This window comes from Guyanagaster necrorhizus (genome assembly GCF_019112545.1).
Source record: "Guyanagaster necrorhizus MCA 3950 unplaced genomic scaffold BT62scaffold_12, whole genome shotgun sequence".
NCBI classification, from domain to species: Eukaryota; Fungi; Basidiomycota; class Agaricomycetes; order Agaricales; family Physalacriaceae; genus Guyanagaster; species Guyanagaster necrorhizus.
In genome coordinates this window covers 33,939-92,515 of record NW_025064891.1, presented here as the reverse complement: position 1 = coordinate 92,515, position 58,577 = coordinate 33,939, and the positions used below count along the sequence as shown (strand labels likewise).

Here is a 58,577-nt window from a genome sequence, read left to right as displayed (position 1 = left end):
GCTTTATTAACTGTTAGTTGTGTTTTTTTTTCTTTCTCCCCGGCACTATTGTTTTGATGGGTTGCACGATTGTTTCGTTAAATATTCTGTACAAGGCAATGACAAAGGAATGAAGCTGGTCTACGTAGGGGCTGTAGCTCCATTGTTTCCAAAGATGCTTCGTAGCGTTTCGTCATGAGAACGAGGCTCGATGGATGGTGATGGCAGTGCCTAGTTGCTGCCTAGGCTCATCTATTTAGGGTTCTCGTCGACTCCTGCTCATCATTCATCTCGAAACGGACTTTCTGTCCGAAAATGTTCCGAAAATACGGATGTCAAGGACCTCGCCCAATGTTGTGGTGGGCGCATGACAAAAAAAAAATCTCAAGGACGGCAAATGCCCGTTACTCATTGAATTCATTCAAAGCAACGAAAAGCTCATGTTGGAACGCATAGAGCAATAAACGTCATAGGATTGAGACAGAATGCAATAGAAACAGCCTATACCATCCAACTTCGATTTTCTATCTCTTTCCCAGAAACCCGCGTCCCTCTCCACGACAGCAGGAAAAAACTGACGCCCGTACCAGCAATGCTCTCACCGATTGGATTTGGCAACACGCTCAAGCTCGTCCTTTTTCTGATATGCTTTGATTGAGCGGCGTTCAGACAATCTCGTGGAATGAAACTAAGTACCTTGATGGCATATGAGTTTGAGGAACCCTTGGCCGCATTGATAAGCTCATCAGCCAAGCACTCCGCAATAGACTTGACATTGCGGAAAGCAGATTCACGCGTCTGCGTTTCGAGTTAAATTTGTGTGAGCAGAGAGGCTAAGAAAGCATATAACATACGCCAATAGTAAGAAGCGAGATAGCTTGGTTCACCCGTCGGAGAGGGGAAACGTCAACAGCCTGACGACGAACGGTGCCCTGCGAACCGATACGAGTTGAGTCTTCACGAGGACCAGTGTTCACAATAGCATCGACGAGAACCTTTGAAATATTAAGAGATCTGTACCCGGCTGACGAAAAGTCAGACATACCTGGATGGGGTTCTGGTCTGTAAGAAGGTGGATGATCTCAAATGCATGAGCGACAATTCGGACGGCCATGACTTTTTTGCCATTGTTGCGACCATTCATCATCAAACTAATACCAGTATCAGATACATCCCTATAACGTAGAATTACTAGCAACACACCTGTCCACCAATCGCTCAACAATGGGCATCTGAGCCTTCTTGAATTGCTTTTTGGCATATCGGCCAGCAGTATGGGGAAGGTAGACGGCATGGCGGACTTGGATGTAATCCGTCAGGGAGATATCTTTCACTTCGACACTACAGATTAACGAGATATTGGCCAGCCGTTCCGGATCCAATGAAGAGTATGATAACGCACTCTTGAGCATCCCACTTTCCAAAAAGTTTGACCTCTGAGCCGAGTTTAGAGATTTCTTTGGGTAGGGTGGTGGCCGCCATGTTCGAAGAGAGAAAGTCTTGAGGAGGTCGGCGAAACTTTTTGATGTAGAATAACGCCCCAAAATTGCGGTCAGTGCGTCGAGACTTTGTTTGCACTTGATTACAATATTAAAGTTTGAGTAATACTTCGGCACCTGCCGTAAACTGTACAGTTTCTGTATTTGGCTAAGCTGGGACAGTGTCTAGGTAGCAATCTACTACAGAGAGTTCGAATCATGAAGTCTAAAAATGCAAACAAAAGCTGCATCCGTTATGCATCCAGGGAAAGGTTCAAGTGACCGTGCTCTGAGATGTACAACCTTCCTTCAGTCTCCCGCCTCAGCTGCCTCTCCCTATCCACAATCTCTTCCATCCTTCGTCGGGTCTCCGTTTCCTTCATCATCTGTTCCACAGCATATGCTTCGGACCGCCGGGCCGAGTCTCTTTCCCTTCGAAGAGTATCAAGCTCTCGTTCCATTCGCCGTCGCGTTTCGCGTTCATAGGTGATATCATCCTCCAACTGCCGTTTACAGGAGCGAACTTCGGAAAGGATACTAGCCTGCACAGCCTGCCGGTCTCTAAGAGAGCCAATTTCTCGCTCCAAGATTTTTTGATAAACGTTTTGTGGTCTCGGAGGCAATTCCGCATGTAGACGAGGAACTGAGAGGGAGTGATTCTGAGGTTTATTCTTTGTCTTCTTTGGCAAAGAGGGCTGGCGTGCAAAGGGTACGGGTGGCTTTGAGGATTCTACGATGCTGTCTGAAAAGATGCCATACACCTTCTGCAGCCACTTCTGTGCGTTCTGGCGATGCTGGGCGGTACTGGTGGCATCGTCCTGTTTCGTCTGTTTACTGAGTTCGGTTTCGCAGCTGGCAAGGAAGAGGAATGCAGGTTTGAGGTGGGTATCTGGAATTTGATGTCTGGTCATTTCTAAAAGTATTTGAAAACCATTTAGTAACGCGTCAAAGTTAAATAACGAATACCATGAAAATACCTTTTACCATGGTGGTTATCACTGTGATGGCCGCTGAAGGATTCCCAACGCGTCGATAGTGTAGACCAACAAGCGCCCAGTTTCCCTTGTCGCTGGCGGTAAGCTTCAGCAGCTCGATGATTTCCCTTGGATCAGGCTCCAGACATTGCAGATTAAAGGTGAAGATTTGGTCACAGAGCGACATTGCAATGTGACTACCGGCTGGTTCTGTGTTTGTCGTAGATATTGATGACGAAAAGGCACTGAATAGGGAATCCTGCTTTGAAGATGGATGGAAGGAGAAAGGTGATGTAGCACTTTGACGAGCAGACGTGATTCTTCCATTCTTTGGTTGGAGGATGTTGGATTGTGACGCGCCAGTGGTCGCGTAAAGTGGCTCATTGGTATCGAAGAGAAAAGAGTTGGGCATATTCGTAGAAGACAAGGGAGTGGTCATAGCGAGTAAAGACACACCCTAAAGTCGAATGCCGCCGGACCGGTCAAGGGTACTCATTGCTCAGGGCTTGGCTGTTGCTCACCTTTCGTCCCTTTTTACTCTGCTGCTCACACGCTGACAGCCACATGAAGGTGTGGCACATGCACCGTTGATGACACGGTCGCCCTTGGACAGTGCGCTGTGCTGGGTGCCACCGTTGTATCAGCACAGTCAGTCAAAATATATTGCTCTCAGTGGCTTTTGCTCACGCATCATCAGACTATCTTCAGGCTGTGTAGCTGCATTATCTCAAGTGTCTGCGAATCCAGACGCTTGTTCGGCAACGGAGATGCTTCGATCGTAGACCCCATCAATGCATGCGTGTCCAATGTTTGCTCAGTCAGATCTTGTAGCGACGATACCATCGCTGCGGTAGTGGGGAATCTCACCGCAGGTTGCGGCACAGAATTACATACCGTCGGTTTCAACGTGAGCGAGACCCATACAAACATTGCGGCGGCTTAAGAAGCATATTATTATGTCTACAAGAGCAAGTCTTCCATGTCTGCTATAAGTTTTGTCGCTAATTGTTTCACTATCTAAGTTCCAGTACATATTGCGTCACTGAAACGCTCAGAGGTATAGAGAGCTTTGTTGACGGCACTCTCAGCGTTAATCGCATTGTATCATTGGTCGGAGAGAAATCTGGCCTCAGTAACAACGTCACTTGCTCGAATTGTGCGACAGCGGCTTACAATGTATTCAAGGAGGCGTATCCTGTCCTGGCTAACAACGAAATGGAATCCATCCAAAGTCAATGTGGAGAGAGTTTCACTGGTAAACACATCTTTTTGTTGCGATCCTCACGCACGGCATTTAAATACCTCCTTCAGACGGCACAGCTCCTTCCGGGATCACCGAAACTGCTCAGAAAGGCTTGGCCTCCTCCAGTAAGAACAACGCCCCGACATACGCTCTGCAAACTGTTCTGGCAATAGGCTCAGACACTGTTATCCTTATAGCAGTAATGTTGGCGTAAATCCGGGAAAGGGGACGGGAGGTTCTAATCAAATTCGTGAACCGCTTTGAACTGACCTTTTTTTATAAGTATGAAGATCTTTGTTTGACTGACAGGATCAGCGACGAGATGCGACAGCCTCGAAATACTCATTCGGAAACGCGTCGTATATCACCCTGAATGGGAACATTGCCTTGGAGCGAAACTTACAAATGGCCCCCTTCCTCTCTATAGTAACACTTGTACTCAAACCTGTTATGCCATTGGCTAACCATCATTGCCAGCAAGCAACCACCATCGCATTTGATTCGTCTGTGGGTATTGATTATTGGTACATTTGTTGTTAGGCAAATGCACGATCATCAAACCGGCACATTGGAAGAGGGTAGAAGGCACGTGGTATCAACATATAAAATTGCCCGAGAACCCCTTACTTAGACAGCCGGTCTTTCTTTTTCCTTCCACCTCTTGCGATTCGTTCCTTGGCTTTTCTATTTCTTCTTCGGCGATTTCGCCCCTTTTCATCTTCATTGTTTTTCTACAGTATGCTTGGTCGTACCAACTCAATTTTTCTTGCCGTTGTCGGTGCTGGAATGGTTTCTGCTCAGTCGTGAGTCCTCTTTTGGATGTAAAAGAGAAGCGATAACCAAGATATTTTTGTATTGTAGGCTCTCATTAACGTCAAACTGCACAGACTCATTGAAAGCCTTGTTGACATCCCCTGATTCAGCATGTATGAACCCGTCGGCGTTCCTCTCTTTTATTGTTGGCACGGAGAAGTCGATTCCCGATACCATAAACAACTGGCTCTCGGGCCTTTGCTCTCAAGGGTCATGCACGGACGAATCAATCAAGGTGATGGTGACAAACGTTACTACTGGATGTAGCGAAGAACTCGCCAGTGTTGGAGCACCGTTGGATGTTCAAGACATCGTTCTCAATGCTGTGCAGCAGACATATCCGACTGCGAGAAACATCGCCTGTTTGTTTGAGTATGTTCCCTTTGACATTGATCGCGTCGCGTTGCAATAATCTGGCAAACTTCCTTTAGCACTTCTTCCAACGAATTTTGTGCGACAACGACCTTGTCGGATCTCGAAACTGTGATTGGACCGCTTACACTGGACGACTTGAGCTTCCTCAATATCACTAATGACCTCCAGAAACTCATACAGTCGGGCGTGGAAAACCTAGCCTGCACGAGTTGCATTAAGGAGGGATTTACGCTGGCTAGAGAAGCTTTTCCCGGCGTTGTCTCGCATATTGACAACGACGCCACTCAGCTCTGTGGAAACTCGTTTATTGGTCAGTACCAAGAAGATAACCGTATAGGTCAAAGGCTCATATTATATATATATATTCATTGTAGATGGAAGCGTTCCTGAAAACGTGTCGCAGACCGCTGTTAGTGGTGTGTTCACAGCTACTCAGCAAACAAATTCAGGAATCTCCCAGGGATTAGGAGGTGCAATGATGTTGGCAGGGGTTGCTGCTACTTTTGTTTTGCTAGGTTAGCTGCAGCCCTGTGTTTTTTAAGTCGAGTTATATAAGTTATTCAGTCCTCATGCTATATTTTTTTTTTATCGAGCCCAAAGGCCTAAAGCTTTATACTGACAATTCCCTATGGTTATTCCAAGCATTCCCCTGTATTTTTGAAATTTGAACACGTGCCGCGAGACAGCGCTGCAGCAGGCCTGAGCCTCGCCACTACCTCGACTTCTGCTTCGCACAACCCGTTGATGACCTCGACCTCAAACATATCCCGGTTTCGCCCAGGTGACATACCCAAGCCAGAAGATGGCTTAGCAGAGTGGGCGAACAAAATCAAGGCCATGCAGCAGCAAGTAGATGCAGATGAAGAGGTGGAACAGAGGAAGCTCGAACAGGAGATCGCTGCTTCACGGCTAGCAAGGCAACGGAGAAGTAGGGGTACTGGCTACGGCAGTCGCCACAATAGTACAGACTTGGGTGCGCTCCGGCTCGTTGGATGACGATACTGAACTCAATCTTCCTTCAAGCCAAGAACCAGGATTATATTGCATCTCTGAAGGACAGCACTCTGTCTGACGTCGACGATATGAAATCCGTTGCAGAGCGCCAGCAGAGTCAGGCTGCCTCTCTACGCAAACTTATCGGCAGTGGAACCGCCCCGATTCATGAACAATCCGTCCCGTCTCCCTCTGCATCTAAACAGTCATTTCCTTCCTTTGCTCACAAAGCCGAGCCAATTTCTTTGGCCGCTTTTATGGGTGGACGGGCTACTGGTCCTAGACTCAATAAGCACGCTCCCCAACAGGATGCACATGACCCGACGCAGTTTGAACAGCGAACCAAAATTGATGCACCCCATCCAGTGTTCGGAAGTGGCGGAGTTGCCATGCCTGGCATGGTCCATGTTGGGAAGAGTTCGCAGCGATTCGTCTCTCCCAGTGACACGCGAACCTGGAAGCCCAGTACACCGTCTGCGCCATCCCAGGTCAACGAGAGGCAACGTTCTATGTCCCCTCAAAAGACCGGCAGTCGAGACCGTACAATAAGCACACCGTCTCATCCTGCAAATATCGTGAAGTCTCAAGTGGAGCGCACGCAGGAAAGGGAGCGTTCTGTGTCACCCCAGAAATCTGCAATCCGAGTTCGTACAGTCAGCACTCCATCTCAACCTGCTGCTAGTGTAAAGTTCAAGGTTGATCAGACTCACGAAAGGGAACGCTCTGTATCGCCCCAGAAAACTGGAAGTCAAGATCGCACGATAAGTACATCGTCTCGTTCTACCAATAACGTCAAGTTCCAGGTGGAGCAGATGCAGGAACGGGAACGGTCTGCGTCCCCCCAGAAGACTGGAAGTAGGGACCGTACATTGAGTACACCCTCTGGTCTGTCGCACGTCGCAAGAGCTCGTGTCTCTTTGAACTCTGTCTCTTCCGCTCCGTCCTCGAGTACACCCATACCAGAGAAATTGTCAAGTACTCCTTCACGATTACTGTCTTCTCCTCCACCACGTCCTTACTCAACAGGCCGACTCTCCACGCCTTCTTCCCCTTCCATGAGGGCCGCGTTGGTTACCACGCCGTCATTGGCCCGGCCGATCCAACCAGCTCCGCGTCCGTCGTTGGGACCACAGATACTCACATCTTCGAGCCCATCCCCTGCATTCTTAAAGGCACCTGCCCCGAAAGACCCTACCCCAAGCATAAGTAGGCTGCAAGGGCGGGGTTTCGTTCAGAACATGGTGAAGGCCAGCCAAGATTTGGGAGGTTCCACCTTCCCTCCACCTCTCGAAGCTCACCGCACAGGAAGCGGGCGGAAACCGTCAGTTCTTGACCGGTGGCAGCCTGATAACATAAGAGAAACATCGCCTTCGGCGTCACCTCAAGCTCCCCCCATGTGCAAAGCACGTACGGTGGGTCCTACAACGGGAGGATTCGAATCTAAGGCACTCAGGACTGTGCCCTCTCTGCCCTCTCTACGCACCCCTACAGCTTCTCCTCCTGCGCGAGTCGACCCTCCTCGAAAAGGTACTCCTGGTCTAGGCACACCGGGAGTGGGATCTGCCACTACCATGATGATTTTTCAACCTTCTTCAACGGATGACAAGTCCGTTTCTTTCCCCGCTGTCGATGAGATTGGAGTGCATCGTTCTGGAAGCAAGGAGGTGCCCGTCTTGTCCAGCAAGCCTCTGGTTCATGTGCGTTCATTTTGGTGATAATTACGTCGGGTGTTGCTTACGGTGTCTACCTTTCTATCTGTTTTACTTGTTTTACGTTCACGTGGATCTTCAATTTTCACTCTATAATTCACGCATTGCAAATGCTATTCTTTTTGGACAGCCAACGAAAGAAAGAGCGAAGAAGCCGCGCAAAGTCAAATCATCAGGACCTACGGTATCAGTTGAACTTGAAGAGCCTTCAAGTGTTATAGAAGTTGTGCCTAGTGCAAGTTCCGCAGCAACCACTGTGCCTCTGCGAGCGATTGATAAATCGGGATCAGATATACTCGGTCCATCACCTGAGAGCAAAGGGCGCCCCGTTTCTCCAATGGCACGCTCTAATGATTTGCGAATCACAGATCGCTGGGCTAGTGAGACCGTCATTGGTGTCAAATCGGTTTCTCGTACCCCTTCAGTACCGGAGCCAATCAAAAGGATGGTGGGTCGTAAAGCTTTGCCTGGCCTGGCACCTACAGAAGTTAGTATCGACACTAAGCCAAGTCTTCCATCACCCCGTTACCCCAATGAAGATTTGACGTATTTAGGACCTGCATCAACAACCGTCGCAATTCCTTCATTATCCAGCAGCCCCAAGTCACCTGTACCTTCCCGGCATTCACGCATTCCTAGTTCTGGGAATAGGGCTACGATTATGGATGTCGCTCAAGCCTTCAACAAAAGTACTTCCTCCGCCGAAGCCGAAATGCCGGTGCCTCCTCTCCCCGCCGAGATAAATGAACAATATTCACCGATTGCACACTCGAGGCTGAGTCCTCAACCCATGTCTCCAGCAGAGAAGCGTAGATCAAGTTATGAAAAATACTCAGCTATTGCAATGCCTCCTCTGAAAGAAGAAGCAACACCGATTTCTTCTCCTGCAGGAACTCTTTCGCGGGGTATTGTCGAAGATGTCGTGGGGTTGGAAGGAAGATTTGACTCCCGTGTTTGCAATGAGGAAAAGTCGTGCCTAAACGATATCCCAAACGATATTGTACAGCTTCGTACGTGAATATTCATTCTCCCAAAGAGTCTCTTTCGAATTTCCACGCCGTAGACTATACTAACGAGCCGCTTCCCCATGTCGACATCAGTTTACTTGTGACAAAACCGTCGCCAATGCGCCAAAATCGAAGCATTAATACGATATCCGTCGACGTTTTGAGCATATCGGATAGTTCTGCGACCGCCATAACACAGGATCTCAATGTATTTTATGATACTGAGGTCCTTGCTATTGTCCATCGTTCTAAATCTAAGTTAAGTGGGCTTGCATCGACGACAGTTTGGGCTTGGCAGGGGAAAGCAAGTCAGTTCAAAGAAAAAGAAGAACAGAAATTGAAGGAACTTGGGTCTCGCTATGGATCGAATTACGTATGTTCTTCGTCTCGTAATGGGGCTGCCTCGTTGATATTCCTCGCATATGCAGATCGTTATTCCTCAATATGCAGAGCCTGCAGAGCTTCTGCAAGTACTGGAAAATCAATTAGCTATCAGACAAGTAAGCTATTTTCAAATATTTGGATCTTGGTGTCTGATTGTTGTCCAGGGCACTAGGGCTCATTGGACCGCAGAGAATACCACCATGCATGTTGTCCGTCAAAGCGGCGACAGCATTCTCATTGATGAACTTGATTTGGTAAGTCATCTTCGTCTTTCAACTAACTCTGCGTCTGCTTAATTCAATCACAAAGAGTATCAGAAATCTATGTTCTGGATTTAGCTACTGCGTATCTGTTCTCGAAACTATCTATGTTTGGCATGGCTGCGGTTCACTTGCCAAAGAACGCCAGGCAGCAACCCGATATGCGAAAGGCTTGGGATCGAATGTCGTGGAGCTTTCCAATGGTGAAGGCGAAGATGATGCTATGTTTTGGATGATACTCGGAGAGGATGATTATGCTCAAGCTGATTACTGGAAGTGGAGGAGCTCCTCTCCTCATATCGATCCTAGGATCTGGCATGTCAAAGCTACCCGCGGCGAAGATGCGGTGAGTATTTTTGGCATCATTTCCTTGACGGTTCATCTGATTTTCATTCAGGTTTTGAGAATATCTTCCTTTATACAGCAATCCCCGAAAACATCGGTGTTCGTAGTTGATTGCGTTTGGGAACTCTTTGTGCTGGTTGGACAAGATGCACGCATACAAAGACAAAACATCAGGCTGGCAATCTCTGTCGCCCAGGTGAGTAGTCCTTTTAATGTAATTGTTTTGGTCATTGACCGGGTCTCTCTATGCAGTCTTTAGCGAAACGGGTTGCTGATGATCGCCCTTACCTCCCGACAGTCCACGTCTTGATCCTCCCTTCTCAAATACCCTTGGATCTTCGTTTACACTTCCGTGATCTAGATGAAGCAAGATTCGTCAGTATTTCTATCGCTTGGCTATCAATTTTCTCTAACTTCGATTGACAGAATGACAATAATATACCAGACCATATGAACCTTCTGTCTGCGGATGAAGCCCTAGTGCATGTAAGTGACAAGTACATGGTCCTTGTTATCTCGGTCTGATTGTTCATTAAGCTTCAAACCAAGGCATGGCAAAAAATCCTCCTCAGCAATACGGCAATGTTACCTCTCGGCATCGATTCATCACTACTAGTGTCATAGTGGCGCACATGGACATCGTTTATGCTATGCTATGGAACTGAAATTCTTTATGTGTATAAGTACTACGCTGCTCACGACATCTTTCGAATACATAGTTCGCTGTGTTTTGAAAAGGAATATACAAGGTACTCATTAGGCCCTAGGATACTAGAGATTGTGCCTTTTCAAGTTAATACTGAATACTCAGCAAATGACCTCTTGCATAAGTAAGCAATGTCCCAGAAACATCATCGAATGCTAATGCTAACGACGTCAAGCGAATGCCGTCGGGGAGCTGCAGACTTCTCAAACCATCGATGGGACCGTCTCCCATTGCCAGGGAATAGAGAATATACACCCGATGCTTTTCCGCATACAGATTCATGAACATAGCGGATTGCCCCGAGGGGGCTTTCGAGATGATGAGTCGATAGGTGAAGGTCCCCTCGGCCAGTATGGATATACTGGGTTTATCAGGGACTAATGACCAGCTTTCCTCGTCAATGAGATAGGTATGAAGCATAAGCTTGATTTCATCGTCTACTTCATCGTATTCGTTCTCGTTTCGTTCAACGGCTCGAGAGAACACCTCGAACGCAGTGATGTTGGAATCGATGAGCCGGATCATCTGATGATCTTTCCACAGAATGTCCACGAGGTTAAGGGAGGCAACTGTTGTGGTTTTCAAAGTCCTGAAAGTCCACTCTCCTTCTATAGCCGGCATCTCCAGAGACGATGTATCATAAACCTCCAAAAAGAGAGAGGCGTTCCATGACAGATCTTGGATGAAGACGCGACGCAATGCCAGAATTAGCACACACTGACGACGTGGATGAAGGAAAATGTCATCGATGTCGAAACCCTAAAAAAAATTCAAGGGTTAGCGCGTATAACTTGTACGAGACTGGGGAATGGACAAACCATGTCGGTCGACGGGACATTACCGTTATTTGCACGGTCTGGGCGAGGTGATACGCAGATGCCTGACTTGAGGTTGATATCGATAAAGAAGAGCTCACCGCCCCCGTGAAGGCAGGCTACAGAATCCCGCAGAATGACGGATCTGGCAAAGCTGGCTGGAGGGAGACGGATATCTCCGGTTTTCACGATTTGGGGAGGTGCATCGTCTTGGCTCAAGGCAGTCGAACAGTCGATAGAGAATATTCTCAGATGCCTGCGGAGTACATTAGCTTATGTCTCATAAGACTTACACATCAACATACCTATGCACCTCGTCAGCCCCAGTTTGACCAGGTTCAACGATTGTCAAGAGGATGCTTATCGTTATATGTGCACCATTATCAGTGCTAACCCAGTCAAGGGAGTCCAAGCGCCCCGGATAATCCAACAGATGACCATGGGCAGTCTTCAGGTCATAGATACCGACATTGGTTGGGACATCTCTCATTTTACTGAGCCGTCCAAGGAGGGCGTACCGACCTCCAGGAAGGATATAACAAACTGTTGGTGAAATGGTCACCGGGCCTTGAGGTATCCAAGGTTCCCACGAAGGAAGATGATAAAGATGTCGAGCCTCTGAACATCTCAGGGGAGGAACGGAGGTGAAAGATCTCCACTTGACAGATAGAGAGACTGCTCGTGACGCATAGAAGGGACACAACGACAAGTCAACGGTATCCAAAGTGTTTCCCGGGGGAAGGGGGATGATGTGACTGTCGCGAGCATTCTTCCATATCTGCCTGTTGCATAGTGATATTCCTCTGAGATACGAGCATGTCTAAAGGATAAGTGAAGGGTCAGATTAAGACGCAGGACATGAACTGCATTCCCTTACACGCGTGAAATGGAGTATCTCCGCAACAGAGGCATGTCCTAGAATCTTCAATACCAACTCTGGCGGAAGATCAATAATACTCATTTCCGCAATAATACGGAATGAACAGACTTGCTAATGACAGTGAACTAGCGAACAAAAAGCAGTGCGATCAGTCATCTGCCGACGGCCAGTGGCGTGACGTCTATCAGCCGGCATCTCCCTCGGTCGAAAATAGTTCCATTAATTGTACAAGGTACCGCCCGCCATAGGATAGTAAATATAAGATAGGAAGATTAGTTGTGATGGGCGCATAATGGCGCCCATAGCGGCGCTCTATGATCAACCGTACCACTTGTTTCCAAGTCGTGTCCGAGCAGAAGCTCTCTGAGGAATCGTGGGCTCTTTTATATCAAAGACTTCTATTGCTCGCTGTATGATCTTGTCCATCAGATAGACTATGATTTACGGCAGTTTTTACAAGCTCACCCTCCATGTGGCCTCGTCGAATTCCAATACGATTTGATGTTTTCGCAAGCCATTCTCATAGTCCTCATCGGAAGGTTGTGCACACAAGTCTGTGATAAATGGATGAAGGCAAATTATATACTGAATAATGAACCTTACAAATTGTGGGTTCACCATCAGCCTCCGTGTCCAATGCGACTTTACCATCCCGAATCAAAAACGACAGATGGAATATATTTTCCACCGACTGGGCGAAGTCGTGGGGATTGATGACGAATCGGAATAAATTAATGGGGCTGACTTCACCCAACAGGGCTTCCAACTGCATATATGTTAGTCGGAAACAAAGAAATGACCCACTCCACACACAAGTGCGACGTTTTTGGTTGTCTCATTCTCGGATCGGGCAATGTCTTCTTCTTTTAGTTCTTGGGGCTTCCGTTGTTCCTCTTTATTCTTCTCCAATCTGGCGCGTTTGACAGACGCACGCTTTTTGGCCTCGATAGAAAGTGGGCCAAGCCTTGAAATTCGCCATTATAATCTGTCCTTGAAGCAGAGAGAAGGACTGACATAAAACTAAGTGCAGGAACCCTGTGACTCTTCGCGAGCGATTTTCGGCCAATCCTATCCCAGTCCAGAACGCTGTCGGGATCATCCTCTGCTGTGTCTATTTCAGAGTCACTGTCTGGAATCTGATCTCCAAACTTGCGACCACCCATGAAAGTGATGAGCTTTGAAACAAATTCGTCGACATCGAAGGCGCCTGCTCCGGACTTCATAGCTCGTGCCTTTTGGGCTCCCAGATTTGAGGCCATCAGTAAGAAAGCGGAATCAAGAGTAGCCTCCTGTGGACCCTTCACTACGAAAGGAATTTCTCATGAAAAATCGACCAATTATGACTTGATATGCACCGCGTACCTTTGTCGAACAGTTTGTCTGCCTTGCCGACATCCTTTTCAATCCGTTCTATACTCAGGTCGGCAAGGTTAGACTGATACTCTAAACACGCATATTTTAGTAAAGATAGTGCAGACACGGAGTCCACCAAAGATCACACCTTCCATATTTTTCGTAAGAGATCTGTAGTCCTTGCGAAGGGCGCGTTTTTCCTCTGCATCTTGATCAGGATCGTAGACCAGTGATTCTACCAAGATGTTAAGGCCAAATACAAATGTCACAGGTTACATACTGTACCTCTGCGCGAGGAGTTCATATTGGCGTCTGGCTTTGGCTAGCGCGAAGAACAATTAGGAAGTGCGTGTTTGGTCGTGTCTGCCAGGCACGTCGACGCGACGCACGTGATGAGACGTATTTACTCCAAATTGAATTTCCCCTCTTCTTGCTTTTCCAAAAATTTGCGCCCATCATGAGTGCTACGCACCAATTTGGCGTAAGCTTGTTTCTCTGCACACTTTTGAGTATCATCTCCAACTTCTATCTAGTACAGCAAATCGACTCGTGCTAAATGCCATGGCCCTTTGCCATGCAAGGTTTCTGGTATTCTCCTTCTTCTAGGACGCGTTATTGACACTAAGCCTCGTAGGGCACCCCTATAACAACTGGCACACTACGATATGGACAGACAGTAACCAATGCGTATGGAGATACGGTAGAATGGTGCCACTGGTCTGGACGTTTTCTATGTGGCGCGTCCTCCCTGACGTTGTTTCGTAGGGGCTGCGTTACACCAGCCATTCTTGGCCAACTTGCCTTAGAAAATCTGGACAACATTCATGGATTCCGAGATTTAAGGCGGGCTAAATTCTTTTCCCAGGGATTCGCCCAAATCAACTCTTTCTTCAGATCGGATGACCAGCACAAGATTCGCAAGGCCGTATTGGAAAGACGTGTCGATCCGGTAGATATCCCTCCATCTGCACAGACTGTAAATTCTACCTCCATGAATACATCCGCGACCAACATTCCCAGTCAGAAGAAGAGGAAGGCTCTGCAAGAGGCGGCGTCTCAATCTGCATCGTCGTCTCAGCGGCCTTCTTTGTCGGCATGCCCTCCATCATCATCCCCTCCTGTGGTAGAAATTCCGGCCGAAAATGAAACGCCAGAAGACGAAGCCGCAGATGAACTGTATTCCACGATGCGAACGAATGTTGTCGGATTACAGTATTATCCAGGTCTGGCATGCCTAGATATGCTCTGTGTTTACTGACCGTAATTAAGGTCTTGTTGGACCTGGTGAAGAAGTCATTATTCAGAGGGACTTGAACAATGCCTATGACGCGTGTGTATCATCAATTCTTTCAGACGTGAAGTATATCAGTCTTATGCTCTTTACTCTCACAGAAACGCAGTAAGAGTGATGAACATAGGGAAGGTCCAGGTAGGTCATATTCCCAGGGGCTTAGCTGCGAAGCTGGCACCTCTTCTGGACCGTCACCTTATCACTTGTGAAGGGGTGATCCATGACGGAAATTGTGAGATCGTCGTAACGTTTGGCTAATTCCCTGGCTAATCGTGTAACAGTGAGTGGGTTTAGAGGGTATACCCTGAAGATGTTAGTGCAAAAGAACCGTAGTGATCAACAGTGCTGAGTTCATTTCCAGGAGCCTCAAGATTTACGGGCCTTCTAACAAGCGTGATGCGCTTGAGCCACTTCTCATATGGTCAACCCCTGGCCAGCGCGGATTTAGTTCCCGGAGGGGACAGGTACCGTTCAGTCAAGGCTCGGCCGCCCAAATAACGGGGTCATCTCGTGCTCCAGGCGCCAAACCCACCCAGACAGAAGCTGCCAGGAAGCAACATGAAGCGCTGCAAAAGGCCGCTGAACTTCGCCAGATTCTCAACAGTCTTGAGAAAGTTGATGATGAAGGACGTCGAAGCTCTCTTCTGGATTCTGTCTGTTTCACCGAAGACATATTGAACTTACCGTTGCATCCCGCTCCTCCTGGAATCGAACGAGGGAACTTGGTAGTCGATTTGATGAAGCATCAGGTTAGTGTCTTTCTCATATTACAAGGAACTGTTTCATTGTACATTTTACAGTGCCAAGGATTGCAATGGTGCATCGAGCGAGAGTACCCAGTACTTCCCAAGAAAGAAATTGATAAGCCTGTCCAGTTTTGGCAGTTAAGGAAGGACGGGAACAAAGTGTGTACAACTACAAATTATCGTCAGATATACTCCAGTGCTCAACCGTTAATGAACAGACTTATTATTATAATGGTATCCTTCTGTTGTGTGCCCAGATCCATACGCTAACGGCCCGCTTGAAGTGGCCACAAAAACGCCTCAAACAAGCCCCCCCATTCTCGGAAGAGGCGCACTCTTTGCAGATGGTATGGTATGATGTGTTATTACATCTGTTTGATCCTCGCACTGAATTATGACAGGGCCTCGTAAGCAATCCAGTCACTCGACATTACAAGCTCCTCATATGATCTCCCGACGTCAGGGAAAGACGCTGACTATGATTGCTCTGATTCTGGCCACTAGAGACGACCATCCAGCCCATTTTTCAGGCAGCACTCTAATCGGTGAGGCGCAATGTATTACCATTGAAAGACATCTTCTGACTTGCGCAGTGGTCCCGCTCTCTGTACTTTCCAATTGGGAAAAGCAGATTCAAGATCACTGTGCCCCTGGCACGCTGACAGTATGCGTCTATTATGGCACAAATCGGTCTATGAGCCCACAGGAAATGGCAGGGTATGATGTCATTCTTACCACATACCAAACTGTCACTTCGGAGCACAATGGTACTTCCCCAAGCGATGGTCCCAGCAAGAAGAAGAGAAAGATAAGGAAAATCCTTTTTGAAGTACAGTGGAAGGTGTCCTACATTCTGCTTCGCAATTTTATAGTCGCTTAGCATTGTCATAGAGGATTATTCTTGATGAAGGTCATAGCATTCGCAATCCCAAAACAAAGATGGCAAAGGCTGTATGTGGTCTCAGCGGAGACCGCAGATGGGTGTTAACAGGCACACCTATAGTTCGCTTTTCTGTCAGTCGTTGTCCGGATTCGATTAACTCATACCTTTCCAGATTAATTCACCCAGGGTACTTCAGATGCAGATCCTTGGCTAACTGAGCATTGATCTTTCGTGTACCAGGATCTTGGCTCAATTCTGACTTTCCTTCGAATTTGTGGGCCGCTGGATCAAGAAGACTTCTTCAAACGGCTGCTCCTTCGTCCTTTGAAGGATGGCCATCCATCCGGAGGCGAACTACTACGGGTAAGTTGTGCGAAATCATACGCTGATCGTAGTATTCTCATCTCGGCGTATACTTAGGCTTTGATGGCCCACGTATGCATCAGACGCACGAAGGAGGTACAAGCCATAATTCTTTAGAATGGTTCAATAACTGACCATCCCCATAGATGCAGGACAATACCGGAAAACCTCTCATACCTCTTCCTTCGGTGAGCATCGCCTCAAATATATCAAATTGGTACTGAATTTCTTGTCGTTCTAGGTTGAGATGACGCTAGTTCCTGTCACCCTTCATGATGACGCTAGAGTAAGGACAGGACATCCTCATCAAAGTATCCATTACTTGACCGATCCTTAGGAATTGTACGATGAGATTGAGAGACTCTCGCAGCAACGTTTAGAAAGATTTATTGCTAGAGGAGAAGTTAACTCAGTTTGTGTGCTCCTTCTGATGTAACTGCCTCATTCTAACATGTCTGACAGATGCAATCGAATGTTTTAAGCATGCTCACCCGTATGCGGCAGATCGCTTTGCATCCAGGTCTCGTTCCTTGTGGTTATCTGGACCAACTAAGGTCTTTTGTTGACAGCGACGACTTGGGATCTGACTCCGTTCCCCAAGTACAACTGAAGCCAAAGGATAAAGCGAGATTGCAAAGATTGGTTCTGCAGGCGATCGAAGATTCCCAGGAATGCCCTATCTGTTTCGATGTCCCTGACAATAACAATGCCCGAATAACAAGCTGCACGCATGTGTTCTGCCTTCAATGGTACGCATTCCTTGTTTTGCTCAAAAGCGATTTCTCATTCTAAAGATCTCAGCATCACCGAAGTTCTAGCAAGGCAGGCCAAGTGTCCTATGGTATGACTATACCTCGCACTGCATCATTCTGTTTTTCATACATGCATCTAGGATCGCCGCACCCTTTCGTGGACTGACGTGATTGAACCGCCATGGCCTACTGAGTTTACGCAGTTACTAAGACCAGAAGACGATGAAGAAGAAACCTTACAAGCTGGTCCCTCGGCAAAAATTGAACAACTTATACATCTCCTCGCGCTTATGCCTCATTCTGAAAAGTCCTTGGTCTTTTCCCAGTTCACTTCATTCTTAGACAAGGTATACCTTGACTATACATTTCTATTCGCAATGCTGACAACATCTCGAGGTCGCGGAGGCGTTGGATAAGAAGAGGTAAATCTTTGCCCTTGAGGTTCTGACCTGGCCTAACAATACTATCAGCATTGCGTACGAGCGCTTTGACGGCCGCATGTCAGCCAAGAAGAGGCAGGAAGTGTTAGCACGGTTTTCTGTACCAGTCGTAGATGCCTTCGTTCCGACTCAAAACGATGCGTTGCCTCAAGGACGACGAAGGACGGGGCGGATCGTCGTAGAGAATTGCGATGAAGATGTTGTGGATAACCAAGATAGCGACTTTGTGCCGATGTCGCAAGATGACGTGGATGACTTTATTGTTTCTGACGATGATGCAACCCGCAAGAAAGAGGGTAAAGGTAAAGCCAAGACCAGAGTTTCTCTAGATCGCGAGATTCTGGGTGAAGAAGGAAATCCTAAGGTCATGCTGCTATCACTGAAGGCGGTACGTTCATATGTATCTTAAAAGCATCGATTGCAACGCATCCTTGCCTACTAGGGTGCCCTTGGCTTGAATCTAACGGGTACGTAGATTCATGCGACCGATTCCCGTGGTTTCTGACGGCGCTCAATTAAACGCAGTTGCCAATAATGTCTTCCTGTGAGCTTGGTCATTCTGTCATCACTTCAAACCTATATTAATGATGTTTGCACATAACTAGTATGGATCCGTAAGTCAAATAGTGCCTTTGCGTTTGACTTACTCATCCTTTTTTTTTTAGCTGGTGGCAGGTAGGATATACCACGGTCTCTCTGAGCCGATTGACAGATAATTGCTCACAGGAAGGAATTGAGAGCCAAGCCATTGACAGAGTGAATCGCATAGGGCAGAAGAAAAATGTCCACGTCTATCAGCTTATCGCTGAAAACACTGTCGAGTCGAAAGTGGGTAATAATTCTCATGGCATTCCGGAGAACTCTGACGTTCCTCGTCTATTTATAGGTGCTTGATATACAAGAGAAGAAGAAAGCGTTGATCAAACAAGCATTCTCCGGTACCAAGAGGACGGAAACGCCCCTCCAAAGGAAGGAAGCTCGTTTACAAGGTGCATAAATTCCTGGCCATCATTTGTATACCGTTACTAACGTAAGGCAGAGATAATCGAACTTTTCGGTATCAGGAACCAGCAGGCACACATTTAGCAGCTTATGAAATTACTTTTCTCTACCTTGTGCTGATAACAAACTTACTGTATGAACATAAGTAATCAGGACTCTCAATGCCTAACCACAACGTTGTCTTGACCTCAGTTACCGGTCGCATAAAGCTCATCCCCCCGCATCCTTCAGAAGATGAGGCGGTTGCCCAACTACGCACTCATCCAGAATTCCTGCGTTATCTTCCCATCTTCCCTCAGAGTGTTTCAGCCGAGGAAATGGGCCAACGCCGGGAAGCGCGATCACAGAATCCCAGTATCAGGGATTTTCATATCCACGTCGCGGACTACAAAGGACAGTGGGAGTTCGGAGGGATAACGGGTTATTTCAATTTGGAAACGGTGAATAAATCGTGCGAAATCGGGGTCGCGGTATGTCCTGCGTTATATGGAACAAGCATCGCAACGGATGTGCTCTACACCTTGTTGGTCCACGTCTTTGAAGAACAAAGATTGCATCGGGCAACGTTTCAAACAGCAGCGGCAAATGTTGCTATGAGGGGATGGCTAGATAAAGTTGCCGATGCGAAGCTGGAGGGGGAAAAGAGAGAATGTTGGAGGACAGACAAGGAGACCTATTGCGACGTGGCCTGCTATAGTATCTTAGAGTGGGAGTGGAGGGACAAAGTCAAAGGAAAACTAGAGCATAGACTACAGATTTAAACCATCCCTTCCATTCCAGCGCCAAGGATATTAGCCCTTCATCAGGTACAAGTAGTCGCGTAGGATGGTATGCCGTGTATGCACGATGTCCTCCAGCGTCATATTACATTCATGAATGGTCTGGGAGAGGATACAATTATGTACTAATCTGTATGGAATGTTAATGAAGTGACGGGCTCAGGAGAGTACAAAGAATCTCACAGCAGTAAGATACGACTCCGCGACAATCCGAGCTCTTGCGTTCAAACTAAGCTTCATATCGCTGATTTCTCGATCCACTTCTTTCATAAATCTGGGTTGGATTAAGCAGCTGATACAGAGTAGCAAAGACCTGATGTACTCAATGATGAAATCAACAATCTTGTGCTTCAGCATGGTCTCGGAATGAGTGTTGGTAATTAAGAAAGAGATATCATATCCCTGGAAATAAGATATAGATGAATTGAAAGACGCATATGGTAGGTATGTAGAGATGCCCACCTGTACAGGCCTTCGCCGCAGCACGATGAAACTCTCTGCTCTTTGCATCATGAAGCGAGTAAACTTGTGACAAAGAATGCGTTCTATTTCATCAGCTTGTTTGATCTTGATACTCAAGCGAATGGAGTTGATTGAGGGTTCGATTAAAACCCGTTCATTTTCGTTTCTTGAAATGATCAGAGGGTTGAGAAGGACTTCCTTGGATCCCCTGCACAAACAGAGTCAGTGAGCAAGCTATGGCGAAATAATGGCACTGACGAAGCCTCTACTTCGGGTTTATTGTGTCGTTCGACGACCTGGATGTCGGTTTGAGTAAAGGATAAGCCGACGATGTACTCAACGCAACGTACCTGCGATGAAAAACTTTCCAGAGTCAAGGCTGCTGTCAAAGTAGACCTGACGGCCGCAAGATACGGTCTAAGAGAGTTCGACTGCGAAGACTGTTGAGCAAGGCAGATGGAATCGTAGTGTAAGGCGTACCATGATCTGAGTCTTGGGCGTTGCTGTCGACAATCACGGTCACCGCGAATGCCTTTCAGTCGGCGCTTAAAATCATCGATCGTGTTTTTTTTTCGACCTTTCTCTCGACAGCCTCTTCATTTGTTTCTGAAGAATGGCTGTTACTCTTGCGCTCTGGTAAGTCAGAGCCCTTTCTACTCTCTTTGTGCTTACTCTTCTATGTAGGAGCATCAAGCTGGGACCTGGAAAGCCTGAAATCATCGAAGCCCAAACCGACAGAAGGGTCACTAACATTGCAATTGGTGACGACTCGGAAGCGCCCAGCAAATCAGGCAGAAGCACGGTCAAGCTGACGTATCCAAACGTTGCCTATGATGAGGACAATGATGACGATTCTGAGGAGGAAAACATCACTACCGTGTTATGTTCGTTGTCTGTAGGAAAGGTACTTGCGCGGGCTAGCTTATTTGCGATTCAGACTTGAATATCTTCTGACAGGTCGAACAAGTGGTTACCGATATCGTGCTCAACGAGGGTGGCTTGTACAAATTTGAAACTACCGGTGAAAAGTGCGTTACTGCGTTATGCTTTATCGTTAACTAACGTGTCTTTGCAAGTACGATATATGTAAGCGGGCACATCATCGGTATGTACCCGAGAAAATTCATTCTCGTGGGTATGCTGATGTCCACTCGCAGATCAGCGACCATTCGACTCGGACTCAGAGGGAATGAGCGACGAGGAGGAAGCCTATGACCTCAGAGACGTCAGCTCTGATGTCGAAATTGAACCAGAAGAATATGGAAGTGACGCAAGGTATTTTTTTTTCAACCTTCTGTCTACTGTCTAGTAATACTTACAGATTATTACAGTCGATTTGAAGAAGTCCATGATGCAGCTGCAGAAAAGTCCCTAAAACGACCTCGCCAGTCAACGGACTTGGATATTGACAGCTCGAAGCTCTCGAAGGCCGATAAAAAGAAAGCCAAGAAGCAAAAGGGCGAGGATGGGAAGCCTGTCCCAGTCGCAGTCAATGTCGATGCATCTGCCGACAAATCTGACAAACCTGGCAAAAAGGACAGGAAAGAAAAGGCTGAGACCAACGGCAAAGCCTTGGCTGAGAAAGAGCTACCTGGAGGTCTGAAGATCAGAGACTCAAAAATTGGCACGGGGCCACAAGCGAAGAAAGGCAATACTATTCAGATGAGGTACATCGGCAAACTTACCTCCGGCAAGGTTTTCGATTCGAACACCAAAGGAAAGCCTGTTCGTTGTTTTGTTCCCTTCTTATAGATAAGTGGTGTTCACTCATTGATCGTTCTTTAGTTTTCGTTCCATCTTGGGGCAGGCGAAGTCATAAAAGGTGCGTTTCTTTTTGCAGTATCTGAATCTGCGCAACGTCTGAACAACCGCACAGGATGGGACCAAGGTCTGGTCGGGATGCAGGCGGGAGGAGAACGTGTACTTACTATTCCCCCTGCATTGGGGTACGGTAAGAAGGGTCAATCCGGGATTCCAGGAAATGCAACGCTCATCTTTGGTCTGTACCATTCTATCTCTTGTTCTTTGTGCTGAATACTTGCTTTCAGAATGCAAGCTCATCAACATCAAGTAGATAGCAGACGGATGGGCCGAACAGTTCATAAAAATTTGGTGGTCGTGTATGACCGTCGTTTTATATCATTCAAATAATAATAGTCGTTCCATTCGTTCCCACCATGTGAAAGTGAAAGGAACGGCATCCTGGATGAGATGTCAGACTTTGAGGGTCGTTTAACCGTGTTATTTCCCGTGCAGCCGGTACATCGTTTAGTTAGGTGGCGTTCATGCCAAGACGTCGGCTTCAAGCAAGTTCCTATACGGACGGGACAGTCATGTACTGTTGCTCCAAAGCTGTTCGACGCGCAGCAAAAATAAATGCTCCTTTATTTGAAACCCTACAACGTCATATAACATTATCGTTTTACAGACAGGTAAGTATTCGTCAGGATCCCCCTGTAAAAAAGACTGATTGCTTTTGTCGCTGTACGAAAGGCGCAATATACGGGCTAGGAGTAATTGCCAATCGGCCGCCACGGAACTAAATTTTATCAAGCGGAAGCAAGACGGAAGCATATTTTGCAGCGCTGATTCGTGCCGACATGTCTCTCAGGCATGAACAATGCAAATTGTGAAGATCCAAAGTGGTAAAATGCCAGTCAATACTCATGTGGTTGAAGAGCTGAATTTACAATACAGCCAGTGACTCGACCACGAAGCCAATGGGATTGGTAAAAGTATATTCATGTACCTGAGTGCCCGAGCGGAATCCCAAGATTTGCCAATTTCGCAGGGAGGCAGGAAGTCCGCTGCTAGTCAGAAACAAAAAAAACAATGTTTGAACGACGGGAGCGCCACGAAGAAGCCTTAAGAACGAGGGCCAGCGGACTTATGGACATTTCCTAAATGTCGTTTCTAAAAAGGTAGCAGTGACTCAGAACTGTATCCCTAAGAACGCCAGGCGCACTACGTCTGCGCACCTACTATCTTCATCTTTTCTGATTTTAGCTCAGCCTCAGTGGCCACCGCCGCCTCCTTTGCAGATTTCCCTGCGCGCAGTGCCCTCCGTTTTCCTTTTCCGTTTTCCGACCTGATGATTGGATCTTGATAATCTGGATACGCAATTCGCGCAGGTTTCCGAACCATGGGGCGTGTCAATGAAATTCCATAAATGCAGCCGCTTGTTACAGTATAAAAGTCTGGCTGCCATACTTTGTTATCGTAATACTCCTTCCCTTCCCTTCCTTTGTACAAGTCCGTCGTCTTTGGCGTCCTGCATCTGTTACTAGAGGCCTAATGTTGATCACATATTCTATCCATTCTTTCGGTGTCAGATCTTCCTGACTGTCACGAAACGTCTCGTATGGGCGTCGAGGCTCATCATTGTCTGACGTTCTTCCTTCCCATCTGTACTGTGTTCGTGGCTTGAAAGAAGTCATCGATGCAGTACATACCATGGGAATGGAAGAAGTCAGACCTTGAATTGAGGAGCGACGACCATGCAGCGTGATTATTTGTCTCGCACTTCGAACTTTATATATGCTCCTGTTACGACGTCATCAATAATAACAGCTGTTTGTCCTCAAGGAACCTGGGCTCTGTACGTTGATACCACCACGCTTTCAAGATCTATTTCGCCAGTCTCATTGTTCCAAGCTTCGGCTTCTTGCCAATACAAGTGCATCAACAGGTGTGAGTTCACCATGTTCCAGGTTGACACTTCTTCTATATAGCGCCTAAGAGGAACGGATTTTTATCATGGCTTTGCTCTCTACAGGCTTTCATGTATTGTTTTTCTGCACACATGCAACATTCAATTTCTGTCATGGTTACATGTAAGGTACTGGGATTATTGTCCGATCAGTATGGACGACTGGTCTCAATTATCAGCCACGAATGATGCTGCGAATGTTGAGCTTTCCCGGCGACCATCAGATGTGTCACCATGAAGATTAATATTCCATAAATCAGATGTATAATTTAAACGACTAACGGTTGACCCACAATAGCCAAGCTTAAACGCTCAAGCTTTCTACTTGGGAGAGTTGAACTTAATAACAAAATATCGTGCCAATGTATATGCCCTCGTAAGGGCCAAGATGATCCACTATGTTTCCTTCAAGAATATTTGGAACCGTTTCAATCTGGCACTCTGAGTCAGTGGCGTCGTCGTTACCTGCAATCATTGCTTCGTCAGTTATAAAGACAAGACCAAGGAAATTCGACCCACCCGGACAAGCAACGGCGGAGCCTGGTTCGAGGATATGAATCTCGGTTTCAGGGTGAACATACCCGAGGCCTCTGCCAGGCAATATAGGGATAAGATCTGAATCAATCAGGACCAGCATTGTAAACTGAATGTATTGCCGTACCATGCTTGTTATTAATCCGCTTGAAGTTTGGTGTCTGTAGGTCAAAGGGGTCAGCACAAATGAAAGCCACTTGAACAAGTCTCCTACTTCAGAATCGATGAGCTCCGCAAAGGCCAAATTCCCGACACCTAAAAAGTTCCGGAATGAGGAAATTATGGAAGCCGAGATGCGCATCCGTATATGCCGCGAGGATACGTACGAGGTGTCCCGTAAGTCACTACATTGATGGATGCAGAAGGTATATTTAGAGCGAAGAAAAGGCCGTCAAGCTCGGCCAGAGCCCCCCCAAGTGAATGTCCAACGACGACTAAATTGTCGGTTCCCTTGGATTCGATGAGTGACTGAACTTCAGCGAGAATTTCACTAGCTGTCGAAGCCTGTGCATCTCTGAAACCGCCATGTACATAAACATCACTGGAGACACCGGGGAAAAGATCCGTGTCGAGGTTGTCCTGGAGTGCGTCGATGTCTGTCAAAACAGATTCACTGTATGAAAAATTAAGAATAAACCACTAGAACTTGGATGACGGAGAACAATCTTACAACTGGGTTGGGTCAGTGCCTTCATGTCCTACAACTATGGCGTCCTCGGATGGCCAGTACCCAACGAAAACTAGAAGAACATATGTCAACCTGACTATGTGGGTTGGCCAAACCACTAACAATACTGGACATCATCTCCATCACCACCGACAAGTGTAGGTTCGAAGTCGGACACGGCATCACAAGCCTCTGAAAGACGGCCCTCAGCAAGAGAAAAGGCATGGAGCACAACACGTACCCCCACAACTCCAGTCTTTCAAGGCGTCTGAACCGCAATATGCCGCTCTTGCGAACTGCGTGTACGGCGCGAACGAGGCAAGTTCAGCAGCGGATAACGCGGTGACGCTACGACGGACTGATTCCGAAGAGGTAGCATAGCTTGTGCCCATAGTCGAAACCAATAGGAATAAAAATGACGCGTGCATCTCGGTACCAAGGCAAAGGAGGGAATGGAGAACAGACACCTAAAGCAAGGTATGTGCTGTTATGCCGCCATATACTGAGGCCTTGCATTTTATATAGCGCGGCACTAAACCATATAACGCCTGTGGATAGATTATCCGACAGTATCGCCACGGACTGGAGCATGTGCAAAGCGGTATGCATCAGAAACGAACTGATCCAGCGCACGTAGTAAATGTCCACGGGTCTCTATCACGGGTCGGAATTATCTGCGAAAGATATACTTGGTATGTTGCGATCATGTGGGGAATTCGGAAAAGAGAGTTACATAGCCAAGAAGGGTTGTCTGATTGATTAACCACACTTCCGACGGTGCATTGGCCTGTGAAATCTGACTGGGATGATTCGGAACCCTGTGAGTAGATTCATGCGCATTGCAGATTTGTATGGTCTGGGTGGGATAGAATTACAATGATTTCCCGGCTATCAGTTAATGAAGGTTGCGCCGACTTACTAAATTTCCGTCTTTAACAAGGGTTGCAGGTTCTATAGGATTACGAAACTGAAAGAAACGACGGTGCCGATCTTACTAGCCTTTATGAGCTCACATTGATACCCAGGTCGCCGAACGTCATAAGGATTCGCAGACGCTAAGCGACCCATCGTATTCCTTGATAAAGTCCGGGTATTGTTGGCATTGTGTTCACCGTATAAAAAATTACCTTTACCTCTTGGTTCTCGCATTCATTTCCTGAAATAGCCGTATACTTATTGCGGACCAACGATTCCGATATTCAGTGAGGAAATACGCACCTGAGGCTCGTCCATTTATCGATCGGCGCCGAGACTCCTCCCGAAAGGGGGCCTCGCCGTAGCTCGAAACTCTAGTAAGTTCCATTGCAGGAACGAGAAACGTGACGTCCGGTATGAGTTCAGTGCTGGATGCAAACTGGTTCCTCCCGCAGCAGAACAGCGGAATCATGGCCATTGCGCACGTGTTATTTGCATGTCCTGCTTTCAGACAGTGAAAAATTGAGGGCAGACCCACTGCTCTCGTCTTACGACAGTCATGTCAACTGAATTTGTGGACCCACAGAAATCTGCCTCAGCGCAGTTTCCGAGCTGCGACAATAAAATGGAGTGAGTCGAAGTTATCATCTACCAGGCATGTGAAGTACCTGAGAATAACATGTCCCTAGCCTTCTCATAGAAGAAATAATTAACCTAATTCGGGATGCTACCTGCAGTTTCCCTTCAAACCTGAATCGATTTCTGGAGCACGACACGCTCAGGTCACCCTCTTCAAAGGGCCGTCACAGACATCCTTTGGGCGTGGATTCACGTGCTGGCGGCCACGGTGACTGGGAACGGATTACTGCGCATCTCGGACTGCTGATCGCCTAGAGCGTGAGATCTACGCACCGGGGGACGAGGCGGTAGCTCGTGCAGAATATACCCAAGTGCTAGCCAAAGAATGGTTCACGAAAAGCGCTGCAGCAGAGAAGGGTCGAAGCGAAGCGGACACGAGTGCAATACAATCGGAACTTAACGCTGCAAGGTACAAGTTGCAGTTGGAAAAAACACCGAGTCTGTCTTGAAACACCTTCAGTTCGAGACAGCTCAATTGGAGAAACGGTGTGCTGAGGCCGAGCGCTCTGCGGATAAGTAGGTGTGAAGGCCTGCACGAAGGTCGCGAACAAGGAAGCAACGAAGAACGCAGAGACGCGCTCAAGGCATTTGATAAATTTTTGGCAGAAGAAATAGATGGAAGTGAGGTACGTTTATTCATGAACGTCCAAGTACCGTGACCGATGTTCATGGCCAGCAGAGTGACTGGACTCGAAGATGGGCCGCATCAGTCGACGGTGTCACTTCCTATAGCATGATGAGACATTTTGATGGACTGCAAATTGATAGATCAGAAACAGAGGTACCAGGGCTTGTGAACGTACGGGTTGAAATTTCCACCTGACAAGGCACTCGTCATGGGGTGTATGTGCATATGCTAAAGATTCACCAGACAAGGATCAAGAAACTGCCAGTGGTCGTCGGAAAAAAAACGATGATACGACTGAAAAATTTCCGGGCGACTGGACAACTGGACAACTGGGATAAGCAGGGAAATAGTACATCCGCCTAACGATAGCGTCGTTATGTAACAGACCGGAGGGCGTGCGTTGCAGATACAAGGTCACGGTTGCGATGGACGTCTACACAGGATTGAAACGGAGGGACTATCAAAGATCCTACGGATCTCTTGCATCTAGTGTTGAACATTTGAGTGTCTGCATGATTGTTGCGATCTTCGCATACTGAAATAAGTTCTATCGGTCGAAATATAATTCTATTTCGGCGCGTCTGTGCATGTCGAGCAAAGGCAGTTGAAAGGTAGCCATCTCACCAAGTTCTAGTATCTATCACCAACTGTTCCTTTCGACGATGGCATAAAAACACAGTGATGATATCAATCAGGAAGAAGAGCAAGTAAAAGGCAACCGTTGCAAGTAACTGCATTGACGTTACGTTGAACTTTTACGATTATATTCCTTTCGGTTCCCTTTCAGTCCTTCATGGCCACTGCTCTTCCTCCTACTCCACCTTCTCCTGGCGTCGGTCTCCGTCGCAAGGGCCCCAAAAGCCTTCCGAGGCTCCCGCTGTCAGCTTTCACGCCACCAAACTCCGGCACATCCGACAAGTTTCCTCTGCCTCCCAGTCCAAGTACAGTACATCCCGAAAGTGTGATAGATGCAGCGGTGGCCGTCGCCAATGGCCTGGCTGATGTGAGCAAGTGGAGGTTTGAAGCAGGAGAGGTTCTAGGCGGCCGGATAGTTGGCATCGTGTTGTCGCTTTCCCCAAGCCAAGCTCAAAACGCCATCGAGATGTATGTCTTTTGCTCCTTTCTTTCAGACCAGCCTCACTACTCAAATCCAGCTTTGAATCTGCCAAATCAGTTGCATCCATCGTCTCTGTCGCCTTTCCTTTTAGCCTAGACTCTGTCGAGCATTCGCTACCCCAATCTGCACTACCTGTATCGCTTCATACCGTTTTCACTAAGGCTACCATCAACGGCGTCGAGAGCTTGAGATGGGCTCTGCAGCAGGGAAAGCCTGTTGATATCACCATAGAGGTGCCTCTCACCGATGCTCTTTTCGACAACTTGGAGGATTTGCTCTCCAGGGCGATCGATGGCTTATCCGAGGTACCACCTATCATTCTCTGTGTGTATCACATTTCTTGGTTCAGTCTGCATACTAACCCATAGACAGCAAACCTACTTCCTCCCCCAGACAATCTTGACCTTCCAATCGTCAAATTGATGAGCCATCCTGCCTACAAGGCCTTTCAAGCAAGAATTGCAGCTTTGTCACTTGTCCCCCAGGTCTTCATCAAGTACTTGCCTCCAGCCTGGAACTGCCATATACCTGCCATTACCCCGTCTGTTCTGTCGCCACAAGAACCAACTGACTCCCAGATGAAAAAGGAATGGAAACGCAGAATCAAGATGTATCGTACGTCCTTCTCTTTCTTTCTTGCGTAGGTTCCAGACCTGAAGCTCTTGATAGTTGGCCCAGTTATGGAAGCCTTTGGGGATCAGCGCATCATCTTTGGTTCTTCCATGGTTAGTGTAAAGGGTTTGACCGGTGCTGGGGATTGGTATGCAATTTCCCGCGAGTCGTTGGCCGAGTTGGGTGTTGAGCAAGAAGCGGTCGACGCCGTATTTTTCGGCACTGCGAAGCAAGTGTATGGTACTGGTGCTGCTTAGAGGTTCCGTAAGTAATCTTGCAAAATGTATATCTGGGTGTAATGCGTAGTACTAGTAACGTACAGACTGTACTCTCTTTTTGATATTTATTTTATTTATTTATTTGATGGAGCTTTTATGGCAATCGGCAACTAAGTTAGCCCCAAATTGTCAGCTAGATAAGGGATTTTCACCCCGCTGGACCAGGGTAGGAATGCATTTGCGCACGAACGGCCCGAAGACCGAACAGTGTGGGACTCACTACTATTCAGCACTACCACTAAACCTCCCAGTGAAGCTGCTGGGTTCGAACCCTGCTCTCGCAGACCAGAGCCAGACTGCTCAACTACTCTTTTTGATATTTATTCCTAAATTGGAGATTATTTGCCTAGGTACATACTTCGCGTTGCGCGTGTGATCGCGTCCACATGCATCAAGACGGCAGTCTGCCGGAGCTACACTAACCCTGATTCGACCCTTCTCTTCGAACCCTTTCATTCGTAACTGTCACTGTAGGGCTGCGAGGAGCCATGGTCAGGTCTGGCGACATAAATGAGGTGGGATATGGTCGCCGTAGGGAGGACGATTCATCGTAAGCCGTTTGCTTTATGCTGACCGGAATACTCATCTCATTTCCTTCAGAAGCAGCAGGGAATCGTCGCCACGACCAGTAAGCATGCCTTAGTCTCTTATCACGATGTCCTTTTATCCTTTAGCAGACGCAAAAACGATCCTTCAGTCCGACTTCTGACGATGGGGACCTCGAGATCCCTCCGCTTCCTGACGATGATACCCCTCCTCCTCCTGAAAGGCCGATAATCAGGCAGGCAGTCGCATTTACCACGATCACGCCTGCCAATATCGATACATATGAACCCACGGAAGCACCACGTCCCGCTACCTCTTTTCTTCCAGGTCAAAAGGTCAAACGTAAGGCGAGAAGCAAGAAGACTAAGCACAGCGACAACTACCCGGACCAGGTTGGACGTTTTCGAATTAAATCATATGATCCTACCGCGTCTACCGCACCGCCAATGCAACAGGGAAATGGCCCTTATTCTTCTATCTATCGTGCTGTTCCTTATAAAGAAAGGAATTTGGCATCAAGCGCTCATATCCATGCTTCCCCTAATACGCAACCTAGTCCAGGAGAAAACGCAACATCGACCTCTAACAAATCACCAACTTCATCGATCGGTCAGACGATTAGTACTCCAACACCTTCGACGTCGCCCTCCCCAAACGCTGTCTCATCGACGAATTCAACGATACCTGTGTCCACAGCTTTGACACGGCCATCCTTCTCTGGTGCATCGAGACCCCATTACCGAAGAGACTATGACAAAGACCCATTAGGCTTCGGCCAGTTCGTAAATGCTCAGCGAGGTTCTCCAGCTGGCAGTGACGCCACACTCGCTTCAGCCCCTGCGCATTCTCCCCTTCAACCCCAGCCCCCAGGAACTTTACAGAGGGCAGCTGCTGAGGCTTCTACAACCACTGGTTTGTTTCGATTGTCACATGACTTCGTCCGATCTATAACAAGATGTATGTAACAGACCTCACTTCAAAGGCTCCTCGAAATCTGCCGCGTATGGTCACCCTTCTGATCTCAGATATTCGGAGTGGGATCGTTGATCGTCAGCTCGCTGAAGTAAAGGTACCCTTGAAAATGGCTGATACTCCAGAGGATGGCTTTTGGGCTAATGCAAAGGACATTGTATGTCGCACTGAATTGTTTTGAAGCCTTATTCACTTGCATCGTCCATAGTGCGACAAGCTCCAGTCAGGCCCATCCAGAATCGATGGTATCTGATCCACCAGTTTCTAAATGCAGTATATCAACTAACGGGCTCGTACCACAGGACCTGCCAAGGTATATACCTTGAGGGGAAGGTATCGACAATTTTTCTTACGCGTGTCTGCGGAGAATGTCGATGAGACGATATCATCTAATCTGAGCATAACGAACCAACGAACTATAGACATTGTCGTCGAACAAGTTTGCGTTTACTTGCACTGCACTGCATACTGCTTACATCCTTTAGGGCCCAACGCCTGGACAAATACCGACGCAACCTCTAATACCTCGAGACCTGAGGAGTCCGTCTCCCGATCCTCAACAGGCGCAGCGGCGAGAACCTGACCTTGTCCAGCAGAGAGAACACGAACTAGTTCAGCGGAGAGAGCATGAAATCGCTCAACGGAGGGAGTACGAGCTACAGCGACGTTCTTACGACCATCGACGGGATTATGAGCACCGGCGTGAATACGACGTTGCCCAGCGTCATTATCCAGTCCCTTCTTCGTCTTCTCATTCTTTACACGCCTACGGTAATTCTAGTGGAGAGTACAGCAGAAGATCAGAATACTCGAAGAAACGACGCCACTCTCCTTCTGGTGACTACGACTACGATTACAGACACTCACAACCACCGCCACCGCCATCTTCAATGTCGCCACCTCATAGATCATCATACCCTCCGCCACCTTCTCCCTCCCATAGACCAGCGTACCCTCCCCCATCTCCCAGAGCATCATATCTTCCAATGTCGCCTCATAGTACATCCTCTTATCCACCGCCGCGCCCCATATCGCCGGGCCAGAGAGCATCTTGTCCCCCCCCGCCTTCGCCTCACGGTCCTAACAGCTATCATCCGTCTTTTGGTCATCCGCCCCCATTTGGACCTAACAGTTACCATCCTGCAGTCGGAAATGTTCCCCCAAAAAAGATGAAGAGCTACATGACGACTCAGAAAGATCCGATGTTTGCGACACCAGTTGATAAACACGGACGCGAATGGGATTATGAGTCACCCGACAGTGATGATGAAACAGCAGATGTGTTCGATAAGATCTGCAAGAGGGTGGATCCTTTGTTGCAGAACGACAAAGACTGGAAGATGATGTTTCAGTGGCGGGCTTTACCTCAAACCGTTGCCACAGTTTTGAACCAGTACAGATTTGTGCAACGGCTATTCGACAACTATGCAGGTAAGCGGGTACCTTTCAAGAATCCGAAGCACCAATATAAGATTGAGAGGGTATGTATAAAGTCCACTGATTTTGCAGAAGCTGATCATTTTGCACAGAAACATATCATCATCGCTTTGCAAATGGACCCGGACTCATCGCCTGAGAAGTGGGTGTCGGACTGTGCAGAGACTCTAACATTATTAGAACTTTACGGTCCTGGGGGTAGCCGCTCTCAGGATGATCGCGTGAGGAAGATGATGGACGATGAGACTGAGCCGGGATACAATGCAAAGCCCATCAAGCGATTCTTACGGCTGCTGAGGGAAATCGATCAAGAGTATAAGAAATCGAAAGGGTCTCAGGCTGGTGCGACGATGGATGTTGAAGCGGACGAGCGGTCATCCAGTAGTGCATAATTTGGTATCAATTATCGTTAACAATGATAATAATTTTTTTAAAATACCGAATTGGAACTCCGCAACTACACAGTTGATCAGTCAGTTCAGCCTCTTCGACGCCATATTCGAAATGGCGCCTGTCGCAGGGTCTTCAAAGGTGACTTCCCCCCATGATTATACCGAGGGAGCGTCCACCGTCGATATTGAGGAAGCCGTGACCAGCAGCAGGCGGTCCCGACGTGATTCCCAGCACAGTGCAGGTGGCGAAGGCGCTATATTCTCTGGCCCTGGCCACAGCGACTTTGTCAACCCGAGCAGCGTGTCAAGGATGTCTCATATAGAGCATGGCAGACGTAGCAGCGAAGGGCACTCTCGCAGTCGTCGACTCAGTCAGGAATCGCGAGTCTCGGGCCGGCAGAAGGTATCACGAAGAGACAGTGAAGTATCACGACAGAGCATACATCTAGAGGACGGCTCCGACGAAGGAGATCGCAGCACGATGTCGTGGGAAGGTCGTCGACCGAGAGCAGATTCTCCTGCTCCTAAAGCGAACGTATTCGAGAACCTCGCAAACCTCTTTGTCCGGAGTTCGTCACCAGATCAACCGCGGCGTCCTGCCCTCTCCCGACGGTCTTCACGCTCCCAGAGCAGACGTTCGCGTCACAGCAGGCAATCAGATGCAAGCTCTGACTACGCCGTGGACACCGAAGACGACGACGAAGAGCGCTGGGGATACTCTTCAGGGGAGGAAGATTCAGATGACGACTCTTTTGCGAATACTCTTCCTGACAATATTTCAGTATCCGCAAGTATGGAATATGATTCAGACCCACCGTCACCTGGTATGTCTCAAGGTCTGCCCCTTCTCACCTCGGACCAGATATTTGGCGGTGAATCACGAATTGACATGGAGATACCTTTGGCTTTACTCCCACCTCCACCGCCGGGTCCGCCGAGTCGGCAGACGATTCACATTCCTGACGAAGATAGTACTATACGCTTAATTGGATATGAAATAGTTGCCTGGCGTCAATGGGCTTGGCGTATAGGATGCGTTTTCTCGTTTGACATCCTAGGTCTCTTAGGCCACTGGTTTCCCGTACTCTGGCTGCGATGGTGCGCGCGCGAGAAAGCATTCATTGACGCAAGCAACGGGTTCGTTGTCGTAGAGGTAAGTGACTTCTTCGTTTGCCGTTGTAGCCTTATCTGAATTCAGTTTTAGTCGGCCTATAGAGACATCGCTATCTTCCCTATTCACACGATCAAATACCCCTATTCTCTGTCCACAGTATTCTCATCACCTCTAGACCCAGCATCTATAATAGACTCGTCATTGAAGACGGCCGACGGGCCAGACACAGGAGAAGATGCTTTGTTGCGCAAATTATCTATTTTGGATTACCGCTATTCGCGGTTCGCTTTGGACCCTAGAACAGGATTATTTGGTGTAGTAAGGTCGTCTACCCTCTATATTCCTTAGACATAACTTGCTGAGTGTTTTGTACAGGGATTGGCGAGATTCATCCTGGGTTGGAGTTGCGTCTGTTCAGAATGGTCTAACGGATGATGTCCGCAAACAGCGTGTTACGTTATTTGGTCCTAATGCCATCGACATTGAAGGTAAATCCACCGTCGCTTTGTTGGTGGAAGAAGTATGTTTGTCTCTCCATGCAGAGTTGCGTCTAGTTGACCTCCATTTTTCAGGTGATTCATCCCTTCTATGTCTTCCAAATTGCTAGCATCGTTCTCTGGTCATTGGATGATTATTACTATTATGCATTTTGCATTGCGCTGATCTCCGTCATAAGCGTAACAACGACACTTATCGAGACTAAGAAGGTATCGTATTGTCTCATCCTATATCTGAAGGAAGGCAGTAACAATGATTTTAGACAATTACAAGGATGCGGGAAATGTCCCGGCTATCGTGCAAGATGGATACTCTGGTCAATGGTGTTTGTACGGCATCACTATACTTTCTTGGACGCTGAACTAACTGTTTTGCCATCAAGGGACAGAGCGCGATTCGAGCAGCCTTGTGCCTGGAGACATTGTCAACCTCTCGAGTTCTGACTTCACATTAATTCCGTCCGATATGTTTCTTTTGTCGGGTGACGCAATCGTTAACGAGAGCATGCTTACTGGCGAGAGTATTCCGGTCAGCAAAATACCGATCAAAGACGAGGATCTCCTGAATTGGAAAGAAAACAAGCCCGAGAATCCAAAGGCCTATATGTATGGAGGAACCCGTGTTATTAGAATTCGCGGTGCTCTAGGTTCTGATGCAGGACCAGGAAGACCTGCGCTCGCTATGGTTGCCAGGACAGGTGAACATTATACCTGTTATCTTATGGTCGAGTCAATAACCATAACCAAGGCTTCAATACCACAAAGGGGGCACTGATCCGTTCCATGCTGTTCCCAAAACCAATTGGGTTTAAATTCTACCGTGACTCTGTTCGTTTCATATTTGTTTTAGCGGGAATTGCGGCTCTAGGATTTAGTACCAGTGCCATACAGTTCATCAGGATTGGAGTAAGGAACCATATTTCATACCCACAGTGCATATTGGACTGACTTTGTACAGCTCAAATGGCAGACCATCATCATACGTGCTCTGGATCTCATTACTGTTGTAGTTCCACCCGCCCTGCCTGCGACATTGTCCATCGGTACTAGTTTTGCCATTGGAAGACTTCGAAAACTAGGAATATATTGCATATCGCCAAGTAGGATCAATGTTGGTGGGAAAGTCAATGTCTGCTGTTTTGACAAGACAGGCACACTAACTGAGGACGGATTGGATATTCTGGGTGTAAGAGCTCTTGATCGCAATGATCAAAGATTCGGTGAACTGATCGATGACGTGTATGACATGCCGCTGGGGAAGGACAATGCCACGTTCTTGCATGCTCTCGCGACTTGTCATTCGTTGAAGATGGTGGATGGGGAACCTCTCGGTGATCTACTCGACATGAAGATGTTCTCGTTCACTAAATGGACGCTGGAAGAAGGACGGGTTTCTGGTACCGGTATTATTAAATCAAAATCTGGCACAATCATGGAACAAGCTGCGCTGGTCCAGATAGTTGTACGCCCTCCAGGAAGTGCCCAATTTCGATTAGAAGATGCATTTAAAGGAGCCACGAAGGTCAGTCAATTGGCTTCGAGACGGATTCAATATGGCTGAAGAATGCTAGCATGCGCATTTCTTGGAGTTGGGAGTAATCAGAACATTTGAATTCGTATCCGGTCTTCGACGAATGAGCGTTATTGTCAAGAGGCTCAAGAGCAGCAGCATGGAAATATATGTCAAAGGTGCACCTGAGGTTATGGGCGATATATGCGACCAAGATTCTTGTGCGTTCTCCCTAATAAGTCAATTGTATTGTAGTAACAGTCTCTTCTAGTTCCAGAAGATTATGACGATTTGCTATCTTACTACACAAAGCGTGGCTACCGAGTCATAGCCATAGCAGGTAAGAGCATTGAGGGTTTATCGTGGTTGAAAGCTCAGAGAATGAAACGGTAAGGATCTTGCGGCGTTGGCATTTCTGCTGGACCAATGTGTGTATCTGCAGAGAACAAGCAGAAAGCGGGCTTCGCTTTCTTGGCTTGGTCATATTCGAAAATAAGATCAAGCCTGGAACTGGGCCTGCAATCCACGCCTTGCGCTCCGCACATCTTGCATGTCGCATGATCACTGGAGATAACCCACTGACTGCGGCCAGTGTAGCCAGAGAATGTGGTCTTATTAATCAGGCTGCTCATGTCTTTTATCCCATGTTCGTTCGAGGTAATTATTTCGTCAACATTTCCTTTACTAGGGCTTACGTGAAGCCTGGCAGGGAACACCTTGACGCCGCAGTCTGGACTGGAATGGCCATGCATGGATGACCCTTCCTGGACACTCGATTCGTATAGTTTGAAACCTCTAGTTCCGCCAGCTCATCATACTGTTGAAGCAGTTGAAATCGACTATCACGACTATGCACTCGTAGTGACAGGCGATATCTTTCGGTGGATGATCAACTATGCGCCGTTCGAAACGCTGCAGCGGGTGAGTGACTGTCTCCAAAAATTTACCAAGTCGCCAATATATCGTTTCAGATGCTGGTGAAGACCCAGATCTTTGCGCGCATGTCTCCAGACGAGAAAAATGAGGTAGTAGAGCGGTTGCAAGCACTCGGGTATACTGTGCTCATGTGCGGAGACGGTGCCAACGACTGCGCTGCCTTGAAGGCTGCTGATGTAGGCATATCTCTTTCAGAGGCCGAAGCCAGTGTCGCTGCACCATTCACTGCGAGCACTCCGGACATTGGCTGTGTCACTGAGCTCATCAAAGAGGGTAGAGCTGCCCTCGTTACCAGTTTCAGTTGCTTTAAATACATGTAAGGGACTTTCCCTTTCGATCTGGATGGGAGGCTAATGAGAGATAGGGCCTTGTACTCAATGATCCAGTTCACTACAGTGACCCTGCTATACTCGTTCGCGTCATCTTTGGGTGACTTTCAGGTATGTGTGTCGAATTTTTTTTATAAGACCCTTGGTCCTGATGTCCTTGAGTTCCTTTATATTGATCTCTTCATTATAATCCCTGTGGCCATTTCAAGTGTGTATAATTCCATTCCTAATCCTAGCCATTAATGTGTTATCATCGCCTCTTTCTAGTGGGTCGTACTCTCCCCTATCCTCGTATCCATCCGAAGCGACCAACAGCGAGCCTCGTATCCAGAAAAGTCTTGAGTAGCATCATTGGGCAGATTGCAATCACATGTGTTGTGCAAATCTGGGCTTATCTGTGGGTTCGTGAACAGGAATGGTGAGGTGTCTCTATGCTTCTCATGCAGGCCACACTGAATCAACGACAGGTATACACCTCCCCAGGAGGGTAAAACTTCCCAAGGTAACAAGCTAGAGTCAAGGAATTTCGAGAACTCTGTCTTGTTTTTGGTGTCATGTTTCCAATATATCCTGGTGGCTGCTGTTTTCAGTATAGGTCCACCTTACCGGAAAGCTATGCAGACGAATAGTAAATAACATTCTTCCTTGAATGCCTTTGCTTGCTAATACCCCGATAGCTCTTTTGATGATGGCTATAGGAGTCCTCTCCACGTTTAGCTTACTAGTCTTACTGTTTGCACCGGCTGTTTTGACGGACTGGTTGACCCTGATGGTGCTCCCTCCGCGTGCCAGGATGGTGCTACTGATGGCGGTGGTTGTCAACATTGGCGTTTCTCTTCTTTTCGAACAATATGGTGCACAAACGGTGGCGACGGCCATTGGAACGGTTCTAAGTTGGCGGCGAGGTCGCCGGCGGGATAGAGACGGGAAGGTGTACAAATCAGTTGAGGGTGGGATGCGGTGAGCTTAGTCGAGTAGTTTACTTGAGTTTACGGTGGTGATGGTTGATATACTGGTTTCCAACTGTTATCCCCGTGGGAAATCACGGTGCTGTTGCTAAGAAATTGGACGGCGGTTGCCGAGGACCACCGTTTCTCTCTCTTTCTTTCTTCATCGCCTTCGCCCAGTGGGCACTTCCCATCCTTTTATATTTTTCAGGACGCCCGTCGTTCTCTTCACCGTCGAGAAACCGCTGGAACCGGGCTCTACGTTTTTTTCCAACAGCCCTCTTCGTCGCTCCTCGTCATGCTTCCTTTCCTTATCTTGCTCTTTCTTTCGCCTCTCCTTGCTTTGGTCTCTGTCGATGCGATGCCCGTGGCCCCTCGTCAGTTGGATGGAAATGGTACTACCACAGTTCAGGTGGTTCATGAATATCAGACGTACGTACGCTTACCCTGTCTGAGGCGCTTCCAATTTACAATAACCCCAGTACTGCGGGCCTAATGACGCAGACATGCACGATTACTCTTACCCCCATCACCGATGCGAGCGGCCAGTCAGCCTTCTTGGAGGTGGAGACTTGCACAGAGTCTATTAATTCCCAGAATAATGGCTCTTCCGGGAGTGCTAATACATCATCTATTACTTCTGCCACTGATGCGTCCACTTCTGTAAACACTGCGACAATATCATCATCAACTGATACCTCTTCACCATCAACTGTAACGGATGCAACGTCCACGACCCAGTCGACGGTGGGGGGTGGTGCGTTGTCGGTCAATGTAAGTCTAATGACAATTTGATTTCTATATTCCTGCCGACTCGACATGTCCAGGGCTTTTCTTCGGCTACTGCCGACGCGGCGGCGACCAGCAGTTCGGGTCCTGCCACTTCCACAGCCGCAAATAGTTCGGAGACGTCTTCAGCCTCAGCTGGTGGTGCAATCTCTGTCAATGTGCGCATTTGAGTTCTCAGATATCTGAAAATCTGACTTTCCGTGATTCTAGGGCTTCACCTCTGCATCAGTGGTGTCGTCGGGTGTTGCATCTACCGCGGTGAGTTCCCATCGATTCCCTTTACGGCATTACTAAAAGCATGCAAAGAGCTCTTCGGCTACGGCTTTGGCAGCAGCTTCAGCAACAGCAGCATCGGATACTGTATCTTCTGCATCTGCTGCTGCAGCAGGGTCTGCAGCAGCGGCAGAAGTATCAGAAACACAGACAGCCGCTTTTACTCTCCCGGGAAAGCACCTATCCGTGCTTCCCATTGGTCTTGGTGTATTTGCGGGCATTTCAGTTATCGCGCTTATAGTGGTCGGTTTGGTCACATATGAGCGGACCAAGTATCGCAAGGTGCGTACCGCTTTGATGTATCAGAATCTTCTGGGGCTGACCAATATTCATCTGTAAAGGCGTTCAGGCAAAGGAAACTTGCTGAATCTGGTGCTAACATGGGATACGGTGGCATGGCGTAAGTTAGTTCATTGTTTGATATCCCTCTAAGCTTACCCTCTTTCTTGTAGCCAACGTTCCTAGAGGACATACTGCTTCATCGTTGTGTTTTTAATTTGAAATTTCACGCTTCAATCTAAATTTGGGTCACCGTGTTATTTTGCTCTTACAATACAAATTTCCCTTCTCGATGTGCTGTAAGCATAGAGTATGAGTCAAATTATGCCATGTGCCTCCGAAGAAGAGCTTTCATCATGCCACAACCCAGACTCAGCAAAGTTAATAAACTGACCATAACATTTCTCGTTGACAACAGCATTGAATGGTTTGTCAGGTTTTTTGTCCCGTTGCTTGCTACTAATGAGTGCATCGTGTACGAAGGTTTACCAAGCTTCCTCCCGGTTTCACTCATGAACTGCCGCAGCATCTCCGATATCATAGTCCAGAAGTCGACAAGATTACTGGAGTCCCAGTCCTAGATTTCAATCGGTTTTGCTGCGGTAATAGTCTAACAGCACTGACCTTCAGGATTTTATTGACGCTTCAAGTTTCTCTCTAGGTGCCCACGGGTTTTCAGCTCTCATTGTAAGCACTTTAGTGAGGAATACCACTTCGATCTTGACATAGTATTAACAGAACACCGAGTCTCCGGAAACTGGAAAAAACCATTTGACACTATTTGATACTGGGCCGGATTCTACTTCTCTGATTCGCAATGTCTCAGCAATGCAAGTACCTGCGGATCAAGTAGAGAGGATTATCATCTCTCACTGGCACAGCGACCATTCGGGAGGGTTACTTTCCTTTCTCGAGCACAGAAATTCGGGTCCAGTGCCGATTCAGACACCTTGCGTTGTGGATGTACACCCTGACAGGCCCTTGGCTCGTGGAATAGCTCGTGGACCCAAATACGATAAAGTAATAGGTGCCCTGCCGCCTGATCCTACTTTTGACCTGATTGAGGAGGCCGGGGCGCTAGTCGAAACGCATGCCGAAGCGCATGTTGTTGCTGGAAATACAGTCTATGTGAGCGGTGAGATTCCCCGTATCACCCCTTTTGAACAAGGTGAGAAATCCAGACCCAATAGTATTTCTTGGACATGCCGCTCATGTTTGTAAAAGGGATCCTCGGCGGAATGAGATGGAAGGAAGGAAAGTGGACAGCAGAGCCGGTGAGTAGCTCTCATTCTGGTGATTGAGCAGCTGTTCACAGCTTAAAAAACGTTTTCAAGCATATCATGGACGAAAGATATGCTGCAATTGATATTGTTGGGAAGGGATTGGTCATCTTCAGCGCGTACGGGTTTATTTGGCTCCCGAGTCATGCTGGGGTACGCTGACTATTCTCTCCGAAGTTGCTCTCATGCCGGAATTGTGAACGTGGTCAAGCACGCGGTCGATACCTTCTCTCGTCCAATTTATATGGTGCCATATCCATGCTTTGAAGCTATCAACGAAAAACTTACTACGTCGCTACATCGTAGGTCATCGGTGGGTTACATCTGGCCACGCCGGATCTCGTTCCTCGCATAGAGCCTACTGTGCATTTCCTCTCCAAGCAACTGAAGCCTTCGCCCACATATATACTTCCCATGCACTGCTCTGGATTCCAATCCAAAGTAGCACTTGAGACTGCAATGGGAGAGGGTTGCATCCCCGCCGGAGTAGGTGTGACAATAGAGGTCATAGGCGACAAGGAGCATGACGCATGTTTGCTTGCATCCTCTTACTAGTGTTATATAAGAGAAAAGATATCTTATTAGAATAGAGGTGTAACATAAAAGGATTGCCATTAAGTATTTTAATGCGCTCATTCAGATGCGTTCAGAACACTTTATAATATTCCAACCGATATCTTGAATAGGCATGTACCGGGCAACCTGTGGAAGTACAGGAACAATATGAAAACGATGCAGTCTACAGGTATAAGATCCATTTAAAATAGACAAGTCGTTGGCCTCGTTCTCTGTGAGTTCTTCGGGTTTATCACCAGTGTCATTGCCCTCGTATATGTTGCACCAGCTGTCCACGTCAGTTGCATCAATCGGGCTATGCAGCAATGATTAGAAGGAGGATGTCCATAAACGTTCGAATAAAGTGGACATACTCGGTGTCGAAGATCGCGGTGTCACCGTCCTTGAAGATAAAAATGAGCGACACTCACACAAAAAATATACAGCACTTATGTTGGAGCTGATGCCTACCAGAATTGACCCAGACTCTGCGATAAAATGGTCAGAGGACATAGTAGCTAGTATAGACCAAGCTCACCCTTTCGTACATGCTACGTCAGTGTCAGCCATGCATGCCAAAAAACATACGTACTCATCGCAGTTGCCGCAGCTTCGGTAGAGTTAACCGAAATCTTGCACCTGTCGTAGCGTCAGCCAAAGTCATAATAGACGACGAGACAGGCCTACACAGAAATTGTCAATGGACAGTTCCACCTGGGTGTGTCCTGTCAGCAGAAGCAAAGAATGCAACACAAATTCGCTGACCTCCGTTGTGCTAAACTACTTTGTCATCGGCACCTTTCGCTCCACCACCATTAATGTAAGAAGTTCCGGAATCCTGTTAGATTGTAATAGCGTCCTGTCACGCGAACACTTATGATGAATATCTAAATGTCAGAGTTGGTAATAAGCACTGACCTCACAAACAGCCTCTTTAGCATAAAAATATAAGCAGTGGAATTTCCCCCCCTTGATCTGAACCCTGAAGAAGGAACATCAGTGAAAAGTAGCCCGCAGTGGACTGATGCGACCTACGATAATGACATTCTCGAGAGGCGCGCCTTCTTCAAGAAAGGAAACGGCGTCGCTGTCGCCACTTTTGGACTGACCACCACACTCAGTTCCTCGGTCGTATCTGATATTATCTCCCTAGAAAATGATAGTCACAAACGTCAAAAGATTCACCAGGCGTAATGATCATAGCCTCAGAGAGACTAGTGCTTGTAGCAGGTTCAGCAAGCTGCACGGGGCCTGGGTCTGGCACTGATGACAGCTAACAGGGAAAGAGAGACGGTGGTGAAAAAGACCGTAGCAGTAACGGAATGAAAGGGAGAGCGTAAGACAATGAGTGCAGTGAGTAGACTGAGAGACCAGGCAAGTCAGAAAATATTTGATAACTTCAACGGCCACCTTCAGTTTTATGCGCTTTAGAGTCGGCGCCCATTGAAACCTCTATATATAGCAATTGTGTTGGCTATTCTGATATTTTCGGACGAAAGGGCGTGCAATGCATAAATAGTGTCCAGAAGGTAAGTAAAGTCTAAAAGTCAGATATAAGCCATGAGAAGTATGAGACGTACATCTAACTAATCAACATCATCCCAGATATCTCCATATAAGATAGAAGCAGAAAAAGGTAAATACGGCACCGGCGGCGAAGATGTACATATCCTGCGTACTTTTGAAATAGCTGTCAGTGAGGATCCCACGGAGTCGGATGTGACGTACCTTCGTCTCTCAATCCACCCAATAACATCTCTGCTGAGCCCAAGAGTATTGGCCGCATCCAACAATCTCCGTTGCGTGCCTTTAAGCATGTTCCGTTGATCCACGAGGTTGTCGAGGACTTGCCTTCCCTGCGCAAGAAACTCATCTAGACGGTTCTCCGTATTCTGGATGAAAGTGTGCTCGTCTAAAGCGTGCTGCTCGCGTGAGCCAAACCCTGGCTGTGGGCTTACACCTCGAAAGGGCGATTCTGATACCTGGGATTCGGGACGAAGACCGGGATGCAACTGCGAGGTACTCGGAGTGTTTTGAAAGCGCCGTCGAGCATCAGAGGGAGAATAAGGGGTTCCAGAGGAGGATATCAGTTCCGCGCGTTGGTCGGCTTCTTTCTGGAAACCAGTCAATGAGGGTCGAGGATAGAGAAGAACGGGCATACGTACTTGAGCAGTGGCCTCGGCTTTGAGACGATCAAATTGAGTATGAAGTTCTGAATAGTCGGTTCTGAACTTTTGGACCCGCCTAGAGCAGAACGAGTTGAATAAGGTTGAATATAGAAAGGTAGTATCGGCAGTACCAAGTATGCTAACGTACATTTGTGCCTTTTCCTGCTTGGCTTTGATTATCTCACGCTTCGCCATTGAGTCGTAGTCGTCAATAGTTCTATGCATCGCCGCCAATGAAGCTGATATCTGCCCTAACGGAAACAATATAGCGTGTATCCTTCAGCATGATTGTCGTTGCCGTCACAGCGACAACGCACCCAACAAGGAGGCAGAGACGTCGCCATCACGTAGTCGCTCGAGGTCGGCTTGTATTGAATTTGTCTGGCGAACGCCCGAGGTATACAACGAGTTCATCGTGGAGTTAAGGAAAAGCAATGCAATAACATAATTTGCAATGGCGTGACATAAACGTGACAAATATAGGATAACAGCTCCTGCCGGACCGCAACTTGAAGCCTAGCGCCTGCTCTTAGTGCGTCGAGCGGCCTTTCCGCCAGCGAGCTCAGCCTTTTCTCGCCTTCTCGCACGTTGTTTCGTCTGTTCCATCTTTCGCACCCCTTTTGTTTGGTACCGTACTTTTGCCTTGACTTTTGTTTTTGAAGGACTCGGAGGCTTGGTCCGAGGAACTGTTGGTGGCGAGATGTCCGAGGGCACTGACGGAGCCGCGCCTCCTGATTTCAGTGGGCCGTGGATTAGCATGTCAGGGTCAAAGTCTTCAACGACGGCAACAGTGGCGAGGTGACTTTCATCCTCATATTCTTGCTCCTTTTGTTTGCCCTTTTGCTTTCCCTTAAACTCGGTTATACCATGCCATTCCTCCTCTTCGTCAACGTATGGCCCTTTTGTAAAGGTAAGCAGGTAAAATGACGGGTTGGCTTTTAATGGATCCTCACCAATCATTGCGCCATAAGCACTTTCAACCTGTGCTGCGTTCTCCGCCGCCCGTTCCCTGAGCATCCGACGTTGCTTACTTGGGGGATGAGATGGGATCCTGGCAGGAGTAACCAGTGGACATACCTCGCGCCGGACCTCTTGTCGCTGCTGTTTCTCCCGCTCCGCCGCTTTCTTACGCGCAGCTTCTGCCTTGGCTAGCTTGCGCTTGTGAAAGCCGGTCAGAAACTCCCTAGCTCAGAGAAAAATGAAGGCAGCATTCGTCTGATTGGAAGAAGACAGCATACCTTCTCGCCTCATCGTCAAATATGATTTCCTTTATTTGTTCCCGCTTTGCTCGTTTCTTTGCAGCGACTGCGGTGTGAGACTGGGTGAGCACGACCAAATTGGACGCCATGTTGGACAAGACAAGCAGAGAATCGAAAGGACGACGGAAATAAGCGAAATAAAATGATGGATGACGCAATCTATTTGATTTTGGATAATTTCTAAATATAGCCTTGGAGAGGTAATAATGATTTCGGGATTGTACTACTTATACCACCAACTGAGTTCTTTCTCTCCTCGGTCTCGCCGTGTGCTGCTCTATCCGCGGATACCTATCCCCAATGTATTCGGTGGCACCGTCGCCATCGTTCTCGCCGGGCACTGCTCGCCCTTATCCTCTACCCACTCCCCATGATCATCTCGAACAGTCCCTTCCTAACATTCTCTATGACCATTCTCATATGTTGGCCCAGCAGACATGGCAGACTCCACCACTTGACGTATTTCCTTCAAATCCCTACCCTTCTGTGCAGTCTCCCCCTTCTATGACCCTTAAAGTCTGGATTTTGGACTGCAAGTCGTGCGGTACTTTCCTGACGAACCGGGGCATGCAGGTTCGTTCTTATCGCATTCCTTTCCGATCTTTCATTAAATATCCCATGACTTTTCTTCTAGGCGGTGTTGTCACTTCGTCCGAATGTCGCCCTATACTCTTCTGATGCCCTCCCGGTCAACTGTTCCGCATACATGTCAAGTCCTGAGGCACTTCGACCGCCTTCGTACCGTCCGCCGTCTTCCAACTCATCCCAGCGTACGTGTGAATGTCTTACCCAGACATTATGCTGCCATGGCTGTGGCGCGAATGTCGGTTACATGATTGTCATCCCCGTAAGTGTTTGCCTGTTCCTATCCGGCTATAGCAACTCATCGCGTCTACCCAGTGTAATCGATGTACTTCTTCCTTCACTTCTTCCAATCGCGCAACAAATGGTCACCGTTTCGTATTCCATTCTAGCGAGATCATCGCCACCGATCGCCATTACATTCCGGACGAGCCTGGCATTTTACCCTACGAGTATCCTCCTGTCCCACCCATTCTTTCGCTTATATACCCTCATCATCATCCCCAAAATACGCAGTCTCGCCTGTTCAGCCCTCATTACCAGTCTTCTCCTGCATATAGGCAAGAATATCTTCCGACGCCACCTGCAGGTGCACCACTCGTTTCCTCCACGTCTGTCTCCTCTATTCATGAAACCTCCCCTTTCGCAGAGCAACATAATCGTTCTATCGATAATAGCCATGAATCTCCGCCGCATGCTCCCCGTTCACTACCTCATTTCGAACATCCATACCCCTTTGTATCTGTCCCTTCCCAATCTCCTTCGATTTTGCGTTCTTCTTTTGCAGATTCGGATAGCCCCGATGATTCTATCCCACCTCCACTCGTGTCACCTTCTTACCCGTACGAGCTACCGTCAGGGCAATTGGAGACACCTCCGCCTTGCATGCTCAAGCCTGGAGATGTGCTTTATTGGCACCATCTCATGAGACAAGGAGAGATCCCTGGTATGAAGGAAGATGTTCGTGCTCGCCAACGGAGTATCCCCGCAGTGAAACGCCTCCCGCTTGACCGGTGAGCGTAAAATCGGCTAGGTAATAATCTTTACATATGGAACCAGCTCAAAACGAACATTACGTCTTTTATGACCATTCAGAGGAATAATAATATTCTTATTGCCTTGTTGGCTTATCCTTATCTTCCGATTCTGTGCCTGGGTTATTCACTGTACATCGATACCATCCAGCGTTGTTTATTTCATTGTTCAAATGTAGCTCCTTTATGGCGATCAGTTTTGTATGAGTATGGGTCCTCTCTGAATTTAGACATCGTGGCAAACTGGAAGATAGGAAAAGTACCAGGTGACCGTGTTGCGGCTTCGAATAATGCATTGCTACATCAGATTGTATACAGTGACCGTCAGAAAGAATAGAAATGCATCAGAAACACGGAAACTGTACAAGGCACCGACGGTCACAGATCCAGAAGGGAATTTATTACAAGTTGTACCATGTCCACAAGTCAGATTTCTGCAAGCAGCAGAATCTGCACTAGGGAAGGCACCTGGGAGGCTTCACGTGATAATATTGGCTTCCGTCTCTACTAAATCGATATGAATTTTCAAAACAAGTGTGCGATCTCCATGGACGTCTGTTCCGCGGTATCAGGACGTACTCAGCGGCATCATCGGAAACATGTGATTCGGGCTTCGGGATACTCGAAAGTTCTAGACCTGTCGTGACTCAGCCAATTGTCACGTTGATAAGGACAGCCCACACTCAACAACTCTGTCCACAACCACTACTACCTCTCTTAGCTCCACGTCCTTGGCACCATGTATGTTCCCAATCGACACTCTGTTAACATGCCATCTTAATTTTCTTTCAGAATGCAAATCTTTGTGAAGACTCTCACCGGAAAGACCATCACTCTTGAGGTCGAATCGTCCGACACCATCGACAACGTCAAGGCAAAGATTCAAGACAAGGAAGGGTCAGTATCTTCTTTCTCTCCTTCCATCTTTGAAGCGCATTCTTATCGAGTCAAAGCATCCCTCCTGATCAACAACGTTTGATCTTTGCTGGAAAACAATTAGAGGATGGCAGGACCCTATCTGATTACAACATCCAGAAGGAGTCGACTCTACACCTTGTCTTGCGTCTGCGTGGTGGTATGCAGATCTTCGTCAAGACCTTGACTGGCAAGACTATTACTCTGGAGGTCGAGTCATCTGATACTATCGACAATGTCAAAGCCAAGATTCAAGACAAGGAGGGTATCCCTCCTGATCAACAGCGCTTGATTTTTGCTGGCAAGCAGCTGGAAGATGGTCGCACCCTGTCCGACTACAACATCCAGAAGGAGTCTACTCTTCATCTAGGTAAGTCAGACCAATATTCTCTGATATGCTGCGGCTGAATGGTTTCTTTAGTTCTCCGTCTTCGTGGCGGTATGCAAATCTTCGTCAAGACGTTGACAGGCAAGACCATCACCCTCGAGGTCGAGTCGTCCGACACGATTGACAATGTCAAGGCGAAGATTCAGGACAAGGAGGGTATCCCACCCGACCAACAGCGTCTGATCTTTGCTGGCAAGCAGCTCGAGGATGGTAGGACGTTGTCTGACTACAACATACAGAAAGAGTCGACTCTTCATCTGGGTATGCTTGTTCTTGTATAATTAATCATTTGTTGTCTAACACCGATCTGTCAGTCTTGCGACTACGTGGTGGCATGCAGATTTTTGTCAAGACGTTGACTGGGAAGACTATTACGTTAGAGGTTGAGTCATCCGACACTATCGATAATGTCAAGGCGAAGATCCAGGACAAGGAGGGGATTCCGCCCGATCAGCAGCGTCTTATCTTTGCCGGCAAGCAACTCGAAGATGGACGGACGCTCTCTGATTATAACATTCAGAAGGAATCGACGTTGCATCTGGTGCTCCGTCTTCGCGGGGGTATGCAAATTTTCGTGAAGACGCTAACCGGCAAGACCATTACGTTGGAGGTTGAGTCGTCTGACACGATTGACAATGTCAAGGCGAAGATCCAGGACAAGGAGGGTATCCCGCCTGACCAGCAACGTCTGATCTTTGCCGGCAAACAATTGGAGGATGGTCGTACACTTTCGGACTATAACATTCAGAAGGAGTCGACTCTTCATCTCGGTAACATCCTTCCCCGCTGCTCGTCATTGGCTTGTAGCTAATTCTTGACGCAGTTCTTCGTCTCCGTGGTGGCCTCTGAATGTCTGCATGTGAATGGTGGAGTTTTGTAATAATATGATGATTATGTAGAAACAAGAATACAATTTATAAGTGTACGTGTCATGATTGAAGCAGCCACAACCATTTATGTCCGAGTGAAACGTTACCAAAGGAATGCAGCTGGAGTGTTCTAGCGCTGGGATAAGCCGGGGGTGGCGGAACAGGTACTGAAGCAATCACGGAACCAGATCAATGCTTGGGGAAAAAAAACAAAAAAAAGGCCGTTAATTCGACAAAATAAGGAGGAAATACAAGGAGGGATCTGCGACAAATTACAAGAACAATAAGATAATAAGAGAGCTTGAGGCCTTGAGGATCCGAGACGTGACTACTATAACCGGAAATTCGGGAAACAAAGGCGACAGGGAACGTCGGAGTTTATGTAAATAGAGTGTGACGGCGTTACAGTACAGGTTAAATCTGCTCTCTCTCTCTGTCTGTTTGCCACATATCACCGTCGCTGCAGCGAGTCCCGTCCTTGTCCGTTGTCTTGTCGAGCATTGAGCACCGTGTATCGCTCATGGCGCCTGCCGCCTCTCCCGCTCATGCCTCGTCGAAAGACCAGCGTACCTGGCGCCCCGTTAAAGTCATGAATATGGGCGACTTGTCCAAGGACGACGACTTTCTCAGCCATCTGCTCGTCGAGAAGCTCGGCACCGGCGCAGTGCCTTTGCTCGTGCACAAGATGGATTCGTCACGTAGGCTACCCAAGTGTGATGCCCAGAGCTTGTTGAGGATAGTGCGACGCGTGCGTGCTGAATCACTATTTGATCCCTTGACCACTCTTTTCACGCGTTTTCCTCTTCTTTCCGTGCTCTAGCTTGTTGTTGTAAAGGGGCCTGTTCAAACCGCCACACGCCAAGCTGTCGACGAGCTACTCCTGTTCGTTTTTTTTTCGCTCCTGTCTTGGTTACCTGTTATTAACCGCGCCTCGTTCTACAGCCTGGTACCCATTCGTTATTACTTTGAGACTGAGGGCTACGACAACCATCAAATCAACGCGTTTGCCACGTGTGTACAACTTTTTTTCTCACTCTTGCTGTACTCACTCAGTACACCCCACCTGTAGTCATGCATCGCGGTATTTCGAGCTCTATCATCCTTCTGGCTCCATCGAGATATCTCATACCTCTCGCTACTCGCATAGGACCGGCAAGTCCGAGCTCTGCATCTTAGCGACACGCAATCTCCCCACTGGCACCGTGATAACCGAACTAAAGGGCTCCATGGCCAACCTTAGCGAGGAGGAAGACCGAGAACTCAAACGTACCGACCTTGTAAACTCAGACATTCGCAGGGATTTTAGTGTCATCCATTCGAAGTCTATGAAGAAGAACCATCTGTTCTTGGGGCCGGCCCGATTTGTCAATGTGGGTCAAGCCTCTCATTGCCCGGCTGTTAGAATTAACGTTATATTTGCAGCATGATTGCGACAATAACTGTGAGCTTTTTCGTGAGGGACGGTACATAACGTTTCGTACTCTACGGCCAATAGCCATCGGGGAGGAGATAACTGCACATTATGGCGATAGTTACTGTGCGTCCACTTGATTGCTCTCGTGATCTTTTTTTCACTTATATGTGCAGTCGGCCGGCGGAATAAGCATTGTCTATGCGAGACATGCGAAAAGAAGGGTAGAGGAGGATATGCCCCCGATCAAGACGACGACGACCCTGCTTCTGATTCTGACTCTGATATCGATGAACGCGATGTAGCCGAAAACGGCGAAGAAGGGGCCCCTGTGGATGTCAACCTGAACGAAAGACGCACTCGCCGTGGTGTCTATGCCATTTCAAGCCGACAGAATGAATCAGACGAAAGTGAGGAAGAAGGGGATGATGCCATACCTCTTGCCGATGCGAAGAATATTCCAGATGAAGCCGAGATTGAGATAACGACCGAAATCGAAAGCGAGTCTGACCTCACCTCTCTGACTACAGGCGTAGCAAATGACGAGCACCTGTCCTCGCTGTCTTCAATTCCGACCTCTCCCCTAACGCCTTCCCGGTCTTTGTCTTCTCTCAGCTCTCTCACGTCAGTAGAAGATATTTCTGCGCCCCCGCCACCGACCACGCCACAATCATCCAAGTCAACTCCATACCGATCCATTATTTCAACTCGACGTCAGAAGGCGCGGGAAGCGCAAGAACAATCCGGCAGCAATTCATCTAGCCCGTCTGTCACATCCAAGACACCTATGTCCATGGCCGATAAGCGTGAGACGCGTTCTGCCTCCTCTGGGAAAGGCAAAGGCAAGGAAAGGCCTATTTCAACTCCTTTGTCGACGCCCTCCTGCAGTAGCAAAGGTAAAGAAAAGGCCTCGCTCAAGGAGCAAGTTAAAGTTAAGAAAGAGGAGAGCGAGCCTCGAATTTTGCGTGCGCGCGCTGCTCCTGCGGCAAGTTCAAATGACATTTTGAAGGAACTTCCAAAGTTACCTGAGGTGCCAAGAGATGCTGATGGGAAACCCCTTCCATTGTGTGTTACTTGCCACAATATTTTGCCAGTTATATCTGTCGATTCAAAGGTTGTCTGGGGCTTGGGATTGGAGATATCTAGGAAGAAAAAGAATAAGCAGGATTGTCCCAGGTATGTCGTGACTATACTTACGCAAATCCTCCAGGACTCACGCCTACCTCAGATGTATGCGCCATTTTGCTATTTATGGTCAGCCATGGCCGCGTCGTCTCCCTCTACCAGGGTCCGCTTCAGTGTCCATTTCAACCCCGCGAGAAGCCTCGCCTCTTGATTCCACACCCTCCCATCGTGTAACACATAAGGCCCTTTCTGTTTTGGACCTCAAACTAGCAGCAGCCGCTTCGGTTTCCCCCCGAGGTCGAAAACGCCGCTCACCGGAGGATGACCATCCATCTAAGCGCCAGAAAGTAGAGCAAGGGGCCGCCAAGTCGCGGTCACTTTCCAATGTTCCTTCTCGTGGTCGCGCACCACTCAGTGGCGCCCATAATCGCGTTGAAAGCGCAAATGCTGGTGGCATCGAGAAGCGGCGTAGGGGCAGGCCTCGTTTGCGTAGCCTCCCCCCTATCAGTGCGATCGTGAAGCAAGAGCCAGAGGACGATGATGTTCTACGGGTTCCACCTGCGCCGTTCAAAGATCAACCACGAAATCACAATGGCCGTTTTGACAAGAAACCCGGCATGAAAGGCAGCCCGCGTCGCCGACAGCCCCAGTCGGTGTCTACTCCCATTTTATCCAGAGCTCAACGAGCCACTGAGCGAGAAAAAATGAAGTTGAAGCTGGAGCGGGAACAGGAACGGGAGCACGACACTGTTTCGTTGTCGGATGGTGAGGGCTCGAAACGTTCTCGTATCGATGACGATGACGATGAGCACACCATCAAGAGGACTAAACACGAACGTAATCCAAAACCTGCTGGCATGCCAAGTGGTTCTTTCGTGGCAAATCCAAATCCTCAGACCTTTGCCATGTCGAAATGGAAAACCCGGTGGAGCCCAGGTGCTACCAGTGAGTCGTCCGAAGAAAGTGATAAAGGTCCTGTCACCCCGGATGATCATTTTTCTCCTGAACCTGATGTCCGCATAAGCGTGAATTGGCTCTCAACGCCCTCATCAGTCGCGTTGACGTTCAAACCTACGCCTGGCAACTTCGCGAGGCATAAATTGGCACTAACGTTCTCGAATCCTTCCATGGACGGGGGATCTGGGGATGCCATGGAACCGGATGCGTCGTCTTCGTCTTCTTCCACTGAGAGCGACCAACCTCTCCACGCGGGGTTGGATGCGGTGTGGATGCAGGAAGGGGTACGTCGATAGCCGATGTTATCTGAGATCGTTCTTGGACTAATGAGCGGATGGTTTAGGCCTGTGACCCAAATCAGATATCTGAAATCGATGGTTTTGGTCGACTTCAGCACATATACACTGCTATCCCATCTCCGATAAAATCAGCAAATAGACTGGTCGGACGCTTATCCTCCTTTAAATGCGACATGCCCCACAGACCCCCTCACTTTATTAATGCTGGCTGGGATTCTTGCTCCGACTCGGGCGAGTAGTTGTCAAACACTGCATAAAATAACGGGTGCTTTACTACTTGCCTTTTTATTTACACTTAGGACTGTGTTGTCGTGATGCTATCGTTTCTCATCATTTCTCATCATTGTTTTTATTCTGTCAACATATTCTTCATGCAGGACGTTTTGCAGCATAACATTATTGTAACTTGCTAGTATACATAATACTCTATTTTTTTTGTTGTATTCAGTATGCTTGGCGAATCAGACCCATGGTACTTATAGCAATGACACAACTAGACATTTTCAAGCTACTGTTGACCTTCAGGCTTAAGTGAGCTGCGCCCAGCTCGTAAAATCTCATCCGTAGATAATAGGTTGATGGCAATCACGGAACTGCAAAGGATGTTATCAACACATTTTTCTATATAAGACTGTATAGCTAACATACCACGAGTGGAGCATTTGTCTCTTTACGCGGTAATTGTCCCATATACCTTCTACAGTAGGGTCAAACGGCTCGCCTGATTGCAGGTCGATACCAACAGTGTTACCCTCGGCTTGCTCCTCCTAGAAGCGTATTGAGTAAAGAAATCAATAAACAGAAGTCCTCTTTACCTGTAGTGCCACAACTACGTCCTGGACATCAAATCCACCGTTTGAGGCCAACGTTTTGGGTATAATCAACAGGGCGTCAGCGAATGCCTGGACACCCATCTTCACGCGGCCCTTTGCAGACTTCTTCACTGGTCCACTCAAGTGTGCTGAGCAGGCAACTTCAAACGCTCCAGCTCCAGGGATGAGAGCCTCATCCTCGAGGGCATTCTTGACAGCTCTAAGACCATCCCGGAGAGCGTCTTGTATCTGTTGTATGGTATGCGCATTGGGGCCTTTGATCAGGAGCGTTACAGACTTGGGTGCTTTGACTTCCTCGACAAAAGTGAATTTCTCCTCTCCCAATGTATGCTCATATACCAGACCAGCCCAACCAAGTATAGATGGATCGAGGTCGTCCACAGAGTTCTGGGCGATACCACCACAGACGAGCTGCAATCTGAGCAGATGTCAGTTTAATCTAAACAGATTCGTGAACACAGATTCGTACCGCTCCATATTTCGCCTCTTCGCTCTTCGTAGAGCGAGGATACCATTCTTGGCGAGGATATCGAGACTGAGAGGATCAATACCCTTTTGGTTGATGACGACAAAGTTTTTCTTCTTCTCTTTGCTGTCTGTGGCTTGGTCGCAGACAAGGTTCTTCAGCTCCACGATTTTCTTCACCTTTGCGTCGACAAAACGCCTCTCAGATTCAACGAGCTTCTCGCGTTGTTCCGCAGAGGAGTAGAAGAAGCCTGAATTCACCTCGCTGTTGCTTAGCTCAGACAATAGTAGTACGAATTTACTTGAAAAGGACGTACGTCTTTTCATACTCCAAACTGACGTTGAGGGTGAGAACGAAAGCGTTCTCCACGCGTTTGGGCATATCCGGATGCCGGGCACCATGGTCAAGAACGAGGCCGCGAATCAATTGTGTTTCCGAGGCGGTCCGGTGCTGCATTTTCATAATTTCAACCATGTGTAGGTCTATGGGATCGCGCCATTGATCCTTAGCATCTATATGGAGGGATAAGTCACTAAACGTGATGAAGAGACAGCACAGTACCCTTTGAAGGTGGTGGTGGCCGTATGGCAAGGACAGCATCAACGACATCTGCAGCTAGCTGTTTTGCCATGGCGCCATTCAATTTTGTTGCCAAAGACGTATTTGCGACGCTAATCAGAGTAGCACGATCTAATTTTGAGGGTTGTTTGAAGGTATCCAAAAACTATTGCATCGTAGTCCATCAACGAGGTGATTACCACAAATATTCGTTACGCACCAATAAAGACTCCTTTTTTGCCAAGTCGAATCCTTCGCCAATAACGGTGGGATGCACACCTTCAGATATGTATCGATCGGCTTGCTTCAGCAACTCTCCCACCAATAAGACTACAGATGTCGTTCCGTCTCCCACTTGATCGTCTTGAGCAACGGCGGTCCGTGCAATCATAGCGGCGGTGGGATTTTGGATTTGCATTTCGGACAAAAGAACTTTTCCATCCTTGGTCATCTTTATCTGCCCAGCACCATCGACAAGCATTTTCAGGGTTCCCCTTGGACCTAACACCTACATCTGAGCTTTCTTGAAGAATTACATAGATGGTTGACGCACCCAAGTTTCCCTTGACCACATTTGCAAGACCCATCGCTCCATTGGTGTTGACCTAATCTAGTTGAGCAAAAATGTGTTCGATAGAATTGGGAGTGAGTACCTGGAGAGCAGCTGCTCGCCGTACACTCTCTGCCTTGGGATTAATGAGCTCGATACTGGACGACATGTTCGGTGAATTGGAAACGCGTCGATATTCAGGAATGCAGAAACACGTTCCAAGCTCCGCTTCAAGATTTGTTGGTTGTGCTTGGCTACAGCATTTCCGGTCCGCCCTGCCGTTTTGAAGGAAATGCATAGCTGTTGATTCTACTCAAGTGACTTTTTTACTGGTCTAATCTCCTCACATATGATATATGTAAGTATGCTGAGTCACTGTACCTGAATTGAAGTAACCAGCATGCCATTATACTTGGATTCATCTGTGTTTCAAATGGTATTGGTGTTGGATTAGCAAGCAGGAGCTCCATCATATCCTGCCAGCTGAGCTCAATACCCCTTTATGTCAGGATGGACAATATATACTGAATACAGTCCATCAAGCACCCTCACCACATTTCTGCTTATCACTGTGCTGTGTGAGAGTGAGTATCTACTTGTATTACTTTGTATATCTTATTGACCAATATTCTGTAGTCTACATTATATCTAATAGTGTATTCTACTAGATGCTACAAATGTGCATCACTTTCTTAGAGGTTGTACAGCTCTAAGAATTACTCTATCCCATCCCTTGTACTCAAATGACTTCTGCCATTGCTGCCTTGACTACAGGCCTACCATCAAATATTCCTACACTGAACATGTCTGGTGACAACTGGTCCATCTTCTACCTTCACTTTTCCACTGGCATTCAAGCCAAAGGGAAATGGGATCACTTCAGTAGATCAAAACCCAAACCCTCTCTCACTGCATCCACAAGAGCTCTCATGGCTGAGCTGGATAAATGAGAGAAAGATGAAGCTGTAGCTAAGAACCTCTTGCTCTTGAAGATCCCTGACTCAGTTGCTATGAAGGTTTGGCATCTCTCCACAGTCACTGAAGCCTGATCAAAGATCAAAAAAGAGTTTACTGATAAGAGCAGCTATGCACAAACTAACCTTCAGCAGCAGTTTATGGAGTCACATTGCCTGGCCAAAGGCAATGTTTGTGAGTTTCTTGACAGTCTATTAATGAAATGGAAGTCATTAGCTTCTATCAGTATCATTATTGAGAAGAATGATTACCACTCAACAATTCTCTCCTCCATTCTCTTCTATCTTGCTAAGCATGCATTGACTCTCCTTATGGCAGCAAAGCTTTTCAGTTTCAATAAGGAAGTCAATCTTGAGAATCTGATCCATGCTATTTCTAAAGAATATGATCAGCTGGAGCATGAGCAAGCCAAGTGTAGTTGGCAGTCTGGAAAGGAAAAGGACTTGGAGCAAGATAAAGCCATATCTGTTTTATCAAGCTCAGGTGGCAACAAGAAGGGCAAGAAACCTGACAAGAAATTGTGCTGGGAATGTAAAAAGGAAGGAGACTTCAAAAACAAATGCCCCAAGAAGTCATCAGATAATAACAGCAAGGCTTCTGGATCAAAGGATGAAATAGCTAATGTGGCTGAGGAATCATCAGATTCAGACTGGAAAGCCAGTGGTGCATTTGAGATTGATGATGCTAGCAATATGGTATCACTGACTGCAGTTTCTGAATCAGATGAGTCTGAAGTTGAGGGCTTATCAGAGGACTCAGAGAATGAAGACAATGGTGCTGATCTTTTTTCAGAGGTTGATAATGAGTCATAGGATGAGCTGAGTGGTGCATTATCCTCAGATATTGACTGAAGTGATGTGAACTCCTTTGTTGATAGGCAATCAGATGCCATGTCTGACATGCTAACTTTGGAGGAAGTATCTACTTCTAAAGAGTCAGTCACAGCCATTATCAATGCTATAAACTCATCTGATGTTTGAATTCATACTGAACTTTATGACTCTGGCTATACATGCTATATTTATTCCTACTGTCACTGCTGGGGCCAATAGGTTTTTAGCATGAGAAAAGGAGATCTAAAAATGTTGTGACTTTTCTGAATATTTTTGTATGAGTAAAATAGATTCTATAAAATTAGAAAGAAAAGTATCTATTTTTAGTTATATTTTAGGGCAAGTAGATGAATATGTTTTTGGGATATTTTCCAGATAGGAAGAGGGACAATAAAAGATATCTATTTCCAGCCATATTATATCCATAAATAGAAGTGCAGTTACAGCTTGCAAAAGAATAGCTTTTTACAAGCAATTTTAGGTCTGAAAAAAGAAGAATAATAAAATTTATTAAAAAAGAAATCTTTTTTTATTATATTCTCTTTATGTAAAAACTGGAGGTTTCCAGATAAGGAAAAGATAATATAAAAAAAGTCAAATTTCATTGTATCTTACAGATAGTAAAACAAATTGCACACTGAGAAAGTCTCTGCATGCATGCTTAATTTGACTTCTTTTACATTATCTTTTTCTTATCTGGAAATCTCCAGTTTTTATATAAAGAGGATATAACAAAAAAGGATTTCTTTTTCAATAAATTTTATTATTCTTCTTTTTTCAGACCCAAAATTGCTTGTGAAAAGCTATTCTTTTGCAAGCTATAACTGCACTTCTATTTATAGATATAATATAGTTGGAAATAGATATCTTTTATTGTCCCTCTTCCTATCTGGAAAATATCTCAAAAACATGTTCATCTACTTGCCCTAAAATATAATCAAAAATAGGTACTTTTCTTTCTAATTTTATGAAATCTATTTTACTCATACAAAAATGTTCAGAAAAGTCACAACATTTTTAGATCTCCTTTTCCCATGCTAAAAACCTACTGGCCCCAGCAGTGTGTAAGAATTTCAACTCATTCCAGTCTTTTCTACCTAAAGTATTTTTGTTAAGCCCAAATTCCACATGACTATTACCATGTGATAAACAGTTCGGTATCTCGTACTTCAGATATGTCTGACTGAGTTCACTGATGTGATAACAGAGGTGTGTGGTCAAGGCGTTGCAAGTCGCTCGAGATAAGATGATAAGAAATAAACTTTAGCTCAAAGCTAGGGTATTACAGTGAGAGCTATGCTACTTAAATACTGTTCTGTTATCGTGCTATAAATAAATATTCACAAAAGGCTGTTGTCTGTCGTAGAGCTGTTACCCCTGCTGTTGCCAGGCTCTCCTCAATAGCTGTTGTCTTGCTGTTGTGCTGTGGTCATTGCACCACTGTTAGAGGACAAAAAGAGGTATTATCTCTCTTTACAGCATACAGCGTCATGATAGGAGGGTGACCAACTGAAGTGCTGAACTAAGCATTCCCATGGTCATAAGCGCTGGCTAAGCACCCTGACTAAGCAAAGATAGGGGTTATTTCTGAGGAAAAAAAAAAGAAAATAGGAAAAATAGGGAAAAATCATAACATTACCCCCTCCTTAAGACCATCGTCCCAATGGTTAAGTTAGGGGAGTTCCCCCCTCTTCAGCAGGAGATGGCCCATCTGCTGGACTCATCTGTCAGGCCACCATCTTTATCGTCCTGCAGTTTTTCATTCAGAGTATCACTAGGTCAGCTGAAAACATGTACAGAGTCATGTTCCTCATCTTCTCGTATATGTCTTCTGCTGTCGGCAGGTTGGTTGATGTATATCTGACTAGATATCATCCTTCTTTCTATTGGCACCATATTGTTTTGGTCATAATATTGAACATGACTATCCTTGGCATCTATCTTGTTGATTCTATGCTCATAATCCTGGATTGCGTCCTCCATGTTCATGTACTTTTCATTGACCCATTGATTTGATTCTAGACCATAACCTTTCCAGCTGACTAGATAGTCAATAGTTGTTTTCATGCCTCCACTGTGTGCTTTAACTCAGCGTGTTTTGTGATTTAGCACTTCATCGATTTCATAGTGTTCTTCATCATTGATGAGTTCAGCTGATGGTGGAGGTGGTCGTTCTTGGTTTGGAAAGGCCAGTGCAACATATGGTGTCAACAATGTTTCATTAAAAACATCATAGACTTTCCAAGTTGCTGGGAGCTGCAACTTGTAAGCGGAGTTGCCGATCTTTTTGATTACTTTGAAGGGGCCTGTGTGCTTGTCTGCCAATTTTTGTTTTAGCCTCGGTAAGTGCAGGTTTGTTGTATCCAAT

The 58,577-nt window shown here is 47.2% G+C and overlaps 24 protein-coding genes across 24 annotated transcripts; 15 read left to right on the top strand and 9 right to left on the bottom strand.

The window, feature by feature from the left end:
* Positions 1-577: 577 nt before the first annotated feature.
* BT62DRAFT_967898 (40s ribosomal protein s5-1) lies at positions 578-1,461 on the bottom strand (the record flags this gene model as incomplete). Its single annotated transcript, XM_043188881.1, has 6 exons — positions 578-619; positions 676-777; positions 834-974; positions 1,025-1,130; positions 1,183-1,320; positions 1,382-1,461. 6 exons carry the CDS (start codon positions 1,459-1,461, stop codon positions 578-580), a joined length of 609 nt encoding a protein of 202 aa, XP_043039726.1.
* Positions 1,462-1,597: 136 nt separating this feature from the next.
* On the bottom strand, positions 1,598-2,921 carry BT62DRAFT_1075818 (uncharacterized protein). Its single transcript, XM_043179153.1, has 2 exons — positions 2,435-2,921; positions 1,598-2,370 (listed from the first exon to the last, which is right to left on the bottom strand). The coding sequence occupies exons 1-2, from the start codon at positions 2,868-2,870 to the stop codon at positions 1,712-1,714; spliced, it is 1,095 nt and encodes a 364-aa protein (XP_043039725.1). The 5' UTR covers positions 2,871-2,921; the 3' UTR covers positions 1,598-1,711.
* Positions 2,922-3,010: 89 nt separating this feature from the next.
* Positions 3,011-4,054, top strand: BT62DRAFT_103970 (uncharacterized protein). Its single transcript, XM_043178413.1, has 8 exons — positions 3,011-3,079; positions 3,129-3,209; positions 3,263-3,326; positions 3,495-3,563; positions 3,617-3,686; positions 3,743-3,799; positions 3,872-3,956; positions 4,006-4,054. Exons 2-7 carry the CDS (start codon positions 3,199-3,201, stop codon positions 3,886-3,888), a joined length of 288 nt encoding a protein of 95 aa, XP_043039724.1. The 5' UTR covers positions 3,011-3,079; positions 3,129-3,198; the 3' UTR covers positions 3,889-3,956; positions 4,006-4,054.
* Positions 4,055-4,068: 14 nt separating this feature from the next.
* BT62DRAFT_931679 (uncharacterized protein) lies at positions 4,069-5,433 on the top strand (the record flags this gene model as incomplete). Its single annotated transcript, XM_043186178.1, has 5 exons — positions 4,069-4,100; positions 4,152-4,477; positions 4,536-4,859; positions 4,919-5,172; positions 5,237-5,433. Coding segments are annotated over exons 2-5 (784 nt in total), but the record flags the coding sequence as incomplete, so codon positions are not given.
* A 61-nt stretch (positions 5,434-5,494) lies between these two features.
* On the top strand, positions 5,495-10,269 carry BT62DRAFT_104514 (uncharacterized protein). Its single transcript, XM_043178466.1, has 11 exons — positions 5,495-5,835; positions 5,886-7,552; positions 7,695-8,578; positions 8,665-8,944; positions 9,000-9,071; positions 9,120-9,209; positions 9,265-9,561; positions 9,613-9,756; positions 9,813-9,935; positions 9,987-10,046; positions 10,098-10,269. Exons 1-11 carry the CDS (start codon positions 5,607-5,609, stop codon positions 10,182-10,184), a joined length of 3,933 nt encoding a protein of 1,310 aa, XP_043039722.1. The 5' UTR covers positions 5,495-5,606; the 3' UTR covers positions 10,185-10,269.
* BT62DRAFT_104123 (uncharacterized protein) lies at positions 10,224-12,104 on the bottom strand. Its single transcript, XM_043178427.1, has 4 exons — positions 11,959-12,104; positions 11,387-11,901; positions 11,085-11,337; positions 10,224-11,025 (listed from the first exon to the last, which is right to left on the bottom strand). The coding sequence occupies exons 1-4, from the start codon at positions 12,040-12,042 to the stop codon at positions 10,354-10,356; spliced, it is 1,524 nt and encodes a 507-aa protein (XP_043039721.1). The 5' UTR covers positions 12,043-12,104; the 3' UTR covers positions 10,224-10,353.
* On the bottom strand, positions 12,044-13,656 carry BT62DRAFT_931677 (uncharacterized protein). Its single transcript, XM_043186177.1, has 8 exons — positions 13,600-13,656; positions 13,463-13,549; positions 13,324-13,404; positions 12,976-13,264; positions 12,775-12,925; positions 12,565-12,727; positions 12,427-12,515; positions 12,044-12,369 (listed from the first exon to the last, which is right to left on the bottom strand). The coding sequence occupies exons 1-8, from the start codon at positions 13,616-13,618 to the stop codon at positions 12,280-12,282; spliced, it is 969 nt and encodes a 322-aa protein (XP_043039720.1). The 5' UTR covers positions 13,619-13,656; the 3' UTR covers positions 12,044-12,279.
* Positions 13,657-13,722: 66 nt separating this feature from the next.
* BT62DRAFT_103756 (uncharacterized protein) lies at positions 13,723-19,302 on the top strand. Its single transcript, XM_043178398.1, has 33 exons — positions 13,723-13,795; positions 13,848-13,895; positions 13,949-14,031; positions 14,080-14,537; positions 14,584-14,644; positions 14,707-14,837; positions 14,887-14,917; positions 14,967-15,354; positions 15,406-15,510; positions 15,570-15,585; positions 15,636-15,703; positions 15,753-15,758; positions 15,815-15,896; positions 15,945-16,192; positions 16,243-16,353; positions 16,407-16,421; positions 16,475-16,597; positions 16,655-16,693; positions 16,744-16,785; positions 16,839-16,883; positions 16,935-17,009; positions 17,060-17,346; positions 17,399-17,438; positions 17,490-17,696; positions 17,746-17,771; positions 17,820-18,177; positions 18,232-18,256; positions 18,315-18,333; positions 18,395-18,403; positions 18,455-18,464; positions 18,516-18,617; positions 18,676-18,778; positions 18,829-19,302. The coding sequence occupies exons 1-33, from the start codon at positions 13,772-13,774 to the stop codon at positions 18,873-18,875; spliced, it is 3,432 nt and encodes a 1,143-aa protein (XP_043039719.1). The 5' UTR covers positions 13,723-13,771; the 3' UTR covers positions 18,876-19,302.
* BT62DRAFT_1005520 (acyl-CoA N-acyltransferase) lies at positions 18,953-19,552 on the top strand (the record flags this gene model as incomplete). Its single annotated transcript, XM_043177159.1, has 1 exon — positions 18,953-19,552. The coding sequence occupies one exon, from the start codon at positions 18,953-18,955 to the stop codon at positions 19,550-19,552; it is 600 nt and encodes a 199-aa protein (XP_043039718.1).
* Positions 19,553-19,620: 68 nt separating this feature from the next.
* BT62DRAFT_103893 (actin-like protein ARPC3) lies at positions 19,621-20,960 on the bottom strand. Its single transcript, XM_043178402.1, has 7 exons — positions 20,705-20,960; positions 20,513-20,657; positions 20,383-20,463; positions 20,291-20,328; positions 20,033-20,240; positions 19,754-19,972; positions 19,621-19,700 (listed from the first exon to the last, which is right to left on the bottom strand). The coding sequence occupies exons 2-7, from the start codon at positions 20,513-20,515 to the stop codon at positions 19,689-19,691; spliced, it is 561 nt and encodes a 186-aa protein (XP_043039717.1). The 5' UTR covers positions 20,516-20,657; positions 20,705-20,960; the 3' UTR covers positions 19,621-19,688.
* Positions 20,586-22,106, top strand: BT62DRAFT_1075813 (peptidylprolyl isomerase; the record flags this gene model as incomplete). The annotated part of the gene is made up of 9 exons (XM_043179152.1): positions 20,586-20,668; positions 20,717-20,936; positions 20,990-21,060; positions 21,109-21,137; positions 21,190-21,307; positions 21,364-21,757; positions 21,818-21,854; positions 21,909-22,031; positions 22,081-22,106. The coding sequence occupies exons 1-9, from the start codon at positions 20,646-20,648 to the stop codon at positions 22,104-22,106; spliced, it is 1,041 nt and encodes a 346-aa protein (XP_043039716.1). The 5' UTR covers positions 20,586-20,645.
* A 1,975-nt stretch (positions 22,107-24,081) lies between these two features.
* Positions 24,082-25,370, bottom strand: BT62DRAFT_895181 (alpha/beta-hydrolase; the record flags this gene model as incomplete). The annotated part of the gene is made up of 8 exons (XM_043183206.1): positions 24,082-24,206; positions 24,261-24,356; positions 24,403-24,436; positions 24,490-24,530; positions 24,602-24,888; positions 24,946-25,015; positions 25,066-25,134; positions 25,184-25,370. The coding sequence occupies 8 exons, from the start codon at positions 25,368-25,370 to the stop codon at positions 24,082-24,084; spliced, it is 909 nt and encodes a 302-aa protein (XP_043039715.1).
* A 1,001-nt stretch (positions 25,371-26,371) lies between these two features.
* Positions 26,372-27,578, top strand: BT62DRAFT_1075810 (uncharacterized protein). Its single transcript, XM_043179151.1, has 6 exons — positions 26,372-26,487; positions 26,547-26,704; positions 26,752-26,905; positions 26,957-27,122; positions 27,173-27,295; positions 27,368-27,578. The coding sequence occupies exons 1-6, from the start codon at positions 26,417-26,419 to the stop codon at positions 27,485-27,487; spliced, it is 792 nt and encodes a 263-aa protein (XP_043039714.1). The 5' UTR covers positions 26,372-26,416; the 3' UTR covers positions 27,488-27,578.
* Positions 27,579-27,917: 339 nt separating this feature from the next.
* Positions 27,918-29,194, top strand: BT62DRAFT_986815 (uncharacterized protein; the record flags this gene model as incomplete). Its single annotated transcript, XM_043190021.1, has 4 exons — positions 27,918-28,228; positions 28,279-28,565; positions 28,614-28,856; positions 28,911-29,194. 4 exons carry the CDS (start codon positions 27,918-27,920, stop codon positions 29,108-29,110), a joined length of 1,041 nt encoding a protein of 346 aa, XP_043039713.1. The 3' UTR covers positions 29,111-29,194.
* A 193-nt stretch (positions 29,195-29,387) lies between these two features.
* Positions 29,388-32,540, top strand: BT62DRAFT_103355 (uncharacterized protein). The gene is made up of 8 exons (XM_043178357.1): positions 29,388-29,681; positions 29,732-29,759; positions 29,809-30,589; positions 30,646-30,806; positions 30,858-30,894; positions 30,952-31,088; positions 31,135-32,080; positions 32,179-32,540. The coding sequence occupies exons 1-8, from the start codon at positions 29,620-29,622 to the stop codon at positions 32,223-32,225; spliced, it is 2,199 nt and encodes a 732-aa protein (XP_043039712.1). The 5' UTR covers positions 29,388-29,619; the 3' UTR covers positions 32,226-32,540.
* A 10-nt stretch (positions 32,541-32,550) lies between these two features.
* Positions 32,551-37,893, top strand: BT62DRAFT_931667 (uncharacterized protein). Its single transcript, XM_043186176.1, has 18 exons — positions 32,551-33,631; positions 33,683-33,915; positions 33,968-34,112; positions 34,165-34,299; positions 34,353-34,419; positions 34,473-34,787; positions 34,838-34,995; positions 35,048-35,611; positions 35,661-35,820; positions 35,871-35,988; positions 36,042-36,256; positions 36,309-36,520; positions 36,571-36,851; positions 36,900-36,975; positions 37,027-37,072; positions 37,132-37,282; positions 37,332-37,492; positions 37,542-37,893. Exons 1-18 carry the CDS (start codon positions 32,591-32,593, stop codon positions 37,826-37,828), a joined length of 4,365 nt encoding a protein of 1,454 aa, XP_043039711.1. The 5' UTR covers positions 32,551-32,590; the 3' UTR covers positions 37,829-37,893.
* A 21-nt stretch (positions 37,894-37,914) lies between these two features.
* On the top strand, positions 37,915-39,532 carry BT62DRAFT_102779 (uncharacterized protein). Its single transcript, XM_043178304.1, has 7 exons — positions 37,915-38,243; positions 38,294-38,585; positions 38,639-38,758; positions 38,811-38,858; positions 38,907-39,155; positions 39,215-39,273; positions 39,326-39,532. Exons 1-7 carry the CDS (start codon positions 38,110-38,112, stop codon positions 39,336-39,338), a joined length of 915 nt encoding a protein of 304 aa, XP_043039710.1. The 5' UTR covers positions 37,915-38,109; the 3' UTR covers positions 39,339-39,532.
* Positions 39,509-40,987, top strand: BT62DRAFT_980552 (uncharacterized protein; the record flags this gene model as incomplete). The annotated part of the gene is made up of 8 exons (XM_043189523.1): positions 39,509-39,579; positions 39,636-39,754; positions 39,814-39,839; positions 39,891-40,320; positions 40,377-40,426; positions 40,487-40,551; positions 40,610-40,679; positions 40,739-40,987. 8 exons carry the CDS (start codon positions 39,509-39,511, stop codon positions 40,985-40,987), a joined length of 1,080 nt encoding a protein of 359 aa, XP_043039709.1.
* Positions 40,988-42,583: 1,596 nt separating this feature from the next.
* BT62DRAFT_980551 (golgi SNAP receptor complex member bos1) lies at positions 42,584-43,569 on the bottom strand (the record flags this gene model as incomplete). Its single annotated transcript, XM_043189522.1, has 5 exons — positions 42,584-42,665; positions 42,716-43,101; positions 43,153-43,231; positions 43,304-43,406; positions 43,473-43,569. 5 exons carry the CDS (start codon positions 43,567-43,569, stop codon positions 42,584-42,586), a joined length of 747 nt encoding a protein of 248 aa, XP_043039708.1.
* A 102-nt stretch (positions 43,570-43,671) lies between these two features.
* Positions 43,672-44,503, bottom strand: BT62DRAFT_1005512 (uncharacterized protein; the record flags this gene model as incomplete). The annotated part of the gene is made up of 3 exons (XM_043177158.1): positions 43,672-44,181; positions 44,233-44,338; positions 44,394-44,503. The coding sequence occupies 3 exons, from the start codon at positions 44,501-44,503 to the stop codon at positions 43,672-43,674; spliced, it is 726 nt and encodes a 241-aa protein (XP_043039707.1).
* A 109-nt stretch (positions 44,504-44,612) lies between these two features.
* BT62DRAFT_102772 (uncharacterized protein) lies at positions 44,613-46,268 on the top strand. Its single transcript, XM_043178302.1, has 3 exons — positions 44,613-44,987; positions 45,049-45,261; positions 45,315-46,268. Exons 1-3 carry the CDS (start codon positions 44,715-44,717, stop codon positions 46,011-46,013), a joined length of 1,185 nt encoding a protein of 394 aa, XP_043039706.1. The 5' UTR covers positions 44,613-44,714; the 3' UTR covers positions 46,014-46,268.
* Positions 46,269-46,728: 460 nt separating this feature from the next.
* On the top strand, positions 46,729-48,261 carry BT62DRAFT_931660 (ubiquitin). Its single transcript, XM_043186175.1, has 6 exons — positions 46,729-46,771; positions 46,823-46,927; positions 46,984-47,315; positions 47,367-47,594; positions 47,648-48,103; positions 48,157-48,261. Exons 2-6 carry the CDS (start codon positions 46,824-46,826, stop codon positions 48,180-48,182), a joined length of 1,146 nt encoding a protein of 381 aa, XP_043039705.1. The 5' UTR covers positions 46,729-46,771; position 46,823; the 3' UTR covers positions 48,183-48,261.
* A 461-nt stretch (positions 48,262-48,722) lies between these two features.
* Positions 48,723-52,116, top strand: BT62DRAFT_1075804 (uncharacterized protein; the record flags this gene model as incomplete). Its single annotated transcript, XM_043179150.1, has 7 exons — positions 48,723-48,950; positions 49,023-49,084; positions 49,145-49,213; positions 49,272-49,572; positions 49,625-49,739; positions 49,790-50,789; positions 50,842-52,116. 7 exons carry the CDS (start codon positions 48,723-48,725, stop codon positions 51,989-51,991), a joined length of 2,925 nt encoding a protein of 974 aa, XP_043039704.1. The 3' UTR covers positions 51,992-52,116.
* A 251-nt stretch (positions 52,117-52,367) lies between these two features.
* Positions 52,368-54,616, bottom strand: BT62DRAFT_1075803 (T-complex protein 1 zeta subunit). Its single transcript, XM_043179149.1, has 9 exons — positions 54,505-54,616; positions 54,405-54,456; positions 54,072-54,352; positions 53,855-54,017; positions 53,610-53,805; positions 53,297-53,557; positions 52,810-53,245; positions 52,643-52,761; positions 52,368-52,587 (listed from the first exon to the last, which is right to left on the bottom strand). Exons 1-9 carry the CDS (start codon positions 54,568-54,570, stop codon positions 52,503-52,505), a joined length of 1,659 nt encoding a protein of 552 aa, XP_043039703.1. The 5' UTR covers positions 54,571-54,616; the 3' UTR covers positions 52,368-52,502.
* Between the last annotated feature and the right edge of the window lie 3,961 nt (positions 54,617-58,577).

Excerpts from the sequence above, each read along its gene's own strand:
- BT62DRAFT_1075818 (XM_043179153.1), bottom strand. The coding sequence starts at position 2,870 with ATGACCACTCCCTTGTCTTCTACGAATATGCCCAACTCTTTTCTCTTC. Across the intron at positions 2,371-2,434 it reads GATAACCACCATGGTAAAAG|AAATGACCAGACATCAAATT; the intron begins GTATTTTCATGG and ends AAATACTTTTAG.
- BT62DRAFT_103970 (XM_043178413.1), top strand. Across the intron at positions 3,327-3,494 it reads GCGGCACAGAATTACATACC|AGAGCTTTGTTGACGGCACT; the intron begins GTCGGTTTCAAC and ends TCAGAGGTATAG. Across the intron at positions 3,687-3,742 it reads ATGTGGAGAGAGTTTCACTG|ACGGCACAGCTCCTTCCGGG; the intron begins GTAAACACATCT and ends TACCTCCTTCAG.
- BT62DRAFT_104514 (XM_043178466.1), top strand. The coding sequence starts at position 5,607 with ATGACCTCGACCTCAAACATATCCCGGTTTCGCCCAGGTGACATACCC. Across the intron at positions 8,945-8,999 it reads CTCGCTATGGATCGAATTAC|ATCGTTATTCCTCAATATGC; the intron begins GTATGTTCTTCG and ends TCGCATATGCAG. Across the intron at positions 9,936-9,986 it reads ATCTAGATGAAGCAAGATTC|AATGACAATAATATACCAGA; the intron begins GTCAGTATTTCT and ends TTCGATTGACAG.
- BT62DRAFT_104123 (XM_043178427.1), bottom strand. The coding sequence starts at position 12,042 with ATGAGTATTATTGATCTTCCGCCAGAGTTGGTATTGAAGATTCTAGGA. Across the intron at positions 11,338-11,386 it reads GGGGCTGACGAGGTGCATAG|GCATCTGAGAATATTCTCTA; the intron begins GTATGTTGATGT and ends TGTACTCCGCAG. Across the intron at positions 11,026-11,084 it reads ATGTCCCGTCGACCGACATG|GGTTTCGACATCGATGACAT; the intron begins GTTTGTCCATTC and ends AATTTTTTTTAG.
- BT62DRAFT_931677 (XM_043186177.1), bottom strand. Across the intron at positions 13,405-13,462 it reads TCTTACGAAAAATATGGAAG|AGTATCAGTCTAACCTTGCC; the intron begins GTGTGATCTTTG and ends ATGCGTGTTTAG. Across the intron at positions 12,370-12,426 it reads TCGACGAGGCCACATGGAGG|CGAGCAATAGAAGTCTTTGA; the intron begins GTGAGCTTGTAA and ends AAGATCATACAG.
- BT62DRAFT_103756 (XM_043178398.1), top strand. The coding sequence starts at position 13,772 with ATGAGTGCTACGCACCAATTTGGC. Across the intron at positions 16,884-16,934 it reads CCCTTCATGATGACGCTAGA|GAATTGTACGATGAGATTGA; the intron begins GTAAGGACAGGA and ends ACCGATCCTTAG. Across the intron at positions 18,618-18,675 it reads AAAACACTGTCGAGTCGAAA|GTGCTTGATATACAAGAGAA; the intron begins GTGGGTAATAAT and ends GTCTATTTATAG.
- BT62DRAFT_103893 (XM_043178402.1), bottom strand. Across the intron at positions 20,329-20,382 it reads TGGAAAGTTTTTCATCGCAG|GTCGTCGAACGACACAATAA; the intron begins GTACGTTGCGTT and ends ACCGACATCCAG. Across the intron at positions 19,973-20,032 it reads TGCGGCGAAGGCCTGTACAG|GGATATGATATCTCTTTCTT; the intron begins GTGGGCATCTCT and ends TCTTATTTCCAG.
- BT62DRAFT_1075810 (XM_043179151.1), top strand. The coding sequence starts at position 26,417 with ATGTCAACTGAATTTGTGGACCCACAGAAATCTGCCTCAGCGCAGTTT. Across the intron at positions 26,488-26,546 it reads AGCTGCGACAATAAAATGGA|CCTTCTCATAGAAGAAATAA; the intron begins GTGAGTCGAAGT and ends ACATGTCCCTAG. Across the intron at positions 26,705-26,751 it reads TTCACGTGCTGGCGGCCACG|AGCGTGAGATCTACGCACCG; the intron begins GTGACTGGGAAC and ends CTGATCGCCTAG.
- BT62DRAFT_103355 (XM_043178357.1), top strand. The coding sequence starts at position 29,620 with ATGGTCAGGTCTGGCGACATAAATGAGGTGGGATATGGTCGCCGTAGG. Across the intron at positions 29,760-29,808 it reads GGGAATCGTCGCCACGACCA|ACGCAAAAACGATCCTTCAG; the intron begins GTAAGCATGCCT and ends ATCCTTTAGCAG. Across the intron at positions 30,590-30,645 it reads TGAGGCTTCTACAACCACTG|ACCTCACTTCAAAGGCTCCT; the intron begins GTTTGTTTCGAT and ends TGTATGTAACAG.
- BT62DRAFT_931667 (XM_043186176.1), top strand. The coding sequence starts at position 32,591 with ATGGCGCCTGTCGCAGGGTCTTCAAAGGTGACTTCCCCCCATGATTAT. Across the intron at positions 34,420-34,472 it reads TACTCTGGTCAATGGTGTTT|GGACAGAGCGCGATTCGAGC; the intron begins GTACGGCATCAC and ends TTTGCCATCAAG. Across the intron at positions 36,521-36,570 it reads CGTTCGAAACGCTGCAGCGG|ATGCTGGTGAAGACCCAGAT; the intron begins GTGAGTGACTGT and ends ATATCGTTTCAG.
- BT62DRAFT_102779 (XM_043178304.1), top strand. The coding sequence starts at position 38,110 with ATGCTTCCTTTCCTTATCTTGCTCTTTCTTTCGCCTCTCCTTGCTTTG. Across the intron at positions 38,759-38,810 it reads GTGGTGCAATCTCTGTCAAT|GGCTTCACCTCTGCATCAGT; the intron begins GTGCGCATTTGA and ends CCGTGATTCTAG. Across the intron at positions 38,859-38,906 it reads CGGGTGTTGCATCTACCGCG|AGCTCTTCGGCTACGGCTTT; the intron begins GTGAGTTCCCAT and ends AAGCATGCAAAG.
- BT62DRAFT_102772 (XM_043178302.1), top strand. The coding sequence starts at position 44,715 with ATGTATTCGGTGGCACCGTCGCCATCGTTCTCGCCGGGCACTGCTCGC. Across the intron at positions 44,988-45,048 it reads TGACGAACCGGGGCATGCAG|GCGGTGTTGTCACTTCGTCC; the intron begins GTTCGTTCTTAT and ends CTTTTCTTCTAG. Across the intron at positions 45,262-45,314 it reads GTTACATGATTGTCATCCCC|TGTAATCGATGTACTTCTTC; the intron begins GTAAGTGTTTGC and ends GCGTCTACCCAG.
- BT62DRAFT_931660 (XM_043186175.1), top strand. The coding sequence starts at position 46,824 with ATGCAAATCTTTGTGAAGACTCTCACCGGAAAGACCATCACTCTTGAG. Across the intron at positions 46,928-46,983 it reads AAGATTCAAGACAAGGAAGG|CATCCCTCCTGATCAACAAC; the intron begins GTCAGTATCTTC and ends ATCGAGTCAAAG. Across the intron at positions 47,595-47,647 it reads AGAGTCGACTCTTCATCTGG|TCTTGCGACTACGTGGTGGC; the intron begins GTATGCTTGTTC and ends CCGATCTGTCAG.
- BT62DRAFT_1075803 (XM_043179149.1), bottom strand. The coding sequence starts at position 54,570 with ATGTCGTCCAGTATCGAGCTCATTAATCCCAAGGCAGAGAGTGTACGG. Across the intron at positions 53,806-53,854 it reads GCCACCACCACCTTCAAAGG|ATGCTAAGGATCAATGGCGC; the intron begins GTACTGTGCTGT and ends CCCTCCATATAG. Across the intron at positions 52,588-52,642 it reads AGACAAATGCTCCACTCGTG|TTCCGTGATTGCCATCAACC; the intron begins GTATGTTAGCTA and ends CATCCTTTGCAG.